At 64.3% G+C, this 58,222-nt stretch overlaps 1 protein-coding gene across 2 annotated transcripts; it reads right to left on the bottom strand.

Annotated features, from left to right (window-relative positions):
• Positions 1 to 2,208: 2,208 nt before the first annotated feature.
• PHF21B (PHD finger protein 21B) lies at positions 2,209 to 55,020 on the bottom strand. 2 transcript variants are annotated; one of them, XM_062201920.1, is made up of 13 exons: positions 54,967 to 55,020; positions 54,188 to 54,253; positions 20,946 to 21,038; positions 18,407 to 18,733; positions 17,535 to 17,678; positions 12,149 to 12,200; positions 11,419 to 11,495; positions 9,063 to 9,117; positions 7,365 to 7,387; positions 6,014 to 6,172; positions 5,167 to 5,242; positions 4,873 to 4,976; positions 2,209 to 2,427 (listed from the first exon to the last, which is right to left on the bottom strand). In XM_062201920.1, exons 1-13 carry the CDS (start codon positions 55,018 to 55,020, stop codon positions 2,209 to 2,211), a joined length of 1,449 nt encoding a protein of 482 aa, XP_062057904.1. The 2 variants fall into 2 exon arrangements, with proteins under 2 accessions (XP_062057904.1, XP_062057905.1); XM_062201921.1 differs by lacking the exon at positions 54,967 to 55,020 and adding an exon at positions 54,362 to 54,379.
• Between the last annotated feature and the right edge of the window lie 3,202 nt (positions 55,021 to 58,222).

Below are 58,222 nucleotides of genomic sequence, written 5' to 3'. Positions count from 1 at the left end.
CTCTCTCTCTCTCTCTCTCTCTCTCTCTCTCTGTAACTCTGCCTCTCAAATAAACAATTTTTAGCAAAAAGAAAGCAAGGCAGGGGCAGGAACCCACACGGGGGCAGTGGTGCCCTGGTGAGGCAGGTGCAGCGGCTGGAAGCCCAGTGACCACGTGCAACAGCTGAGGGGGAGGAGACAAGGGGGGTCCACGCCGTTACCCCACTCAGCATCACCCGTGGGGCTGGCCGAGGGAGCCGGGAGGGGACGGCAGAGGTCAGGGCCCCAGCCTGGGGACCACCAGCATCTGGTGGCTGAAGTGCAGCAGCCCTGGGGGGCGGCAGAGGGCAAGGGCGGGGCCGCGTCACGTGGCCTGTCAGTCACTGCTGTTCCCAGGGTGCACAGGGGCACGGGGGCTGGGGCCGGAGCCAGGCCTGGGTCTGGGTGTCTCTCCAAGGCCAGAGACCTGTGGTGGTGGTGGTGGTGGTGGTGGGGAGTTGCAGTGGCAGGTGGATGTAGCCTGGGGGGGGGTGTCTCTGAGACTTCCCACCACCAATCCTGGCCTGAGAGGGAGGACCCGCAGGGAGGGCACCGTGAGCACCCCTGTCCCCGCCCCCTCCCCTGAGGTGGGGCAGGGCCTCTCCAGTACCCCACCCCCGGCCATGCCAGCCCCCACCCTGGCCCCCGCAAAAGCGAGAACACAGGACCACACACGGCGTTGCAATCATCCATTAAGTTTAATGCTTCGTACAGAAGGGAACTACAAAGGCGTATTTAAGACAAACACTTTTCTCTATCCTCACTATCGTCGGACGGTCCTCCCTGCTCCAGGCAAGCTCGGCTCCGGACGTGTGGGCTGCTGCCCCCCGGGTCCGGCCTCTCACACCCTCCCGTGACACTGAACGCAAACCCATTCGCGAAGAAGAGAAAGACAGCAGCGGACGTGGGACGTGGCCACGTGGACGCGCAAGCCAGGCGGCACCCATCTGGCACCGCGTGACCCCGCACAGGCCACCCTGCCCACCCATACAAGAATATAAAAATCTCGCTCAGCCGTGTGAACTGTAGTAAAATAGATCTGTATCGTACAGCACAGTTTCTCCCGGAGTCGTGAAAATGGCAGGAGGGAGTCTGGCCAGCCCCCTCGCCCTGCACGTGCACGCGTGCGTGTGTGCGTGGCCATGGCCGCACGCGCACACGCGTGTTCAATGCAATTCGGCACCATGTGATACATGCACGGGGCGGGAGCCCCGTGGCTCCTTGACACTTATCTTGTGCTAAGAGGCTCGGGACCGAGCGGGCGGCAGGCGGGACGAGCCCGCACGGCCCAGCCGACACAGGAGCCGGTGCCCGAGCGCCCGGGACCCTCGGCTCCCTGCTAACGAGGAGACGTCGAGAGGAGGGCACTCTCGTGTCTCCAAAGGCCAGGCTCTCCCCCAGGCCACCGCCCTCTCCTCCCGCCTCCCCCCACACCCCCCTGCTTGCTCCAGGGAGACCTCTGTGTCGGCCTCGAAGACCACCAGGAGCAGCCAGGGAGTCGGCGAATGCCTTCTCCCACTGAACATCTCACAGTAAAAACGCCATACAAAAATGCAACGTGGTTTTCTTTTTTTTGGCATAGTGTGTGTACCGGCAAGAAAGGTGCGGCGGCATCGGCACAGGTGTGGCCTACAGGGACGGGATGAGGCTCCTCCAGCCATCAGCTGAGCGGTCCGCCGGGAGGAGAAGCCCCCCAGGGGCCGCCCAGCACAGGGGCTGCCCGGCACGGCTCAGAAACAGCGATGGAAGACCTTCCCGGCAGGCTGCTGCCCCGGGGCTGCAGGCGCCCCAGGCCGAGACCTCGGCCGCACCCCCAGATGTAATCCTGAACCCTAACAATACTGACCGAAGGGGCCCGCAGGCTCTGCCCAGGCCAGGGAGGGCCTCGGAGGACCGCCCACTACCTCTACAACTCAGCTATGTCCCCTGCGGGACGGTGCCCTGGGCCGAGGGACCCCTCTCCCGCGGATGGGGACAGCCTGGGCCCGGGCCCCTCACAGCCCCTCCTGGCTCCCGGGCGTCCCCTGGGGAGGTGAAGGGCACAGAGGACTCCACCCCGCCCTTGCACAGCTTTCCCCTCCCCCTCTCTCCCGGCCTCCGTCTAGACTTGTTCCTGTCTGAATTAAGGCCGACAGCGCCCCCCGGTGGGGGCGGGAACAGGTCTCACAGCGCTCTCCGGGGACTTCAGGGTCAGTTGTGACCCTGGGGATGCTGCAGGGAGGAGTGCATGGCTGCGGCCGGGGGCTTGGTCCAGGGCCCGGCCAGCAGCGGGGCGGGGCTGGTGGTCGCCACGGTGACCTGGAGCAGCTGCTCACCCTGGATCAGTCTCAGGAGGGCCCGGAGGCGGTCCAGGGATGACTGGGTGCCCCTCTGGCGGGCCAGCAGGCTCGTCTTAAGCTCCAGGCATTTCTGTCGTGGGAGAGGGGACAGAGAGGGGGTCTCAGAATCCACCTCTGGGGCATCTTGGGGCAGCTGCCCGCTCGGCGCTCCCCCAAGCCCCCTCCTGCCCCGCGGAGCCCGAAAGGAAGCAGGCAGCGGCAGAGCCGAGTGCGGGCTGGGAGCGCGGAGCACGGTGGGCAGGGGCCCCCTAGGATGGCCGACGCTCCTGAGCCCCTCCACTGCCCCTCGGCCCACACTCCTGAGCCAGGCCGCCGCCTCTGTCCTCCTCCGCCTGCCTTGGATGGCCGACGCTTCTGAGCCGAGCCACCTCCTCGGCCCCCTCTGCTGCCCCTGGGCCCACACTCCTAAGCCAGGCCTGCCCTCCTCTGTCCCCCTCGGCCGGCCGACGCTCTTGAGCCGGGCTGCCCGCTCCGTCCCCCTCCACTGCCCCTCGGCCAGCAGACGCTCCTGACCTGGGCCCGTCTCCTCCACTCCCCTCCACTGCCCCTCGGCCCACACTCCTGAGCCAAGCCACCGCCTCTGTCCTCCTCCGCCTGCCTCGGATGGCCGACGCTTCTGAGCCGAGCCACCTGGCCGATGCTCCCGAGCCAGGCCTGCCTCTGTCCCCTGCCGGGCCACGCTCCTGAGCCGGTCCGCCTCCTCCACTCCCCTCTGCTGCCTGGCAGCAGCAGCTTTGAAGACCTCTGGCTTGCGGGCCACTGTGTGTGTGTGCATGTGTGTGTGTGCATGCATATGTGTGTGTGTCTCCCCCCCACACTCCCTCTGCTGTGTGGCACGTCCCTGGACTTGTGCAGCGAATGCTCGGGCTCAGAGGCCGCTTCTCGGGCTCCCAGACCCTCTTTCCGAACCTATGGGGACAGTCAGCTCAGAGCCTCTTCCCAGGGTACTGCAAGGATTCGGTGAGGAACTGCATTTCAAGAGCAGCTTCAGGCCTGGCCCCGCCCACACCACCACCACATTCATTGTTATCACCATCACCACCATCACCACCATCACCACTACCACCATCACCATCACCACCATCACCAACACCATCATCACCACCACCATCATCACCTGTGGTAGAATGAGAAGGCCATGCCAAGATGGCCGCTGGCAACAGAAACTGCCTGGCAACAGGCTGTGATTGGTTGGGGCATAGACCGCCCCTTGACCAGATTGGCTGCCTTAGCTATATAAGCTGCTGTACCAACTGAAATAAACGAGTCTGCGGGCTGCTCACCTCTGGCCCACTTTCACCCCACTCCCGGGGTCTGTGTGGTGACTCCGCGCCTCTTGCCCCCACCACGCTCCTCCTCTCAGAATGAATCAACAGCAACAACTGTCACCGTCACCATCACCATCACCACCATCACTACCATCACATCACCATCACCACCACCACCCCACTATCATCACCATCACCACCATCACATCACCATCACCACCATCACATCACCATCACCACCACTATCATCACCATCACCACCATCACTATCATATCATCACCATCACCATAACTTTACTATCACTACCATGACCACCATCATCTTCACCATAATTGACTACCATCACCTATATCTCCATAATCATAACTCCACCATCATCACCATCGCCATATCACCGTCACCACCACCATCATCACATCACTGTCACCACCATCACCACTACCATCATCACCATCACCATATCACTGTCACCACCATCACCACCACCACCATCACATCACCATCACCACCATCACCACTACCATCATCACTGTCACCATCACCACCATCACATCACCGTCACCATCACCACCACCACCATTGCATCACCACTACCATCATCACCATCACCACCACTGCCATCATCACCATCACCATCACCACCATCACATCATCGTCACCACCACCACCACCACCATCACATCACCACTTCCATCATCACCATCACCATCACCACCATCACCACCACTGCCATCATCACCATCACCATCACCACCATCACATCATCATCACCATCACCACCACCACCATCACATCACCATCACCACTTCCATCATCACCATCACCATCACCACCATCACCACCACTGCCATCATCACTATCACCATCACCACAATCATCACCACCATCATCATCTTCACCATAATTCACTACCAGCACCAATATCTCCACCACCACCATCAGCACCATCACCACCACCACTCTCACCTGGTCATCACCACCATCTTCATCGCCCTGGCTCTCACCACCCTGTGTCCCACTGGACACAAGAGGAAGCAGGTTCAGAGACGGGCAGGGCCTGGCCAAGGCCACAGACTGGGAAGCGGCAGAGCCAGGGAGCCTCCGTGGCCTGGCATTGGCTGAGTCCCAGGGCCACAGCCCCCTCTCCAGACTGGCTGAGTGCTGCCTGCGGGGCCTCAGGAACGGCCACGGAGGCTCCGGCTCCACAGCCAGGCTCCGGGGGCAGCGCCCGCCCGCCCCGGCGCACCTTCACCGCCGACGCCAGCTGCCGGTCCCGCTCGCCCAGCTGCTGGTGCTCGCTCCGGAGCTCACTGCCTCGCTGCAGCAGCTTCTGCTTCTCCTCTTCTTTCACTGGGACAGAGAAGGCGGGGCAGTGGCAGGAGAACCGAGCCGAGGCCTGGCCTCGGGATGGGAAGTGCCTGGAGCCCCGTGCCCCCGTCCCTCTCAGAGCTCTGGCCTGGGAGTGCCTGCACCCACCCAACTCCCAGAGGTCCAAATGAGCCCTGAGGGCGGGGCGGGGCGGCACCCAGGGACGCCTCACCTGTCTTGTGGGTGGCGCAGGAGTGCACGATGGCCAGCATCCCGGACCAGGGCACACCCTCATGTCTCTTTAAGGCCTAGGGGCAGATGGGGAAGTGAGCGAGTGGACAGGCCCTGGGATCTGCTGGGGCCAGCCCTGGCTGTGCTGCCTCGGGGAAGGCACGCCCTCTCTGAGCCACAGTGACGGGGGCGGGGCCACTGCTGCCTCAGGGCCTCCACCAGGGCACGACTTCCTGGGTCTCTCTCCCTGCTCAACCCAGGGTCCCCGGGACGTGGCTCAGACCCAAGGACTGACCCCCTCGTCTCCTTCCCACGTCAGCGGCCTGACAGCAGCCACCCCAGAGAGGCAGGGCGCAAGCGGGGATGCCCGCCATGGTGCTGATGTGGGGAATGGACGCTTGTTGCCCCTCGAAGGCCCTCAGGAAGCTGGGCAAGCCGGGCAGGCACAGTGTGGGCTGGCGGGCGCCACAAAGCCCGGGACACTGGGAACCTGCACCTCAGTGGCGTGCGCGGTCAGGACTGGGCACCACTTGCGGGGCCGGGGCTGGGGGCGGGGGCCGGCCCAGGCACCACGGTGCACTGCACACAGCTCTGCACACACGGCCGAGTGCCTGCTGCCGAGCGGGCCAAACTCCGTGTGCAAAGAATCATTTCCCATGATTCCCGGGGGGCAGCCTGGGCGTGTCCACCTCTGCTCTTGTGAGGGGGCCTTTGCCCATACTTGGGTTAGCTCCTAGGAGCCCCCGAAGCAGGATCCGGGGTGTACAGGCCCCAGATGCCCAATGTGCTGAGGTCGGGGACACCTGCTCATGCCCTCCCTGAGGGTGGCGCTGGGGGAGGGGCTGTACCTTCTGCTGGCACTTGGGGCATAGCCACACCCCCTTGGGCGGCGTCTTGAGGGGCGGGTCGAGGCAGCCGAGGTGGTAGGCGCAGGGGCAGGTGCCGCAGGGCTGCAGGTCAGCCCCACGCTTGCAGGCGGTGCAACGTTCATCGTGGGTGATCTCGCTCTGAAAGAGAGGGGAGGGCGGGGCCGGCTCAGCAGACCCCGGGAAGGGCGAGGGGCGGGCCTGGTGCGGCTCTCACCCCGCCCCCCGGCTTTCCCTGCCGGAACAGGACTCCAGGCGAGGGTGGCAGTGAAGGGGGTTCCACTGCAGCCTGGGGAGGTCCCCCTTGGGGTTTGTATGGGACCAGAGACCTGTATCCCAGGAGCGGGGTGCGGCCACGGCTGACATCTTCCCGGGGGGCACTGCCGTGGAGGGAGGGGCTGTGGCCAGGACGGGAGCAAGCCTCGGACTCCACTCCCGGATATAGACTGACACCAAGTGCTCCCTGTGCCCCAGGCCCAGGCAGGTGCGTGAGGCTGGTGGTGAGCCAAGGCCTTTCTGGTCAGTGGGCAGCACCGCCCAGGACAGGGACTGCGAGGGGGGGAGGGGTTCAGATGCCACCTGACCCTGCTCCTTGTCGTCCGCCGACCTCAAAGCCACCGAGACCACAGGGCCTCCATCTGCGATGACCATGCCACGGGGCACTGCACACCAGATGTCCCTGAAGGCGACAAAGCCCCTGCAAACTCCCCCACCCCATCTCAGTGCAATGTCCAGGGAGGGCGGGGTGTGCCCAGGGCCACATGGCGTGCTGGAGGCGGAGCCGGGAGTGGCACTGGTCACTGGCTCAAAGCCAAGCCTCCCCCATCAACCTGGGAACCATGGCCTCTGTGAGGGTGGGGCTCAGGCTGGAGGTATCTCCCCGTCCCCGCCCTGGCTGGACACGAGTGTCTGTGGACAGACACTGCCAGGCTGGCTGATACACATGTGGCTGACAACACAGCCTACTGCTTCCCAGTGGTGTGGCCATCACACACACACACACACACAGGATCTAGAAAATCCCTTTAGAATTAAGTCAGACGTTTAAGAAGGAAACCACCGAGGCCACGCCTGCGAAGGAGGCTGCACTGGCCAGGGGCGTGGTGTGGGGGGAGCGGGCGTGTGGGCGTGTGCGGCGAGACCCGGCAGGGCGGGCAGCAGAGGCCCAGAGAGGGCCAGCTCTGCGGGGCGGGGGCCAGCTGCCACCCAGCCTCCCTGCTGCCAGGGCCCTTTGCGGTCCTCAGCACCCCCACACCTCAGGACTGGGCAGGGAGACCCTCCCTGGCCTGTGGGTGCCCCCACCCCCAGGGTGCAGACGCAGGGGGACACGTACCTTCCAGCAGGGGTCCTCGTTGGCTAGCACAAGGAAGAAGGGCGGACAGCGTTAGCGGCACGGGAGCAGTGACCCAGGGCTGGGGTGGCAGGGGTCTGCCCCAGGGCACGCTGGGAGCAGCAGAGGCCCAGGGCTGTCTGGTTTTCACACAAGGGCGGGATGGGCAACCCCTGGACACTGGGTCTCGCGCCAGGCCGGGGGCGGGAGGTGGCCTCGGCAGCACGCCGGGGCGCTGCCCATCCCAGGACCAGGGCCCTCTGTGGGAACCGAGGCTCCCGGAGCCCTCAAAGCGACTCTGTGTTGTCTCGGCTGCAAACCACTCATCCTAGTGAGTACAAATGGCTTCCTCTCAGACCCACCTGTCAGTTACGCCCCCGGAGGGGAGAACCGGCCCTGGGAGCCCAGCCCCCGCAGTTCACAGTCCTGCCCTGATCACCCCACACGTCAACGTCCCAGCGCCGAGGAGCAGGCAGCCATGGGCCCATTCTACAGGTCAGCGCACTGAGGCCCAGGGGAGGCGTCATACATTGAGCACAAGGAATCCAAAGACACAGACGGTCACTTCCTGCCTGGAGGACAGCTCCCGCTTTCCTAACGGAAGTGGCAGGTGACCTCCTGCCGCTGGATGTGTGTGGATGTGGGCCCGACACCCTGCAAGGGGCCAGGCTGGCACGGGAGGGTGGGACCTGTGCAGACTCAGGTAACGGCCGCAGGCCCGATCCCAGACAGAGCCGGGGGGGGGGGGGGGGCTGCCAAAGGCCTGGCCCAATGGATCCCAGCCAGAGCCGGGGCGGGGCTGCCAAAGACCTGGCCCAATGGGTCCCAGCCAGAGCTGGGGGGGCGGGGCCCTGCCAAAGGCCTATCCCAATGGGTCCCAGCCAGAGCCGGTGGGGGGGGGTCCTGCCAAAGGCCTGGCCCAATGGATCCCAGCCAGAGCCGGGGCGGGGGGCCCTGCCAAAGGCCTGGCCCAATGGGTCCCAGCCAGAGCCGGGGGGCGGGGCCCTGCCAAAGGCCTGGCCCAATGGGTCCCAGCCAGAGCCGGGGCGGGGGAGCTGCCAAAGGCCTATCCCAATGGCCTGGGGTCCACAGGGACCCAGAGGCAGAGCTGGGCTCTCTCGATGTCCAAAGCAGCACAGGATGGTGGCCAAGGTGCGGATTAGAGCCCCCAGCCTCGCGGGGGAGGGGTCTGAGCAGCCTGCAGCCGGGCAGGACCACGAGGGAGCCCAGGCCAGGACCTGCCCCGGGCCACACACAGCCCTGGGCCAGGGGCGATGTGGGCGCTGGACGGTCTGAGAGGTGTGCGGCCCCTCCCCCCACTGCAGGCTCGCCCCCAGCCCCATGGGAGTCAGGTCCCACCGCAGCAGCCGTGGCCATCATGGGGCCTGGTTCTCCACTCGGAGCAAGGGGACAGCCTGGAGCCCTGGGTCCCCGCCTTCTGTGTGACGGGAGCGGAGTCCCCGGCTCAGAGCCGCCCTGTCGGCACTGCCCCTTCCCAAAATCTCCAGGACAGAGGCTGGGGCTGGGACACAGGGGCCTTGGTAACCGCACAGCGCTGCCCACCAGGAAGCTGCTGAGGTCCGTGCCGCGGATGGGGCCAGGCTCGGGCACTCGGGCCTGCGGCCACCAGATGAAGACCGGCCAAAGCCAAAGGGCCCAGGGCGGTCGGGCAGAAGCCACACGGCCGCGGCTGGCACTTACCTCTCGCAGTGAGGAAAAGGGGGCTGTGCAGGTAGCTGGGGGCCAGCCGCTTCCTCTGTAGGGACAGAAAAGTAGACAGCGCTGCTCCACCACCACGTCCCCCTCGGCCCGGGACCCGACCCCCAGAGCACTGCTCCACAGCCGCGTCCCCCTCTGCCCGGGACCCGACCCCCAGGGTGCTGCTCTACCACCCGCGTCCCCCTCGGCCCGGGACCCGACCCCCAGAGCGCTGCTCCACCACCCGCGTCCCCCTCGGCCTGGGACCCACCCCCAGGGCGCTGCTCCACAGCCGCGTCCCCCTCGGCCCGGGACCCGACCCCCAGAGCACTGCTCCACCACCCGCGTCCCCCTCGGCCCGGGACCCGACCCCCAGGGCACTGCTCCACAGCCGCGTCCCCCTCGGCCCGGGACCCGACCCCCAGGGCGCTGCTCCACTACCCGTGTCCCCCTCGGCCCGGGACCCGACCCCCAGAGCGCTGCTCCACAGCCGCGTCCCCCTCGGCCCGGGACCCGACCCCCAGGGCGCTGCTCCGCCACCTGCATCCCCCTCAGCCGCGTCCCCCTCGGCCCGGGACCCACCCCCAGGGCGCTGCTCTACCACCCGCGTCCCCCTCGGCCCGGGACCCGACCCCCAGAGCACTGCTCCACCACCCGCGTCCCCCTCGGCCCGGGACCCACCCCCAGGGCGCTGCTCCACCACCCGCGTCCCCCTCGGCCCGGGACCCACCCCCCAGGGTGCTGCTCCACCACCCGCGTCCCCCTCGGCTCGGGACCCACCCCCAGGGCGCTGCTCCACCACCCGCGTCCCCCTCAGCCCGGGACCCACCCCCAGGGCCCCACACGCCAGGGGGAGTCCCCTCCAGGGGTGAAACCTGGAGGGCAGGGAGGATGAGGGGCAGGGAGGGGGCGCTGGCCAAGGCCGTTCCCCGCGGGAGGCCAGGGGCTCCCAGCTCTGCTCCCCAGAGGGGCTCATCGGCTGCAGGCTGGCACCGGCGCAGCACCGTCTCCCGGATAGTTTGCTCCACTGGTTCCGGGGTCAGGTGGGGCAAGGAGAGGCTGTGTTTGGCTCCCCTCGGATGCAGGTTCTGGTACATTCCAGAAAGGGGGGGCTTTAGTCCCGGCTTCAGCAACCCCACGGTCCACACCCATGTGGAGGCCAGTGGTAGGACCACAACTTTGGCTGTGGTGAGAAGGTTCTAGAACCGTGGGATTGGTTCTAAAACCCATCTCTCCCAGTGTGGCCAGGCCGCTCAGGGCCGAGGGAAGGGTATGTGGGTTCATGGCCCCGGGAGCGTGGAGGTGACTCCTGGTTTGCTACCGAGCCCACAGCTTGGGGGACCAGGTCTGGGTTCTGTCCGCACAGCACGAAGACAGCAATGGAGACAGAGCCCTTAGTTTGGGAGACAGGCCGTTTCTGGGGGCGGGACCTGCAGGGGAAGGCTCTCCCCACGCCCAGGCCAATCACGGGCCAGGACGAACAGGGGTTCTGACAGCAAGCCCCCCGCCCCACCCCCAGCTGGAGTTCAAGTCCACAAGATCCCGATTCAGAAAAACCAGCCTGGATGGACCCACGGCCCTGCCTCCCACCCTCAGGAGCTGAGTCCAGACGTGCCATGTGCCGGCCTCTGTGTGCCGCGCCCTTTCTCTCGGGACAGCGCCCTGGAGGCCCCCAATGACCTCCAGCCTGAGGGAGGAGCCCAGGCCGCGGGCTCCAGCCCAAGCCCCTGCTGACCGCCGGCCAGCAGACTTTGAAGTAGCAGGACGAGGAGGTTCCGTCGTGAACTCATAGCTCCCTGGGAACGTGCTCCATGGCACACCTGGGCTCCGGGACAGCCCAGCCAGAGGCACCACCCAGGGCAGCCGCGGAGGCATGGGCTCTGTCTACGTCGGGACGGGACCTGGACGTGGAGGCAATTTCTTGCCCTGGCTGCTAACCTGTGTGATGCCTGTCCTACCCGTCCAGAGCCATATGGAGGCCACACCACCCACCAGGGCCCCTGGGGACACGGGAGGGAGTAGCGCCTGCAGCGGGAACATGCTGTCTCCACCCATGACCGCCGGCACACACAGGTGGGCCCCGGGCTTGGGGTTAAGTGATCAGAGAGCCAGAGTCTTGCCCCCTTCCCCTCCCAGCGCCGGGCAGGAGGAAAGCCAAGCGGGCAGGTGCGCTCGGCACCAGGCTCCCGATGCCGGCCCTGCGGCAACACAACGGGCACCCTCACCTCCTGCTCCGTCTCCCACTCAGGGGCTCTCGCCGCACGAGGCCAAGAAAGGGATGGGGTTTACAGCTGCCCAACCCCACTTCCGGGGGAGCGGGGAGGGAGGCCCCAGGCACCGCCCCCCCGTGGGCCCCCACCTCTGTCTCCAGGAGGCCGCTGTAGGCGGGGTTGGCCGTGCTCCTCCTCTTGCGCTCCTGCCGCCTGCTCTGGATCTCTGCAAAGGCACAGACAGCGGCTCCTGGACCCTCCTGTCCCGGGCACCACTTCCTCACCAAGCCCCAGGCACCAGCGCCCCCTCTCGCGGAGGCCTCCGTGCCCCGGAGCGCCCGGGCGGCCAGGGAGCCTCCAGGAATCAGGAATCACTCCACAGGACAGCTCCAGCTGCACGAGGACCGGAGGGAGAATGACGGCACTCAGCACAGAGCCCACCTGTGTCACCTGGTTTATGTCTCTGGGGACCCTCGGGACCGCAGCGCCCACTGGCCAGATGCTGGCCGCAGAGCGAGCCTCCAGGCCGCCTCCACCAAGACCGGCGCCGAGGACCCAGCTCTGGCTGGGCGGGAGCGGGGACCTGCTCTGTGCACCTGAGGGGTTTCTCCTCCTCGCTCCCGCCTCTGCTCCGTCTGCCAGGCTTCCGCTACCTGCGGCTGTTTTCGCCTTATTTTCTAACCTCTGGTTTTTCCTAAGCCTTTCCCATGTCTCTCACTGCTCCCTGGCAGAGACCACAGACCCTCCGTGGAAGCAGCCAGGGTCTAAAGAAAGGTTTAGGATGATCCCACCCAACCTGGAGCATCGCAAACAAGCTGTCTCCACCGGGTGCCGTCCCCACCGCCCGGCAGCCCGGCCCACCGCCGGCAGGAGCCTCACCTTCCAGGTGTTCCGTGGTGACCAGGCCCAGAGCTACCATGAAGGCGATTTTCTGCAGGGAAGACGGAGAGAATGAACGTGGCCTCCCGCGGGCTCACGGCCCCACAGCTCCAGTCTGGAGAGACCCGGGAGGCCGGCCTCCCAGGGAGGCGGCAGCTCACCCGGCTCAGCTGAAGCGCCGGCCCTTGAATCCTAATTTAAAACCGAGCATCGCCACACAGTGAAAGGCAGAGGCCCTATTAGGGCACAGCCTGTGCGCACGGACGCAGGGCCAGCGACACAGCTGGAGAGGCCTCAGCCGGCTGCACGGACTCTGGGGTTCAGCTGCAGCTTGGTGCGCCTGGCTTACACATCCTAGGTGGACAGGGCAGAGTCCTGAGCAGCTGGCCCATGTCAGCGGCTTTACCTGGGAGAACGGTAGGGAGGTGGAGCCCACGCCCTGCCCCTGTGCCACAGCCCCTCCCCACCTGCCCCCTCACTCACTGGCCTCTGGGGACCAAACAGCCAACTGCAGCTGCGTTACAGCCGGACTTGGGTCCCACAGGCCCTCAGGGAAATCCTTTTTTAAAGATTTATTTATTCATTTGTTTGAGAGGCAGAGTTACAGACAGATAGAGGGAGACAGAGAGAGAGGTCCTCCATCTGCTTGTTCACTCCCCCAATAGCTGCAACCAATCCGAAGCCAGGAGCCCAAACCAGCTCAGCTCACGACACCACAGCGCCGGCCCCAGCGGTGATCCAAGGTTCGTTCTTGCTAAGCTCACTGTAGGATACCAGATTGTCTTGGTTGTAGTGAGTGTTCTTATTCTATTCTTTTTTTAAGATTTATTTATTTATTTGAAAGTCAATTATACAGAGAGAGGAGAGGCAGAGAGAGAGAGAGAGGTCTTCCATCTGCTGGTTCACTCCCCAGATGGCCGCAACGGCTGGAGCTGAGCTGATCCAAAGCCAGGAGCCAGGAGCTTCTTCCGGGTCTCCCATGTGGGTGCAGGGGCCCAAGGACTTGGGCCATCCTCCACTGCTTTCCCAGGGCACAGCAGAGAGCTGGATCAGAAGTGGAGCAGTTGGGTCTTGAACCAGCGCCCATATGGGATGCCAGTACTTCAGGCCAGGGCGTTAGCCCGCTGTGCCACAGCACCGGCCCCTTATTCTATTCTTTTTATACTGTTGACCATTTATTCATACATATATTCAGCCCACATATACTAACACATATTTCTTCTTTAAAATTAATTTACTTGAAAGGCAGAGTTACAGACAGGCAGAAGCAGAGAAAGAGAGAGAGAGAGAAAAGTCTTCCATCCACTGGTTCACTCCCCAAGTGGATTCAACAGCTGGAGCTGCACAGAGAGGAGAGGCAGAGAGAGAGAGAGAGAGAGAGAGAGAGAGGTCTTCCGTCTGCTGGTTCACTCCCCAGATGGCCGCAACGGCTGGAGCTGCACCGATTCAAAGCCAGGAGCCAGGAGCTTCTTCCCGGTCTCCCACGCAGGTGCAGGGGCCCAAACACTTGGGCCATCTTCCACTGCTTTCCCAGGCCATAGCAGAGAGCTGGATCAGAAGTGGAGCAGCCAGGACTTGAACCAGCGTCCATGTGGGATGCCGGTGCAGCAGGTGCCAGCATGGTTCTCGTAATGGTGGTCCTGAGTGGTAGAACTCCGCCTTCCCATTCCAAAGCTGCCCCGGTGTAAACCGGTATGAAGCCCTGAGCTGGCGGCTGCTTCCCTCGGCAGCCAGTCAGGGCTGCTGTGTCGGCTCCTGCCGCTGCCGGGGCCCCGGCATGGCTCAGCTCCGGGCGTGAGGCCTTCCCGCTGTCCCCAGCACGACACAGAGCTGCCTGATGATGGCGCCTGCTTTGGATCCCGCAAAACAGATGTCCTTCAAGCCACGCCCCTTCCACCTGCTCTCTCCCAGGACTGCAGCTCCCCTCCCCAGGCCCCTCTGCTGCCAGAGGGTCCAGCGAGCTGGGGGGTGAAGAAGCTTCAGCCCCGACCTCTGGAGCGCTTTCCCGCGTGTCTCCAACCCGGCGCAGCGCTCGCCGCCCGCGGATGCCCGCGGATGCTGCTCCCCCATCGCCAGCTTCTCACCGCTGCAGCTGCACATTTTCCTAACTCCCCCTCCGCACGCGCCCTTGCTCCCCCCATCCCCGCCGTACACACCCTTGTTTTCTGCTTTGTTATTCTCTTTCTACAGGTCCCTCCTTTCCCTCCAACTCCGCCCGGCGCGCAGCACAGCAGCAACCCCGCCCCGCACAGATCCAGCACAGGGTGCAACCCTGGCTGTCGGGGCTCGGGGCTCGAGGGCTGCAGGACTCCGCCCGCACCCTGGCTGCAGCCCAACTGCCCCGTGCAGCTGAGGCCAAAAGTACAAGCTGCAGCACAGAGACCCCTGGGAGCTGCTGTGCATCCCCAACGCCCTGGGCTGATCCAGAACAGGGAGCCAGAGCGCCCGGGGCGCTGCTCCCCATGGTGGCTGCTTTGGGGACCATGTGAGGAACAGCTCATGTCCTTGCAATGCCTCAAGTGGGCACTGTCATCGCAGCGCCCGAAGCTGTAGCTCCCTTCACCCTCCCAGGGTCAACCCCAGGCTCGGGTGACCCGCGTCCCAGACAGCAGAGCGACCCCGCCACGAGGAGCCCTGCCTGCACCTGTACACCACAAGCTGCAGCCCAGCCCCGCCCCTGCCCCGCCCCCACCTTGCCACTCCAAGTGGTTTCCTGGGGCCCTTGTTCTGTGTCCTTTTTTGTGGCTAGGAGGCTCCTGGGACAGCACACAGGCCATGGACGTCGGGCGCGGGGCTGGGCTCAGGTGCCCAAGGTCCTGCCGGGACCTTGGGCAGGTCGTCTGCTGCTCTGGGCCTGGGGCTGCGCATCCTGACACGGCTGTGATCCCTGTGGCTCTGACGGGAGAGCCGCAGGCGCCCAGGGCGGTGCAGGTGTGACGGGGCAGGGGAAGATGGACCCCGGCTTCCCCGCGGTGGCCCGGATGAGCCGACCAGCAGGTGTCCTTGGGGTATGAGCAGCACACTCCCAGCACACAGGAAAGAAGACAGAACAGGTCCTCCACGGCTGTTGCGGCCCAGGTCCCGGGGAGAGCAACTTGCAGGTGGAGACCAGCATGGTCACCGATGTCCATCCCGACTGCAGGGAAGGGGCAACGTGGGAGTGGGAGGGACGAGGGAACGCACAGGGCAGGAACGCCCGATGGCGCCAGTGGGGTCCGGCAGGTCAGAGGCCCACGCCAGTGCCAGGGGCGAGACACAGGCCGGGCTGTGAGCTCTCTGGTAGCCACAGCAAAGAGGGACATGGGGCCAGAAGTAATGTCCCCAGGGGTCCCTGGATCCTCTGCCATCCCTTGGAGGTGCAGGGGGCCCTAGTGGGGGTTGGGAGCAGCTTTGCGGCCCCCTGGGAAGCCTAGCCATGGGGTTCCCTTGCACCCATCATCTTTATCTGCAGGAAAAGCCGAGACACGTGAGAGAGGACATCAAGGAAGGAGGGGACCTCGGGGGAGCGGTCAGTCCTCGCTGACTGTCCTGCGCAGTCCCACTCTGGCCCCAAGCTCACCCATCGAGGCGGGACACAGGCAGGGCCGCCTCCCAGCCCCAAGGCAGCACAGCGCAGACAGGGCTGGGGGCGGCACCCGCTCCCACGGTCACTGCTGCTGGGCTTCGGTGTACCCACACGCACTGCAGGCTAATGGGAATCACTAGCACACTGGCTGCCCTGCCGGCTCTGGCCACGCCCGTGCCTTGCTCGGCTGCGCGTGCCCACTGGGGCCAAGAGCCACCGACATCTGCTGTCCCGACTGCCATGGCTATGCCACCGCCTCACCGACCCCGGGCCACGTGCACGTCCCCCACAGAATCCATGCCCCCCTGGGCTCCCCGAGCTGGTCTGGCTCCCAGGGTCGACACAGACCTCCCCCCTCCCCGTGACAACTCTGCTCAGCCTCCTGGTACTCTGCCGGGGTCTTCACACCAGGACCCGCTCACTGCCCGGTTCTAGTTAGGTCATTGCCCACACACAGGCTGATCCTGCAGTCTGACGTGATCACGCACACTGGCGGACGGAGATGCACGGTGAGGGACAGAGACTCCACCCCTAAACCCGGCCCCATCCTTACGGCCGCAGAGGGCTCGAGGGAACCGTGGGCTGCAGGCCGAGACAGAGCGTCACCACGCACACAGTAGGTGCTCAGGTGCTGCCACGCTGAGCCCGCTGTCACAGGGCGGACTGGGTTCACGCTGAAGCCTCCTTTGGCCTCTGGCTTTGCTGGCATTGTGGACACGTCAGAGGACTCCACGGCACCCAGGGGACACAGCTCTGTCTCCAGCTCTCCGGCCTTCCAGGGCCAGGTTCCACCTCTGCCTTAGCCCCACATCCTCACACGCACACGCTCCCTGCAGGCCTGGACGTGCTGAGTCCCCCCACATCCACCCTATCGCCCACACAGTCCCCGCCAACCGGCATGCCGCCTCTCCCACATCTGGCCTGCTGCCAGGTCTCTGCTGCCCTGCGAAGCCTGCGTCCGCCTTCCGGACACGGAGCTCTCCCCGGCTCCCCCTGGCTCCCTCCCCGGCCCCCCCCCACTCTCGCTCCCTCCCCGGCTCCCTCCCCAGCTCTGATGGCACCCGACATTGCCCGCCCCGCCCCAGAGCCCTCAGCAGCCATGCCAGGGTAGAGACCACGTATGCCCCCATCCTCTAATGTCAGCAGCAGCCTGAGGAGCCCAGAGGGGCCGCTCGGTCCTGCTGGGGACAGCCAGGGCAGGGCAGCTGGAGGGGCCTTGTCTGAACAGAACCTCAGGCTGAACAAGGGCTCAGCAGGCAGAGAACGAGGACCAGGTGGGAGGTGTCGCATGGACGAAGGTGCAGACGGGCAGAGGCAGGTGGCTGCTGCCCCATGGCGGCTGCGGATGAAAACCCCAGGCCACACCTGTCACCCGCTCTGGCCATCACAGACAGGGGCCGGGGATCAGCCGCTGCCTCCTTCCCCTCCGGGAGTCAGGGGCTGCCGTCAGCTGGGCAGGTGCTAGAGCGGCTGTAAGAGCCTTGTTTTTTAATGCTGTCATCCGAGAGGGCACAGCGACAGAGCCAGACATCTCCCACCCACTGGGTCACTCCGGCTGGGGCTGGGCTGCAACAGGAGCCAGGTACCCAAGCCAGGTCTCCCGGGTGGGTGGCAGGGACCCAAGTAGGGGCCCAGGGGCGGGCTGCCTTCAGTCACCGCTGGGGGCAGCACAGGGCACTCAGCCTGGGTCCAGGACCACTGCTGACCACTGCCCCACGCTGTCACCCAGCCACCCCGCCACCAAGACCTGGCCTCTCAGGACCGCCCCCCAGGCAGCCAGCCCAGCTCCGCACGGTGGCCCAGGCTGGGCCCTCGCCCTACCTCGGGGTCCTCCTGGCTCGGGGGCCCGTCTTCCGCCTTCCTCCTGCTGGCCTGAGCTCCCTGAGATGGCGGCTCCTCCGGGGGAGGCCGCGACCCCGCCGTGCTCTCGGGCTGCGTCTGCACCTGCGGCTGGAGGATGATGACCTGGAAGAGGGCAGGGGGCTGGGGGGGCTTCCAGTCCCGCCCTACCGCCTCCCACCGAGCAGCATCCCCGCCCATAAACCCTTGGCAGTAACTGCGGGAGGGGCCGTAGCAAGGACTCCAGGAGGGAGGGTCCCTGTGCCCCTCTCACGTCCAGGTAAACTGAGGCTGAGAGTCCCAGCCCCGCTCCCTGCCCAAGGCCACGGGGTTAGGGACGGGGTGGGGGCGGGGGCTCTCACTGGGCCATCTGGCTGCACGGCTGTCCCCTCCCCACCTGAAGTAGCTGAGGCACTGCGGGGGGTGCAGGTGGGCACCACGACCTGTTTTGTTTTTCCCCCTCTGCCCAGGGGGCCCCACCAAGCCCACCAGGGTCAAGGCAGGAGGAGGTGGGCTCCAGACCTATTCCCCCGTCACCCCTATCCCCCACCCCCACCCTGGCCAGCGCCCATCACCTGCATCACACTCGGGCGCCACCTGTTCACACGCCACTCACGCACCTGCTCACCTCTCCCCCCACTACCGCACTGGTCCACGCCCTCAGCTGCTCACTGGAGCGCGGACCAGGTCCTCAGGTCCTCGGGTCACTCGTCCCTCCCGTGGCCATCCCTCCTGCAACCATCCACTCACCTGCTTCCACCTCCCCGACCCGAGCGGCCACTGGTCTGCGTCCCTGCTGGACGACCCCCGACCCCGAGCCTGCCCTGCACTGTGACCGGCCGGCGGGCACTCACCTTGCTGTCGGCACTGATGAGGAGGGGCTGCACCTTGATGCTGTCGCTGACCACGGACACGGCGGTGGTGGGAGCGGTGGAGATGATGGCGTAGGCCACCCCGGCGCCGCTCAGGGGCGAGGTGATGGCGGCGGGCTGGGCGAGGGCCTGGGGCTGGCTGCCGGGCGTTGGCACATGGCTGACGGTGTTGTTGGCGGTGGGCAGGGCGGGGCTGGGGTTCTTGACGCTGACCGTGGTGGCCTTCTGGAAGGCTGGGGGCTGCTTCGGGGGCCGGTCCCGGCCCGGGGCGATGGGGAGGCTGTCTGGAATCAGAGTCTTTGGCCTAACCTGGAGGAAGGGGCAGGTGCACGGTCAGACACAGACGCAGGCGGAGGGGCAGGTGCACGGTCAGACACAGACGCAGGCGGAGGGGCAGGTGCACGGTCAGACACAGACGCAGGCGGAGGGGCAGGTGCACGGTCAGACACAGACTCCTGGAGGAAGGGGCAGGTGCACGGTCAGACACAGACCCAGGCGGAGGGGCAGGTGCACGGTCAGACACAGACTCCTGGAGGAAGGGGCAGGTGCACGGTCAGACACAGACGCAGGCGGAGGGGCCTGGCTCAGAGCCTTCCCTTTGTGGGAGGTGAGAAGGTGGCACTAGGAAGGCCAGCGACCCACCCGGGGTCGCCCAGAGGGCAGGCTGGCAGCAGTGGAGGGCTGGGCCAGAGGGCGTGTCCTTGGGCAGAAGCTGGGAGGAGCCATGGGGACTCCCGGGCCCCGCCCGGCTCTGCTTCTTGCCCGCTGGAACCCCTGAACACCAAGGGGCTGGCGGGGCTGTGGTTCCACTCCCAGGAGTCCATGCATACCTGGCACGGTTCAGGCCAGGCAGGGACAGGCTGGCCAGGGCCAGTCCTGGCTCCGTCGGGACCTGTGTCATGTGGGGACACAGCTAGACGCCCCGGGCCCAGCTCCCTCGTTGGTGCCCTGCTGATGGGACACTACCGCAGCCCCGGCACAGCCCCCGAGGGACAACTCGCCCCTTGCAGGACGCCAGGTCAGCCCTGGGGCGTCCTCGCTGGTATAACTTGTTAAAAAGATCTATTTATTGGCGAGGCAGAGTAATAGAGAGAGAGAGAGAGATCTTCCATCCCCTGGTTCACTCCTCAAATGCTCCAGGCTGGGCCAGGCCGAAGCCAGGAGCCAGAAACCATCCAGGTTCCCAACGTGGGTGCAGGGGCCCAAGCACCTGGGCCGTCCTCTGCTGCCTTCCCAGGCGCATTAGCAGGGAGCTGGGTGGGAAGTGGAGCAGCTGGGGCTCAGTACAGGATGTGGGTGCCAGAGGCGGAGGCTTAACTCGCCACATCCCAGAGTGGGCCCTGGGCACTGAACACCCCCACCATGAGCCACGGAGGATGAGGGACTGGGTATGGTGTACACAGCAGGCGCCAAGCCATGGAGAATGAGGGACTGGGTATGGTGTACACAGCAGGCGCCCAGCAAAGCTGAGCCAGAGAACGAGGGACTGGGTATGGTGTACACAGCAGGCGCCAAGCCATGGAGAATGAGGGATTGGGTATGGTGTACACAGCAGGCACCAAGCCATGGAGAATGAGGGATTGGGTATGGTGCACACAGCAGGCGCCGAGCCATGGAGAATGAGGGACTGAGTATGGTGTACACAGCAGGCACTGAGCCACAGAGAATGAGGGACTGGGTATGGTGTACACAGCAGGCGCTGAGCCACAGAGAATGAGGGATTGGGTATGGCGTACATAGCAGGCGCCGAGCCACGGAGAATGAGGGACTGGGTATGGTGTACACAGCAGGCGCCCAGCAAAGCTGAGCCAGAGAACGAGGGACTGGGTATGGTGTACACAGCAGGCACCGAGCCATGGAGAATGAGGGATTGGGTATGGTGTACACAGCAGGCACCAAGCCATGGAGAATGAGGGACTGGGTATGGTGTACACAGCAGGCACCGAGCCACAGAGGATGAGGGATTGGGTATGGTGCACACAGCAGGCGCTGAGCCACAGAGGATGAGGGATTGGGTATGGTGCACACAGCAGGCGCCGAGCCACAGAGGATGAGGGATTGGGTATGGTGCACACAGCAGGCGCCGAGCCATGGAGAATGAGGGATTGGGTATGGTGCACTCAGCAGGTGCCCAGCAAAGCTGAGCCATGGAGATTGAGGGTGCCAGGTGCTGACACCGGGCCTCTCTCTGCACCGACACGGCTCGACATGCCCTGGGCGTCTCACTCAGTCCTCATAGGTGCTGAGGGCGAGGCAGGTACCTGCGCTGGGCCCTGGGCAGGTGAGGAGCCGGGTGACTGGGCCACAGCGTGTGGCCCCCGCCAGAACACCTGCTCTGTCCCTGACCCAGTCCGGGACACGGCGCCTGGGGCCAGCTGACTCCTCTGGTCCAGCCGAGCCTCCTCCTTCTTCCACGGAAACACAGCCCGGTCGGGGCCGCTAAACTCCCAGCGTCTCCACCGAGGAACGGGCAGGGGGCGGGAGGGGGCGGCGCCGACGGACGGGCGACGGACGCGCTCACCTGAGGTAGCACCGCGGCTCCTTGCCCGGCCAGCCTCTGCAAGGAGCTGACCTGAGGGCCCGTGACAGGCACTGCAGTGACGACGCCCAGAGCCTGCAGGACAGAGAGAGGCGAGCTGAGGCCACCGCGGCCCCTCGCAGCCGGGCCACCAGGGCGGGGGCCCTGCCTGGAGACGGCCAACTTCTGGTTTCTTATGATGGAAGACACATCTCAACGTAATCAGCAGTCATTGAGGCCGCCGAGTCCTGGGGGGCGGTCCCGGTGCTGAGCAGGATTCCGCACTCCCGGACCTTAGAGGAGGGCTTCCCGCGGCAACACAATCTGCATAAACCACTCCTTCTAAAAAATAAAGTATTGATTTATTTGAAAGGCAGAGCTCCAGACAGAGAGGCCGGGAGAGATCTTCCCTTTTCTAGTTTGTTCCCCAGATGGCTGCAACAGCCAGGGCTCAGCCACACCCGAGCCGGGAGCCTGGAACTCCACCCGGGTCCCCCATGTGGGTGCAGGGGCCCAAGCACTTGGGGCATCTTCTGCTGCCTCCCCAGGTGCATCAGCGGGGAGCTGGATCGGAAGAGGAGCAGCTGGGACTCGAACCAGTGCCCCCATGGGGTGCCGGCCGCCAGGCAGTGTCCTGCCCCGCTGGCCACAGAGCTGGCCCCAGAAGCAAACATTCCTGGCAGAGCGGCGAACCAGTCCCAGCAGCAAGGAAAGGGACGATTCCTCCCAAACAGGGCGGGTGTGCCCGCGGGCGCAGGGCTGCCAGGCCGAGCGGCTGGCTGCACCGACGCTGGGAACTCGACCCTGCCCTGGGCCCCAGAGAGCTGTCAGAGTTCATCCAGAGGAGCGAGGCGGCAAGAGCACCGGACAACAGGCACCCGCGTTCCCACAGACCAGGCGCCCACGTCTACAAGTGAAAAATAATTGAGTGACATCTGTCATGGCGTCAAGACTTATCCATACATTTGACGATGGCCAGTGAGACCTGCCTACTGAAAACCCAAACTCTGCCCAGGCAGATCTAAGAAGAGCTACGAGAAAAATCTGAAAGACCCAAGCCAGGAGGTTCGGTAATTAAAAATTAACTCAGCACAATTAAACACCCCGAGGCTGGAGTTCGTGCAGGAGAATGGAAAGCCCAAGTGCTCCGACAGACAAGTGAGCCGAGACCTGAGTGGCAATTCAGGCAAATTCACAGCTCCCCTGGCCCTTCCAAAGACCCCCTTGCGCCCCTGTGACACAGCTGTCCCAGGGGTTCCCGTGGCAAAGATGAGACACCCGACCCCTGCGTGGTGGTCCCTGCAGACGGGGTCGTGGAGGGTGACTGGGCCGTGGAGACGGAGCCCTCCCATAGCGTCCTCGCGAGAAGGGACCCAGGAGAGCTCGTGCCCCCACCCCCAGTGCCTTTGCTGATCACAAAGGCACAGCTCCTGCTCCGCTCGGCCATCACCCCACGAGACCAGAACTCCCCCAGGCCCCGAGCCAGCCGCCTGCTCCTCTCGGCGGAGCCCGACTGCCCACTCCTGCCTGGGAGGTCCCAGAGGAGGCTCGGCACAGACCCGGTAGCTTCCTGTGTTCCTTGCCCGTGGCCTGGTGAGCGGCGTGCCATGTCGTTGTCAGTGCCACCCAATGCCCACTTTTCCAGGCGCACGTGAGGGCGTGGGAGCTGCCCCCGCCCATTACCCCTGCCCCTCGCTGTCTCCCAGAGTCTGCCAGGCGAGGCGAGCGGAACCTTGGGCTTCTGACCCTGGCCTGCCAGCGGTGGCTGCCTGCGCCCTGGACAACGGTCAGGTCCCTAGGTCCAGCTCAGACCCGAGAGGCGAGAGCAGCTGGGAATCTCAGGAAAATTGAGACAGGAGGGGCACACAGGAGGGCACACAGGTGGGCACACCGGAGGGCACACAGGAGGGCACACAGGAGGGGCACACAGGTGGGCACACAGGAGGGCACACAGGAGGGGCACACAGGTGGGCACACAGGAGGGGCACACAGGAGGGGCACACAGGAGGGCACACAGGAGGGCACACAGGTGGGCACAAGGAGGGGCACACAGGAGGGCACACAGGTGGGCACACAGGAGGGCACACAGGTGGGCACACAGGAGGGCACACAGGAGGGGCACACAGGTGGGCACAAGGAGGGGCACACAGGTGGGGCACAGACCAAACCAACAGGAAGCCACAGGTGGCTCTGGGAAAGCCCATCTCCTAAACCGTCTGAGAGCTCGGGGCTGTACCAGGAGCCGCGGCAGGGCCGGTCTGGGCTCGGGCAGCAGCATGGCCGCCAGGCCGTGCTCAGGGGGTTCCTCACCTGTAGCAGGAGGGGCCCCGAGGGCGGGGCCTCGGAGGAGTCCAGAGAGTGAGGCCCACAGCCAGCCAGTGCCTGGAGCAGGCCAGAGGCCCCTGGGCACTGGGCAGAGGGAGACTCCCGGAACTGGGGGGTGGGGGGAGCCGGGCTGGCAGGGAGCAGGGCCGAGGTGCCCGGGGGCAGCTGCAGGCCAGTGTAGATGCTGGGGGCAGGCGCTTGCCCCACCTGCCTCCATTTCACCCCCGCGGGCGATGTCTTCCTGGCACAAGCTCTGTGGCCTCCCTGGAATGCGGGCAGCACCGGCCCCGCTGCCCTCTGGACTTGCGAGCTGACCCTGCCCTCGGCCCTCAGCTCGGGGGCCACACCCATGCCCAGCCGCTGCTTGTGCAGCCTCGGAGAGCCACCACCCCCTGCATCTGCACGGAACAAGCAAGCGCCGACGCTGGTAACCACTAATAAACATTAACACAGCACAGCGCCACGTCCTGCCACGTGAGTGCCACGTCCTGCCACAGAGACCGGCGCTACTCGCACAAGAACCCCGGCTGCTCCCGAGAGAACGAGGCGGTTCCAGGCGCTGCTGCTGCTGCTGTTGGCCAGGACTTTACGCCTCGACCTCTGGCCTCCACTGGCCCCAGCATGTCCACGGGGGCTGCCTGGAGTCCACCTGAGCCCCAGGGACGTGCTCAATGCCCCGCCTTGCAGCCCGGCTGCCCCACACGGGAGGCAGGGCCACCAGGCCCCCTGCCCAGGCGAAGAGGAACCAGCGCAGACCTGCACCCTCCCGGGGACTCCTGCCCACCTGCACAGAACCTGAAGCCACAGCAGCAGCTGCAACCAGGACGGCGGCACCCTGCCTGGGCAGGGGACCGGGTCAGCTGGAACGTCCCGGTGACCCTGACCCGCGGCCTGTCCCGGTGACCCTGACCGCGCTGGGGCCGGGGGCAGGCTGCAGAGCGTGCCGGACTCCCCTGCCCTGACACCCCCTGCCAGCGGCTCTCAGCGCTGCAAAGTGGTTTAATTAACTTGAAAGGATGCAATTTTATGCTATTTAGTTGGAAGCCCACACTCTGAAGGCGTCCTGGTCTAAGGATCGGGACACAGCACGGTCACGAGGTCCCCAGCAACCACGGGGGTGGGGGTGCCCAGGGCAGGGTTCTGGAAACACCCACACAGGCAGGTTCTGTGGCGCAGGGAGGGTGGGGAGGGTGTCCCGGGGGCCGGCACGCCGGCCGTGTCTGCAGCGACTCCACTGGAAAACGAGAACTGGGCTGGGGTGGGGCTGGGCCCCTGCCCTGCTGCCATTCTCAGGCTCTGCCTGCTGGGAAATCCGGGGTGGGGGGGGACAGCCCCGGAGAAGCCGGGCCCACGGAAGGAGCCTTCCAACCGGCAATGGGAGCCGAGAGGGGCTGCCTCCCTGGGGCCGGGGCGCCCCTTCCTCCTCCCTCCCGTGCCCTCAGAGACCGACCTGTGCACCTAGCCTGGGGTCCCCTGTGCTCGGGGACTCGCGGCTGTGCAGAAGGCTCCTCGGCAGGAGGCCCCGGCACCCAGAGGGACAGGTAGGCAGTTCCCAAACAAATCACCGCGGGTGAACCCAATCCCTGGCCAGGCCTGTGACTGCCTCTCCCCCACCGACCTCCAGACCTCAAATCTAATTTCCATGTGTGACCGGCCCAGGCCTCATCATCCCACCACCCCCATCGCCCCGGAACCTGATTTAGGGGACGTGCACCTGCACAGGAGGTGCGGGCAGCCGCACAGCCGGGACTTGCCCCGCCACCCCAAGGTCCCCTCGGTGACACTTGGTAGTGATGGCAGGGGGACCTGGGACCTCCCAGCCTGGACGCCCGGCTCTGCTGAGGACACACCACTGTTTATGAAGATGGAGGAGCGATCAATGGCACAGGGCTGGCTGTGCAACCCTACACCAAGTAGGCCCCAGCCAGCCCTGGCACAGAGGCCCACGGCCCCACAGGAGAGCCGGTGTGGAACCTGTGCCGGGGTCCATTCGCATTCACCACTCGGTCCTCCTGCTTTCTGAGCTGTGCACCTGCCCTGTGCCGGGCCTCCGGGTGTGGCAGGAAGGTTACTGCCCACAGAGTAAGGGGTGGACGCCTCGGTGATGAGGGGCCCAAGAACATCCCAACACAGACGCAGCACCTCCCCGTCTGGGCGAAGTCCACAGCCCAGGGGCCGCACACGGATTCCGGTGGGCACCGAGGAGAATGGAGAGTGAGCGGCCCCAGCTGCAGAGCGAGGAGCTCCAGGTCCCCAAGGGCTCAGCAGGGTGTCCGGGGTGTGCATGGCGCTGGGGACGGCGGGACCGACTCCATCCCTGCCAGTGCAGCCCCACATACAGGAACCCTCCCCCACGAATGGCCCCGAATGGCCCCGTGCACTCACATGCCACGCCTGCCCCTCCCTGTGCTGTCCCCAAGTGAGAGCACTCCTCCCCGCCAGGAGAAGGGTCAGGTGCTGCCCCCCATCCCCGTATCTGACCTGCTGTGGCAGGAGCCTGGTCTGTGCCTGGAGAGGACCCGCCCCTCCCAGGCCGGCTGCCCTCAGAACTCAGGTCCTGCCCCTCCTGCTGCCTGGACCGCCCTTCCCCTCTGCTTCCCAGGTCGCCCCTCGACGTGGGCCTCACTGGCAGCCCTCCAGCATCTGGGCCACAGCAAACCACAGGTGCCAGGTGCAGGGAGGGTGGGTGGCTCCCTGGACTCAGCTGGGAACCCCAAATGTTCTGAAGGTGAACGGCAAAGATCCCTGAATGGCCATGGCGCCAAACTCGGCCTGCAGGGTCCTATGGTACTGGGACTTCTTGGGCAAACCACCCATCTCCAAGCAACTCGGGCGGGAAGCCATCAGCAGTGCCCGCCATGGTGCCCGCAGGCAAACCAGGCGCACCGCACCGTGCCCAGCCGCACCAGCAGCTCCAAAGGTTCCCAGGTCAGACAAGGTGCAGGGTCACATAGGGCGCCTCCTCCAGCCTCCATCCCCCCCTCTCACCTGGGGGCCCAGCAGCAGCAGGTGGCCCGGGTGCCACTCCTCCCTGGCGTACCTGCCTCCCTCGGGTGGGACGCGCTGTGCCCCCAGCTCGGCGTTTTTAGGGCACAGAAACAAGTCAGCACGGACGGCAAGCGTAGGACTGTGAGTGACTGGAGCATCCTTGCTGGCTAGACACAGCAGAAAACCCGGCTCCGGGGTGACCTGGATTCAAGCTCAGCCTTTGGGCCGTGCCCAGCAGCCATGCGTGGGTTCACATCACAGAAGGGAGGTTCCTGCCCCTGGTTAATACACACACGTGAGCCTCTGCCCGGGGCCAGGCAGGCTCCATGGGACGTTCCGGGCACAGCTCCGTGTCCCACCCACCATCAGCCCGCGCCGAAGGCGCTCAGCGTCCCAGCCGGAGGCCAGCGCTGAGGGGCTGCGGGCGCAGGCTCTGCGTGGGAAACAAGGTGCGGGCGTTTTTGCCTGGGGAGTGGCTGAGCAGAGAGGGCCACGAGGAGGGCTCCACCCCCGGCACTGATTGATGGCACTGGGCCTGACCCGGGGCCTGCGCGCAGGGACCGGGCTGCCCTGACGAGTGAATCTTTTCGTCATCACTCAACACTTGACAAGGACAGTCAGGGTCAGACAGACAGGAAGTCCTCCCCAGCCCCAGTGTCGCGCCCGCAAGATGGCTCCAAATTAAATCCCACTGTCAATATTCAGTCTGCTCACTGCAGGTGGCAATTCAGCCCCAGCGGTGACACCGTTGCACGGCAGGAATGCCTGGGAGCATCCCGTGTCCCGGGACTGCCAGCCTCCACCGGGGGGAGGGCGGACACCTCGCACGGCCCTCCACACGCTGCCCGGGAGGACCAGGTCCAGCTGGCCTTGACCCTGAGGCCGTGGGAGGACCCTGCAGCCCTCTTGCTGGGCCCACTCTAGGAAGTGGTTTTCACTTTTGGAAACAGGAAACACAGGAACAAGTAAGGGATGGGCGACAGGGAGCTGGACGGGGCTGGGATTCCACGTGCGCCCAGCTAACGAAGGAACGACGGAGTGCCCGGCCCCCGGACACGCAACCCGGAAGAGGAGTAGGGCAGCTGTGTGGCCACGGTCCCGGGCTCAGTCCTCCCCCCGGCACACCTCTGGCAGCAGGAGCTGGACCTGCTGTCCACCCTCCGGCCACTGCCCAGGTGCCTCCCGACCACCCTCAGCCGCCGCAGGGCCCAGCCCCGTCCCTCGAGGAGGACCGTGGCACTCACAAGCAGCGGCTTATTCGGAAAAGGCTGCCTTGGTCTCCCCACCCCCGATTCTCCGCGTGAGACCTTAGGAAGGTACAAAGTTAAGTGCAGGCAGCGAAGGCGAGAGCCCCTCCCAGCCTCCTCCCGCCCGAGACCCCAACAGCCACTCCTGCACCTGCAGCTGTCAGCGCGCCAACCGCGCACCCGGGGCCTCATCCGTCTGCAGTCCCATGCGCCAACACACGCACACAGCACACACACACATACACACTCACGTACCCACACAGCACACACAATACACGTGCACACACATACACACTCACGTACCCACATAGCACACACACAATACACGTGCACACACATACACACTCACGTACCCACACAATACACAAGTACACACACAGCACACGCTCACATATCCACACAGCACAGACACAATACACAAGTACACACATACACACTCACGTACCCACACAGCACACACACAATACACAAGTACACACATACACACTCACGTACCCACACAGCACACACACAATACACATGCACACACATACACACTCACGTACCCACACAGCACACACACAATACACATGCACACACACAGAGACTCATGTACCCACACAGCACACACACTCCTGTATCCACACAGCACACACACAACACACACAGACGCACACACACTCGCGTACCCACACATGCACACACAATACATGTGCACACACATACACACTCACGTACCCACACAGCACACACACAATACACACACAGCACACACACTCACGTACCCACACAATACACACACACATACACAAGTACACACATACACACTCACGTACCCACACAGCACACACACAATACATGTGCACACACATACACACTCATGTACCCACACAGCACAGACACGATACACAGATGCACACACACTCATGTACCCACACAGCACACACACAACACACACAGACGCACACACACTTGCGTACCCACACATGCACACACAATACATGTGCACACACATACACACTCACATATCCACACTCGCACATACACACTCACGTACCCACACAGCACACACAATACACGTGCACACACATACACACTCACGTACCCACACAGCACACACACAATACACATGCACACACACAGAGACTCATGTACCCACACAGCACACACACTCCTGTATCCACACAGCACACACACAACACACACAGACGCACACACACTCGCGTACCCACACATGCACACACAATACATGTGCACACACATACACACTCACGTACCCACACAGCACACACACAATACACACACAGCACACACACTCACGTACCCACAGCACACACACAATACACACACAGCACACACACTCACGTACCCACACAGCACACACACAATACACGTGCACACACATACACAGACTCATGTACCCACACAGCACACACACAATACATGTGCACACACACACAGACTCATGTACCCACACAGCACACGTGCACGCACACACACTCATGTACCTACACAGCACACACAATACACGTGCACACATACACACTCACGTATCCACACTCGCACATACACACTCACGTACCCACACAGCACACACACAATACATGTGCACACACACATACACACTCGTGTATCCACACAATACACACACAATACACAAGTACACACATACACACTCACGTACCCACACAGCACACACAATACACGTGCACACACATACACACTCACGTACCCACACACGCACACACACAATACACGTGCGCGCACACACACTCATGTACCCACACACAATACACGTGCACACACACACACACTCACATACCCACACACAATACACATGCACACACATACACACTCATGTATCCACACAGCACACACACATCACTGGTTGAACCACTGCTTCTCAGGAGAGCCCTGACGAATACAAGCCGGGTGACCTGTGGCCCAGGGTGTCCTCAAGTGGACATCAGTGTGGGGCAGATGTGTGAGTGGGCGAACCGCTGCTCTCAAGGTCCCCACAGAGCCATGGCGGGTGGAAGCGGTGCACGGGGGTCGCCCACATCCCACACTGGAGTGCCTGCTTTCAGTCCTTGCAAAGGGCTCTGGCTAACGCGCCCGGGAGGCAGCAGGTGATCTGGATGGAGTCCCTGGCCCTTGGCTTCAGCCGGGGCCCCTCCAGCTGGCATGGGCATCTGGGCAGTGAACCAGTGGATGGAAGACCTCTCTCTCTCCCTCCCCCCTTCCCCCTCCCCCCCTGCCTCCCTCTCTCTCTCTCTCTCTGCCTTTTGAATCCCGTGCGCACACAATACCCTGCCCCTGGTGTGAGTTCAGGTGGAGGGCATTCCAGGAAGGGGCCCCAGCTCCTGAGTCCAAAGGCCAAACACAACCCTGACCTCGGCCCTGCCCTGCTGCCTGTGTCAGGAGGGGCTCCAGGCAGGAGGGGCCAGGAGAACAAGGGTCCCACAGGGCCGCCCCGACACACGCGAGCAGGGCTCAACCTCTGCCTTCACCCAGTGTTCCCTAAAGTACAGGGGCACACGCGGACAGCTGAGCCCAGCAGGCGGCCCCAGCATGGGCCACCTCCAGGTGCCATCGTACCCCTCCCACAGCCCTGGAGTGGTGCCCCCCATCGGCTCAGGCCAGGCCCCCGGGGGCTCCGGGGAAGCAGGGGTCTTCGGCCTGTGACTCAGTGGGGTAGGGGGAGACTTCCGCGCGCTGAGGCTCACCCTGGACCCGGGATCCACAGCCACACTCCAAAGGCAGACACCCCTGGGGAGCTTCCCACTTGCAGCCAGAATCAGTCTACCCCACTCACCCACTCACTCTCTCCCGGGGAGGAGAACACCTCCTCTCCCTCCCCTGGGCCCGGGCGGAGGCCCCCCAGCCCCCAGCCTCCTGGAGGATCCCACCGCTCTGGGCTTGAAGCTGCCTCCAGCTCCGTTCTCAGCGTGGAGGGTGTGTAGCAGGCCACTGCTGCTGCTTCCGGCTGTGTCTGCCTGGGCAAGCGCCTTAGCCGCTCGGCTCCCCAGCTTCCCCCTGGTACCCCGGGAAAAGCACACACAGAAAGTGCCCTCCCCCACGGCGTGGCAGGTCTCCCGACAGGGCCACCTGCAGCTGGTGTGGCTCCTGGCTCGGACCCGACCCACCAGCCTGGAGCTGGGACACCTGTCCTCGGACACCTGTCTTGGCGGCTGCCGGGCAGACCTGGGTCCAGCCTCAGGCTGCACACCCATGTGCACACTCCCGCCCCTCCGTCCACTCCCCACCCCCACAGGCAGGTCCCTCAGGCTCCGTGGCCTTGTTCTACACCCCTGGACGGCACATCCTGTCCATGTCATTCACGACACCTGCCGCTTGCACCCATCAGAGCTCACCCTGAACCCGACCGTCCCACCCTGCCATGGGTCCCACCCCCTCCAGCCTCTACGACTCGTTCCCTGCTCAGTCCAGGCTCTCAGGGTCTCCCCAGCTTCTGGCCCGCTGAGCACCCGTCTGTCCTCCAAGACCACGAGCCAACACAACCCCCACCTCGGGGCATCTGCCACGGCGAAGCTGTGCTGACTGTGCGGGTGTCCTGGCCCCCATCACTGCAGACCAGAGCTGAGGGACTGGCACCTGACCCAGGAGACCACGCGACAAGACCACCCTGGCCACTGCTAGGAAGTCAGCCTGACACGGGAGCCACTGGCGGATGCCGGCAAGGGACACCTGCGTGCGTCCCTGCACCTGGGGCGAGCGCCAGCCCCAAGCCAAACACCGAGGATGCCCGGGTCATCCCCCCACCACCGGCAACACAGATCACTTCTTCCCCACGGGGTGAGCCCCGGCTGTCCCATGCTCTGCAGGCCGGGCTTTCCGTGCCTGCTCACCTGCCAACACCTGGCTCCCAAGGCGGGGCTGCGACTTCAGGTGGCACAAGAACACGGCCGGGCAGCTCTGCAGGTGACCTGACCTGACCTCCGGCCTGCAAAGCTCTTTCCTCCCAGCAGCCGCCCCCACCTCTCCAGCCCTGTGTCCTCACACGCTCTGCCAGCAGGTGAGCGGACAGGAGGCAGGCCGGTGCCAGCAGGGAGGACCGGCCCGGCACTGCAGGCAGAGGAGAGACCCAGCCGCTGTCCCCAGGGAGTCTGCAGGCAGGAGGGGGACCGCAGCTGCAGAGCCTGAGCCAGCGAGGGTGGGGCTGGGTGGGGTTCCCCCAAACCACCTCCACACCAGCACAGAGGCCAGGGGCCCCACCTGCACCTGCAGCAGCCCCAGAGCAAATCCAGGGCCGGGGAGGCAGGCCTGCGCAGTCAGAGCTGCCGGTGGCACGGCTGTCTCGGACCGGGCCAACATCCAAAGGCCACCTGCTGGTCTCGGGGGCCACCTTGAACTCCAGGGCCAGCCCAGCACAGGTCTCTAACGCACCAGCAGCCAGCCTGTAAGCCACCCTCCTGCACCCAACACAGCCGGGGCTCCCCAGGGTGTCCTCCTTGAATGGACATTGAGAAGGGGCCCAGCCCTCTGCTGGGTACACTCGCCCCTGCTCAGGGTGGAGCCAATCTGTGTGCCCGGCCCCCCACTGTGTTCCCAGGCACCTGCGAGAGCCTGGCCCACTCCACACAAGCCATCTGGCCCGGCTCCCGGGGAACCGCGTGTCCCCACGACCTCCCAAGACCCTTGGGTACAGTCAGCAGAGCTGGACGCTCTGTCCTCTGGGCCACCGCATGCCTGACCTGAGTCCAAACCGGCCCCTCCCAGGCTGTGCGGGGTCTGTGTCCCCAGACAGGGCTCCCAGGACACCTGTGCCCCCACCTGGCCACACTCAGTCGGGCTCGGGGCAGGTGTCCCGCCACTGCCGACCACCGGGTCAGACCCCCGGCTGGGGAGGGTTGGCGGCGAGGGCCGGGTTAGGGCTGGGTGGACGCAGGCGAGGGTGGCCCATGCTGTCCACGCCACATGCGCTGGCTGAACCCCCAAGGCCGGGCCTGCGGCAGCCCTCACAGAAGAACCGTGATGAGTGATAAACCCTGGGCTCGGACATCCAATTCCCTGCATCCTCACGGACCCAGGCTGGACCCTCCAGTCCTAACCACCTCACCAGTGTTGATGGGAATGGGAAAGGCGGTTATGGACAGCTCAGGTTTTCACTTGGGGGAAAACGGATAAGGAGTTAGGGACCCAGATGTCTGGCTGGCTGTGTTGTCCCCGTTTCACTAACGGGAGGGGAAAGCTTCAGAGAGCAGAGACGTCCGAGTCCACAGTGGCCCAGGGTCAGGGGATGGCAAAGCTCCTTGGCCACGGTCAGCTCAGGAGTGCTCTGGACAGAGCCAGACCCGGTGCTGGGCACTGGAAAGCCGTCACGCAGTCAGTCAGCAAAGAGGAAGCAACCTCCTCCCTGGACAAACGCAGCCCCACTCCTGCCCTCCCGCGCTGTGAGCACAGGGCTGGCACCACGGTCGCTGGAGGCCAAGGCAGGCTGGCAGGTGGCGCTGTCCAGACACGGGCGATGACCGCAGGTGCAGCCTGTCGTCAGGGCGACGGCGGCCCAGGCATCCGCGGCTCCCCACCCCGCCCCCCGCGGCTCCAGTCAGCTGGCAGAATCCACACTGGGCGGTGAGGAAGTGGGGTGCTGTCCTCGGGCGAGGCCACACGCACTACACCACCTGCACTGTCAGGATCCTGCACTGACCTCTCACTGGGCCCAGTCTGCAAACGCATCTTCACCCCGGGTGTGGACGGGCAGGAAGATACTCGGGGCGGGGGGGGGACTCTGGTCCTGGCCGAGGTGTCAGGTGCCCACGGAGGGCTGAGAAAGACATGGCTCCGGGTAAGAGGAGGGGCCGGCCCTGCACACGGCGGCCCCTGGAGCCTGTGGGTCTCCATCCTGCACCCCCTCATCAGAGACATCACGGGGATGACTTGAGTCCTATAGATGCCCGGGGGGGACCTCACAGCAGTCATCACTCCCACTATGGACTCGAGAGCAAGGCCCAGCAAATGGAAAACTGGGGGCTTCTCGGCAGCATTGGAGAGCCGAGGCGCAGGACAAGCCACCAGCCCGAGCTCCGGGAGGCAGACGGAGGAGGGTGGGGGTCTCCAGAGGGCCGCCCTTTCCTGGGGCTAACCTCCAGAGTGATGGCGGGAGGACCCCCTTGTGCTGGGCGGCACAGAGCAGAGCACCCCCATGTCCCCAGCCTGGGCAAGGCCCCGGGACAGGTGGAGAGGGGGCACCATGGGAGGGGACTGTGCGCTGGCAGACCCTACCCAGGACGCTGAAGTCAGGGGAGACTTCTCGGAGGAGGGGGTGTCAGGTCAGCCAGCCATTAAAGGATCAGCAAGAACAAGGCCAGAGAGCCGGGTCACGGGAACCAGGGCAGGAGCAGAAACAACAGAAGGTGCCGATGTCAGGGGCGCTGATGAGAGCCCCGCTCCAGGGTGTTAGGGGCTCTACCCCGTGACCTCAGACGGGGAAGCACCGATCCCATTCTCTGCCTGGGTGCGTGTGTGTGTGTGTGTGTGTGTCAGGGGGACTCTGAGTGAAGACGCGGGTCTGTGACACCCACGCCTCGCTGCCTGCCCGGCTCTCACAGCCACAGCCACACACGGGACGGTGGGAGGGACCCAGCCAGGATTCAGAGCACACAGACGGCCCCGGGCAGCACGCACACGAGGTTCACAGCTCAGATCCGAGCCCGAGTCTGGCTTAGACGAGCAGGACCGGGAGGCACTCGCCACGCCCACCTGGTTTCTGGGAAGGATGCCGGCTCCCCCTGCTACTGAAAGCTGTGGTCACCCCGTGTCCACTCAGCACCCACGGAGCCGAGCAAAACAAACCATTACCAAATGATGTGGCGGTGACGAGAGGCAGAGGTCCCAGCCCTGGAAGCCGAGAGAATCCCCAGCCGATCTTCCCCTGGTCTGTGCCTCGGCCGCAGGACAGGGCTGGGGCCTGGCTGGGGACCCCCCTCCTCCTCTCATCTCCTTCCCTGCCCCCACAGCACCCTCGGCTACCGGCTTTGCTTCCCTCTTGCTGGGGAAGAGAGCAGAGAACCTTCCAGAAGCTCCCCCACCATCTTCACTCCCAACCCATGCACATCAAGCCCACCTTTCTCCAGGGACTGAGAGTCAAGGGTCCAAGCTCACGACCGACCCACTTCAACTCCCTACCCCACCCTGCCCCTACCACCAGCAGGTGCCACCTCCTCCTCCTGTACCCTGGTGTCGCCCTGGCGGAGGGTGGATGGGGGCCTCACATAGCAACCGCGGGGCTCCTGGCCCTGCCCTGCCCCCAGCCAGCCTCGAGAGTGACTGGACCCCAAGAAGCAGGACTGATCAGGCATCTCCACCCCAACCTGGTCACCACAGCCCCTTCTGATGGCACAGGCTGGGGACTGCAGCAGTGTCACCTCCCTCGGGAGGAAGGCAGGAGGGAACGGAGGCTCGGCCATCCTCTCTCCCTCCCTCCCTCCCTCCCTCTGCAGCTGCCCGGCCCGGCCCAGCCCAGCCCAGCCCAGCCCAGCCCGGCAAGCTCACACCCATGCTGGGGACCAGCGGCTCCAGGAGCTGTCCATGGTGCTGACCCCACGGGCCCTAGGATCCGGCCCCCTCCTCACCCAGGAGAGGGCGCATGGAGGGCTCTGTTTCATTTCCAGAATTTGTCTTTGTTAGAAACAAAGCTTTCACAACTTGGCCTAAACTTATCCTCATGGGTCGCCACGTGTGCATATAAAAAAGTGCCCTGCGTCGCTTTCTGCAGTTTTTGAACTTTAACAGAATCAGCCCAGGACGTTTCCCGCTGCTTCACGCTCCCAAGATGGCCTGGTGCTGGTGCTGCTGCCGCTGCCGCTGCTGCACGGGGCCGCAGGCTGCGCTCCCCTCCACTGCCGCAGGCACCGGAGTTTCACTTCAGTGGCTGGGACATTCCGGTCTCCTGGTCCACCTGGGACCGAGGATGGCCAGGACGCCTGCACTGGCTGACTGGCAGCTTCTTTCTAGATGTTCCCATTCCCACCCCCCCAGCACCGGCACAAGTTGCCCTCAACGTGGACCCAGAGGGGACAGAACCACACCTCACCACGTAGTCACCAGTGCTCCCCGACAGAGGTGAGGCCAGCATCTCTGTGTGTCTGCCCGACCTCCCCTTTCTCCTCCTTCAGGAAGGCTGTGTCCACCTGATGAGACTGGACAGGCCAGTCCAGCGTGGACCCTAGAGGAGACGGGCCCACCCATCCCAGGGGGAAACGCAGGAATGGGCATCGCCCCAGCTCACAGACCTGCCCCCAGTAACAACCCCAGAAGGCCTTTCCTCAAGCTCCAGCCCCGCCCAGCAACCCCCAACCCCGCACCCCCCACAGCACAGACTCAGGGCTCAGGAACCCACCCCCAGGGCGGGCCACACTGGCTCACTCTGCTCCACCTGCACAACCTGATCCAGGTGCACACAGGTCTGGGGCCCGGAGCATCCCCCCTGGGGGTGTGGAGGCGGTGGGGGACAAGAGGAGCTGCTGTCTGGGGCTGCCCCTCCTAGCAGCCGTGGCTCCTTGGGCGCTCCTGCCCAAGGGATGCAACAGCCACGGCCAAGTCCACCTGTGGCACCAGGGATAAGGCACCCAACACCCCGGAGCCTGCCACAGGCTCTGATGGGCACCGAGACATTAGAAGGTGGCTGTTGGGGGGGGGGGCTGCTGGTCTCCTCCTGGTCACGATGCTGGCCCCCTGCCCCCTCCCTGCGGCATCCAGGGGCACCCCGAGCACCGCCCCCTGCAGGGATGCGCCTGGGACCCGGCAGGCATTCCCTCCCCTCCTCACCCCTCCCGCTCTTTCCCCTCTCAGAGGCACCTGTCTTACTAACCCCTCACAGATGCACCTGTTCACAGGCTGGGGCTTCCAACACATCGGCTCGGCACTTAGCTCCTTTTCTCATTCAGATGAAACTGATCCAACGTAGAAGTAACTGTTCTGGGGCCGGCACTGTGGCACAGTAGATTATGCATCCACCTGCGGCACCGGCATCCCATATGGGGGCCGGCTCGAGACCCGGCTGCTCCACTTCCCATCCAGCTCTCTGCTGTGGCCTGGGAGAGCAGTGGAAGATGGCCCAAGTCCTTGGGCCCCTGCAACTGCATGGGAGACCCGGAAGAAGCTCCAGGTTCCTGGCTTCAGATCGGCCCAGCTCCAGTCGTTATGGTCACTTGGGGAGTGAACCAACAGTTGGAAAGCTTCTGTTTCTCGCTCTCTCTGTTACTCTGCCTCTCAACTAAATAAATAAATCTTTTTTTTTTTAAAGCACACACTCCGGCGGCATGGAGGGCGTTCACCGCTGCACAGCCACTCACTCCGCGCATCGCCCCAAAAGGAGACCTGGCCCCGCCGGGAGACAGGCAACTCCCAGGACAGGTGCAGGGTCACCCTTGTCTGTGGCCACTGAGAACACACAGTGAAACACATCACCTTGCAAAGATGGGGCCCCAGAGTTCCCGGTGTCTCCGAGGGGGGCGTCCAGCACCCTCAAAACAGGCCAGGGCTTGGGCCAGGGGACAGCTGTCCAGTGAAGAGATCTGCAGGGGCTGCTGGGCTAGGGGAGGAAGCAGAGATGAGCCGGGCACAGAGGAGCCACTGCCGCTGTCACTGATGGCGCCGACTCGGGCCACCCTGGAAGGCTTCAGCCTGCCGATGCCGGCCCCACGGTCCCCCCAAACACCACGGAGTCACTCTGGGTGCTGGTGTGTGTGTGTGTGTGTGTGTGTGTCTCCCAAGGGACTAATTAGCGGCTACTCAGACTTGACAACAGCCGGGCCAGGGTCCTGCGCCCCCAGCTCGGTCTGACCGGGGCCCAGGAAGCAACACCTGTCACCCACTGCCGTGGGGCCTTCGGCACAGCTAATCACCGCTAATTGTGACACCGGCTCTGTCTTGCTGTGAACGCGCTCAGACTTGCTAATCGAACACACCGCTCCACCTTGCTGCGCGGCTTTCGAGTAAACGTTTGTGCGAGTAAGAGACTCCCAGCTCTGTCCTCTCCCCCACCTCGAGGGTGGGACCAAGCACACAGAAGGGGTCTGGTGTCCACAGTGTCCCTGCAGGTGGGAGGGGGCGGCAACGGGGAGGGAAAGCGAGCCTGGGAGCCCAGGTGAGGGAGGCAGGGGGCGCAGAGCTGCCGGGTGTCACCTGCCCTTCCCTCCTTGGGGACACTGTGTCCCTAGCCGTCCCGGCCGAGCTGATGGCTCCTCTTCAGTCCCCCTCGGCCCTCCGGTTCCCGCTATCCCTCACCAGGCTGGGCGCACGGAACTGTGTGCAGACCTAGCTCCGCGATCCCCTGCACCTCACCCAGGGCCTGGCACACGGCAGACGCACAGGAAGCTACAGCTCCATGGGCAAACGGCCCGCTCCTCACTCAGGACTCGGGACGCTGAGCGCCTGGCACCGTGAGCAGCCAATGGCAGGGCCTAGCAGGTCTGGCTTTGCACCTGCGCTCTCTCAGCCAGAAGGCGGCAGTGCTGCTCCTTGGTGTCCCTAAATAATACCGCCCCCCGCCCCCCCCCGCCCCCCCCCCCCCCCCGCCCCAGGAAGCAGCACTATCCTGGCCCAGCTCAAGGACACGGTGAGTGATCCTGGTATTTCTGGAATGGACACTGACAAAGGGTTGACACTGAATGTGACTTAATATAAAAGCATCGGTTACTATAGCAACGCCGCCAGAGAACTGACTCATGCCTGCACCCACCCCACCCCGGAGAACAGGACCAAGGCATCGTAAGACCCCAGCCAAGGCCCTCAGCCAACCCCATCACCCTGCCCGGCCTCGGTCCCTTCCCCTCCCCGAGACTTCGTTCCTGCCCAAGGGAAAGGAACCTGGCGCCCTGCCACCTGCCACTGCCCTCGCAGAGAAGTGAGGGACTGAACGGAACAAGCCTAACTGCCCCCAAAGCTGGCCTGGCGCAGGGAGAGGGGAGGAGGGAAAAGCAGGGGCGGCGCTGGGCACCGGCTGTGCAGTCCTGGGGGGCCAGTCCTGCTGAGCCCATTTCACAGAGGAGGAACCTGAGGCCCAGAGGCTTGACCACCTCCTCTAACAGGATGCACGGGGCTGCAGCGGCGTCGGGATGGTTCCAGGCCCTCATCCCCTGCTCCATGCACAGGGCCAGGCAGCTCCGCAGGCCTCCCCGGCCCTGCCCCCGACAGCACCCAGCCCCCTCCACCCAGCACTGGCCCTGGCCTCTGGCCCCTGCCCCAGCAGGAACCACCCAGGACCAAGCAGTGAGAAGCAGACGGGCCTCCGTCAGGGGAGGCTGTGGATTTTAATTCATTTCAGACTTCGTGTCTCTGGCAATTGTCTGTAACAAGGCTCGCAGAGGGCACTGACCACCGATGGTGACTTTTATCTGGAAATCAACGCTCACGCGCATGTAGCTCATTCCAGGGGAGAGCCTGGCTGCCGGGGGGAGGCTCCTGGAGACAGCGCGGTGCTGGCTGTGACGAGGTCGGGGGCGGCACAGCCACGACGCACGGCTCACGCACACAACACAGCATCCGACCCGCATCAGACGTGTGCAAAGGCAAACCAGGGGAGGCCCTTACACGTCTTTATTATCTTCATTTTCTTTGAAAGGGGGAGAGAGGGAGGGAGGGAGGGAGACAGGGAGGGAGGGAGGGAGAGATCTACCCACTGGCTCACTCAAATGCCTGTAGCAGGGCCGGGCCACAGGCAGGAGCCAGCAGCCGGGACTCCATCCAGGTCTCCACGTGGGTCGCAGGGCCGAGTTCTTCTGCTGCCACCTGCTTCTTCCCATGGTGCACAGGAGCAGAAAGATGACCGGAAACAGAGTGGCCAGGACTCAAGCCGGGCACTCTGACGAGGGGCTGGAGTGCCATGCGGTGACTTCACCCCTGCCCCAAATGCCCGCCCCGGGAAGTTCGCTTCCCCAGAATGGGAGCAGAGCTGGGTCCTTGCCACTTGTGAGCCATGATGGCCGCAGCGGGCCCAGCCATCCACGTGGCCCTGCAGGGAGCCCAGACTCGGGGGAGGAGCCACCGTCAGCACCAGCAGACAAGCCTGGCAGAGCCAGGGCCGAGCCCACCCGACCACCAAGCTAAGGGTGGTGCCACAGACATGTCGGGTCACCTTCCATGCTTTGTGCATTTTTTTTTTGACAGGCAGAGTGGACAGTGAGAGACAGAGACAGAGAGAAAGGTCTTCCTTTATGGTTGGTTCACCCTCCAATGGCCGCTGCGGCCGGCGCACCGCGCTGATCCGAAGGCAGCAGCCAGGTGCTTCTCCTGGTCTCCCATGGGGTGCAGGGCCCAAGCACTTGGGCCATCCTCCACTGCACTCCCGGGCCACAGCAGAGAGCTGGCCTGGAAGAGGGGCAACCAGGACAGAATCCAGTGCCCCGACCGGGACTAGAACCGGTGTGCCGGCGCCGCAGGTGGAGAATTAGCCTATTGAGCCACAGCGCCGGCCTATTGTTGTTTTTTAAAGATTTATTTGAGAGATGGAGTTACAGACAATGAGAGGGAGAGAGAGAGAGAGAGAGAGAGAGACAGGTCTTCCACTCGCTGGTTCATTCCCCAAACGGCTGTAACAGCTGGAGCTGCACCGATCCAAAGCCAGGAGCCAGGAGCTTCCTCCAGTCTCCCACGTGGGTGCAGGGGCCCAAGGACTTGGGCTACCTTCTACTGCTTTCCCAGGTGCATTAGCAGAGAGCTGGATCTGAAGTGGAGCAGCTGGGGCTCGAACCAGCGCCCATATGGGATGCCAGCACTGCAGACAGAGGATTAACCCACTGCGCCACAGTGCCAGACCCCATTTGCTGTTTTTTAAGGAAATACATTTTAAAATCTGTCCTAAGAAACCCCGATGCCGATGACAGAGATGTCTAAACATCCATCCCATGAATCACGATGACAACAACCTGACAGCGGACTGACCAACGCCGGGGCCGCCAGGGTCGCAGCTCCATCGGGCGCAGCCCGCGGGGCTACAGTGATCACACCACTCGTGTTTGCCGAGGACCTCACAGCTTGTAAGGACTTCCGCTCCAGGTTCCAGGTGGCAAAGCTGAGGCCAGGAATTCTATGCCTTACCCCAGTGCATGAGATGAGCAACGCAAGAACCTAGGGCTGGGCCCCTCTTCCACGCCCCACAGTCCTCACTCCTTCCCTGGGGTTAGCCAGGCACCACAGCCTTCACCACCACCACCACCACCACGCCCTACCGCCACTGCCATCCTCACTACCCCCATCTCCACCACCACCACCACCACCACCATCATCCTCACTACCCTGACATCATCACCATCCTCACTACCCCCATCTCCACCACCACCAACACCACCAACACCACCACCACGCCCTACCGCCACTGCCATCCTCACTACCCCCATCTCCACCACCACCACCACCACCATCCTCACTACCCCGACATCATCACCATCCTCACTACCCCCATCTCTGTCCCATCACCACCACCATCATCATCCTCACTACCCCCATCTCCACCACCACCACCATCATCCTCACTACCCCCATCACTGTCCCATCACCATCACCATCACCATCCTCATTACCCCAACATCATCACCATCCTCACTACCCCCATCTCCACCACCACCACCATCATCCTCACTACCCCGACATCATCACCATCCTCACTACCCCCATCTCCATCACCACCATCACCATCACCATCCTCACTACCCCCATCTCCATCACCACCATCATCATCACCATCCTCACTACCCCCATCACTGTCCCATCACCATCACCATCGCCGCCCGTGGTCCTGCAGCCAGGGGCAGAGGGCAGACACGTGATATAGGGCTCTGGGACGCAGCCCCGGCCCCAAGCAGAGTTCCCTCTCCCTCCACGCTGAGCGAGAGGCTAACAACCTGGGGCAACAGCGGGGGGCAGTGGGAGTGGAGACCTGGGTCAGCAGAGAGTGAGCCACGCTCACGGGACGACAGACGCTGGGAGTAAGGGGTCCAGCTGCTGGCTGCAGGCACATTCCAAGTGGGAGCCGCCGGGAGGTGAGGAGGAAGAAGAAATGTTCAGGAAGTGAAGGGGCAAGAAGAGGGACGGAGCCAGGGAGACCGTGGCAGGTGGATGTCTTGGAGCCAGCGGCAGCAGCGACGGCTCAGCCTAGAAATCCCGTCTCTTGGGTGCCTGTGGCACCAGGCTACGCAGAACACCCATCAGTCACTCACGCATGCCTGCCGCCTACAGGGTGAGCGCCAGGATTTTCTGTGCCTGGCTTGTGACAGCATCTGACAGCTGTCCAGGGGCAGAGTTCATAGCGAGAAAACCTCACAGTCTCTGACCACCCACAGCACTGGTGGCCACCTCTGGTCATCACGGTATCCCCAGGATGCCACAGCAATGGCACAGCCCAGCGGTTCAGGGCCCCCCGACCCGTGACACACGCCGTCTCCGTCTTGCTTTCATCCAGATCTCCCCCAACAGGTGGACGGATGGGCGGACGGGAGCGGACAGATGCCGGAATAAGCTGGCACGCCCTGAAGATCACAGCTGGGCCTTGCTGTGTGGACGGTGCGGCCCGTCCTGCATTTCAGACCTCCGTGCTCCCGACTGTGGGACGACGCTCCTGTTGCTCGGAGACTGAGGCAGCCCTGGGACATCCACAGGGCGGAGCAGGAAGGTAAGGGGCAGGGGCCCCCGCAGGGAGTGGCCAAGCCCACGGTGCCCCGGGCCACGCTCCCTCCCACGTGCCACCTGCCGGGTCCACAGGGTCTGGAAGCAGCTTCTCTCCTTTCTCGCAGGCAGCTGACCACGAGAGAAGATGAGCCAAAGTCTCCACTTGCGCTGATCCAAATTAGTGTCGCTGATCCAAATTAGTGCCGTTACGAGAAGGGAGCCCGGACGAACAGGCAGGGAGGGCTGGGCGGGGTGTGGGCCGACACTCACGGCAGTGCCCGCCACCTTCCCGCCAGGGCCATGCTCCCTCCGCACCCCAGGTCCAGGGCCATGCTCCCTGCGCACCCCAGGTCCTGCCCCCAGGGCCGTGTTTACCTTTCCCCTCAACCAGACAAAGCAGCCGAGCTGCAAACCCAGCCCTGGGGAGCCGGGTGGGCACACTCCTCCCTCCAGCCACCCAAGCGGGGGGACCTGGGGGGGATACATTACCCGGCGAGTCCAGCTGCACCGCCATGTAATAAAATGTGTTGCTAAGATACAAGTAGCACAGAAGTTCATTAGGACACTTGAAGCCGGGCCGCCAGGCTCTTCTCCCTTCAAAGGCGGCTTATTTGGTTCTGGCCCCTGTGCTCCTAATTAGATCCATGCTATTGGAGGCTGCGTCCCCCATTCCAGCCCACTCAGCAGAACGCACTAATAAAATCGCTTCGACGAGACGCTGGCTTGCACCGGGGCATGGAGGGACTGTGGGACGCTTTATTTACAGAAATACACCTGAGCTCCATTTACTTAGCTCAACGCGAGACGAGCACCCACGGGAGTCTGTGCCCCACGGGAGTCTGGGTCTCACGTCAGGACTGCAGGATTGCCTCCCCACGCTGCCCACTGCCACCCCACACTGCCCACTGCCTCCCCACGCTGCCCGCTGCCACCCCACACTGCCCACTGCCTCCCCACGCTGCCCACTGCCACCCCACACTGCCCACTGCCTCCCCACACTGCCCTCTGCCACCCCACGCTGCCCACTGCCTCCCCACGCTGCCCGCTGCCACCCCACGCTGCCCACTGCCTCCCCACGCTGCCCACTGCCTCCCCACGCTGCCCACTGCTGCCCCACGCTGCCCACTGCCTCCCCACACTGCCCACTGCCACCCCACACTGCCCACTGCCGAAGCAAAACTCCAGTGAGCAAATTGCACTGCGGAACGTATGCCCGTGTGGCAGCTGGAGGGAGACAAGGCCACTGGGCTGATCTGAGCGCTGGACACGGCCCCACGCCCGGCCAGGTCCTCAGTTTCCCACATGTAAGACCGGGGGCACAGCCGAGGTGCCTCCGAAGCCCACTGAATCCCAGGTCCCCCAGGTCCGGGGCCCGCTCGCGATCCTGGACACCCAAGGCAGCCCAGGGGCCTCCGTGCCGGTCGAAAGCCGCACAGGTACGCTTCCTCCAGAGCTCTCCGACAACTTCCGGAGACGCGTGCTGTGGAAAACCAGGCGCGCGGCGCGCCAATCTTTTGCACCAAAATAAACTGACTTTTCCTCCCGTTTCCCACAGACTTCTTGGAACGCACCTGTTCTTTTCCACAGCAGTGACCCTCTGAGGCCCAGCCAGCCTTCTGGTTCTCGTGTTGCCGTTACCGGAGTAAGAACACCGGGACCAGCTCCCTCTACACTGCTCGGGCAGGCCGGGAACCAGGCCAAGTGTGCGGCACACACTTCCTGGTCCTTCAGGACGGGACAACTGTGCCGGAGGCAGCACCGTCGCCACTTTGAGACCAGGATCCCCTCCTCAGGCTGAGGGTCTGACTCAGCCCAAGCCCCCCACAGGGGTGGGCGCTGTGGCACAGCGGGCTGAGCCTGCACCTGAGACCCGGCTCCCACACAGGAGCACGGAGATGGAGTCCCCCCTTTGCCTTCCCCGGCCTCCTGCTAACGCACCCTGGGGTGCAGTGGATCCCTGCCACCCACAGAGGCCTGGATGGAGTTCCAGGCTCCTCCTGGCTTTGGCTGTTGCAGGTCTCTGAGGGGTGGACCAGCTGATGGTGGCTCTCCCTCTCTGCCTTTTCCTCTCTCTCTCTGTCACTCTGCCTTTCAAAAAAGAATAAAAAGACTAAACAATCTTTTGCTAAAATTACACATGCAAGGGGTGGCACTGTGGCACTGTGGGTAAAGCCACCACCTGTGACGCCTGCATCCCATGTGGGCACCAGTTCGAGTCCTGGCTGCTCCACATCCAATCCAGCTCTCTGCTATGGCCTGGGAAAGCAGAAGATGGCTCAAGTCCTTGGGCCCCTGCACCCACGTGAGAGACCCGGATAAAGCTCCTGGCTCCTGGCTTTGGCCTGGCACAGCCTCGGCCGTTGAGGCCATTTGAGGAGTGAACCTGCAGGTAGAAGATTCTCTGTGTGTGTGTCCCTCCCTCTTTCTCTGTAACTGCCTTTCAAATAAATAAATCTCAACATTACACACACATTAACCACAATCCCCACAGACACAGCCCTCTCTCCTGGGTTTAAGAACAGCGCCGGCGTGGAGTGTCGGAGCCGGCCGGGGTGGCCAGGGGGGCCGGGGTGGCCGCCACGGCAGAACGAAGCTGCATCAGCGGTTCCTCCCCAGCTGGAGCAACCACAACTCCAGGACGACGGTGAGGGCACGTCCTTGTTCCGTCAGAGCACTGGCCACCTGGAAGTGAGGAGGCCCCGGCACCAACGCACCAAATAACACTGGTAATAACACGAGAGCCCAGGGCAGCCAGACGGGGCTCCGGCTCGGGCCACACAGACGCAAACCCAGGGGAGGAGCCAACGGAGGCAGCGTCTCCACCAAGCCCAGGCTGAAAACTGGGGTCCGTCTGAGCCCACGGCGGTGGCTCGGCTCCCCTCCTGCCCTTGGCCTGCCGTGTGCCCCCATCCCTCTGCCCCACGGGCAGGCGCCTCCCAGAAGGGAGACTCCTGAGACCCAGGCCCCAGGCGGCTGTACAACTTTTCACCAGACAGCTAAACCCCCGCTGTGCCGCCCGCCCGCACGGCTCCCGGCCGCCACCCCCACAGCTCTCTGCTCTACTGTCACCCGGATGACGCCCTGGAGTTCCGGCACACACACACACATCTACACACATACACACCCACACATATAGCACACACATAGACACACACGCACACACACATACACACACAGCACACACACATCCACATACACACATAGACACACACACATCCACACACATAGCACACACATAGACACACACGCGCGCACACACATCCACACACACATCCACAGACACACACGCAGACACACACATCCACACACACATCCAAACACACACACGCAGACACACACATACACACACCTGCCCACACACACATACACAAACACACACACCTGCCCACACACACATACACACACCTGCCCACACACACACACCTGCCCAAACACACAGACACACACACACAGACACACAGACATGCACACACACATCCACACACACACCTGCCCACACACTCATCCACACACACCCACACACCTGCCCACACACACACACACCTGCCCACACACACAGACACACACAGAGAGACACACACACGCACATACACACATATACACACATCCACATCCCCCACACACACACACCTGCCCACACACACAGACACGCACACGCACATACACACATATACACACATCCACATCCACACATCCAAACACACACACACACACATCTGCCCCCCACACACACATACACATGTCAGGCAGGAAGTCAGAAATTAGCTAAGCTCACCCTGGAAGCAGCCCAGGATCCTACACCACAAAGTCCTGCTGTGCCTGGCACCTCTCCAGGTGGTCCCCGCCCCCACCCCAGGGAAAGCTCCCAGGAGAATCCTCTCTGCCCAGCACCACCGGGGGGTCCCAGCCTCACCACACAGGGCTATGGAGCCTTCACAGCAGCCCCCAAGCAGGCCCTAGGGGCAGCGCCTCTGCCAGGTGCCAGGTGGGCTCTCCCGTGGGACAGCACCAGTAGTGAAACCTGGGGAGGAATTTCACCTGATTCACACCCAGCAACCCCTGTGTCCTGGGGGGCGGGGGAGAGGATGGGGAAGAGGATGGGGGAGGGAGGGGGAGGAGGGGAGGGAGAGGAGGGGGGGAGGAGGGAGGGGGAGGAGGGGAGGGAGAGGAGGAGGGGAGGAGGGAGGGGGAGGAGAAGCGAGAACAGGGCCCAGGGCCTGGTAAACCCCCGCTCCGCTCTCTGCTCTCGGCTGAGCCGCCCGCCTGGCCCGCCGGGTGCATTCTCTGCACTTGACCATGCCGTCTTGCTCGCCCCAGTCTGAGTGGCCGGGCGCTCTCAGATTCTGTCCCGTCTGTTCTGACCCCACTAAACCTGTGTGCCCACCTCTCTGCACCACGTCTGAATCCTCTCCCGGGTGAACTCGAGAACCCACCCCACCCATCTCTGCTGACGATCACGAAGCCCACGCGGGACCTCACGGCTCCACTCAGCGGCCTGGGAGGGGCGGCCTCACTGCCAGCCTCGCCCAGCAAGGCCCCAGCAGAAGACGACATGGAAGTCCATGCGCTGAGGGCTCAACGCACAGCTCACTGAATCCTGTTACAGCCCCTTGAACAGCTGGGGGCGCTACCGAGCACGCCACACACCCTGCTGTCTTTCCCAAACCTCCAAGATGGCAAAACCCGCCCCAGACGGCAGACCCTGGGGGCATGGGGCAGGTGTAGGATCCACCTCCGTGGATGGAGCTGTGGAAACCAAAGTTAAGACTTCCGTGCAGGCTGGGGGGGGTGGGGGGTGTCCTCCAGAGCAAAGCCTTGGAAGCGGGACCAGCATTCTCTCCTCAGGGTCTCCTTGACCCCCCGAGAGTGACCAGAGTGTCCAACGGTGCCGCGCCCCGTCCAGACCTCCCCTGCAAGGGACAGGCCCTCAGCCCCGTGCGGGCCGCTTCACAGAGCAGGCTACACAGACCGCAGGTCGGCTCACACCCGCGAAACACACACAGGTAGCAGGCCCAGGATCAGGTTCCTAGAGAGACAAAAGCATTATAGAAAAACTCGCTACCCCAGGGCTAATCAGTGGAGCCAGCAATGGGGCGAATGGGATGACCAAAGTTATTATCAGCTGCACCAGGCTGGGCAACGGCAAAGTTAGCCGAACTCGGCCGTGCAGTCCCAACAGCAGGTGCGCGAAGAGGCAGAAGGCTGAGGGCTCAGACATTACGGGGCACACAGGTGCCCTCCTGGGGAACAGACAGCCCAGAAGGGGTGCCTTCCTGGGGAACAGAGAGCCCAGAAGGGGTGCCCTCCTGGGGAACAGACAGCCCAGAAGGGGGCAGCGAGGTCCCAGCAGCCCTCGCGTTCTAACTCAGACGCTCTCCCCTGTCCACACTCTGGCTTCATCGCAGTCACCCGCTGCAGCTCCCTCCACCGGCCCCCGTCACAGGTAGGCAGTGGGGCTCCAGGAGGCAGACCAGCTTGCCCAGTGTGCCAACTTGAGGGCCTCTGCTCCCCGGGCTACAGCCACCCTGCCGGACGGGAAGGCTGGAGACGAGGTGGAGATGGAAACAGAGGGTGCCCGAGGCAGGGGCAGGCACACTCTTGGCCATCCTCACCTGTCTGACCTGTCCAGAGACAGGACTCACCCACCCATCCCAACCCAAGGCACCGGCTTATCCTGACCATCGAACGAAAACACGCCCACCGAAGAGGAGAGAGCTGCACACAGCCGAGGGGACGAGCGTGCACACTTCTGCCCTGGCACAAGTCGCCTCCTTGGAGCACCCTGACACCTCCCACAGGAGCACCTGTCTCTCCTGCAGGCTGAGGTCCCTCTCATGTGAAACACTGTGGCCACATCTGCCTGCCCAGCTAGGGAAAATGCTCATGGCAGAGACCCGGCGAAGCAGGTGGGAGCAGCAACCCTTCCCGGGGGGAGGTCCCTCCACCCACAGTCTGGCACAAGGGAGCCCTGGCCCGTCTGTGGAATCCGCCCAAGCTGCTCCCGGGAGATGCCCACACGACCACGTCAGCTGCCCAAGGCAAGTTTAGGAGTGCTGTTTGGTGCATCCATGTGTACAGCGCAAAGGTGTCTACCCAGATTACACACGTGTGCGTGTACGGGACACGCCTGATGAACACGCCTCACAGTGGGCTCGGCGGCTCCTGCCCCCAGGACAGAGTAGGGCCAGCAGGGGGGGACCGAACTCTACCAAACTCCACGCCCTGATTCTCCTACAGCCCTGCTGCTCCTCCACAACCTCCAATCCACGCTGTGATTCTCCTACAGCCCTGCTGCTCCTCCACAAACTCCAATCCACGCCGTGATTCTCCTACAGCCCTGCTGCTCCTCCACAACCTCCAATCCACGCTGTGATTCTCCTACAGCCCTGCTGCTCCTCCACAAACTCCAATCCACGCCGTGATTCTCCTACAGCCCTGCTGCTCCTCCACAAACTCCAATCCACGCCGTGATTCTCCTACAGCCCTGCTGCTCCTCCACAAACTCCAATCCACGCCGTGATTCTCCCTACAGCCCTGCTGCTCCTCCACAAACTCCAATCCACGCCGTGATTCTCCTACAGCCCTGCTGCTCCTCCACAAACTCCAATCCACGCCGTGATTCTCCCTACAGCCCTGCTGCTCCTCCACAAACTCCAATCCACGCCGTGATTCTCCTACAGCCCTGCTGCTCCTCCACAAACTCCAATCCACGCCGTGATTCTCCCTACAGCCCTGCTGCTCCTCCACAAACTCCAATCCACGCCCTGATTCTCCCTACAGCCCTGCTGCTCCTCCACAACCTCCAATCCACGCCGTGATTCTCCCACAGCCCTGCTGCTCCTCCACAAACTCCAATCCACGCCCTGATTCTCCTACAGCCCTGCTGCTCCTCCACAAACTCCAATCCACGCCGTGATTCTCCCTACAGCCCTGCTGCTCCTCTACAACCTCCAATCCACGCCCTGATTCTCCTACAGCCCGTGCTGCTCCTCCACAAACTCCAATCCACGCCGTGATTCTCCCTACAGCCCGTGCTGCTCCTCCACAACCTCCAATCCACGCCCTGATTCTCCTACAGCCCGTGCTGCTCCTCCACAAACTCCAATCCACGCCGTGATTCTCCCTACAGCCCTGCTGCTCCTCCACAACCTCCAATCCACGCCGTGATTCTCCCTACAGCTCTGCTGCTCCTCCACAACCTCCAATCCACGCCCTGATTCTCCTACAGCCCGTGCTGCTCCTCCACAAACTCCAATCCACGCCGTGATTCTCCTACAGCCCTGCTGCTCCTCCACAGACTCCAATCCACGCCGTGATTCTCCTACAGCCCTGCTGCTCCTCCACAAACTCCAATCCACGCCCTGATTCTCCCTACAGCCCTGCTGCTCCTCCACAAACTCCAATCCACGCCCTGATTCTCCTACAGCCCTGCTGCTCCTCTACAAACTCCAATCCACGCCGTGATTCTCCTTCTCCTACAGCCCGTGCTGCTCCTCCACAAACTCCAATCCACGCCGTGATTCTCCTACAGCCCTGCTGCTCCTCCACAAACTCCAATCCACGCCGTGATTCTCCCTACAGCCCTGCTGCTCCTCCACAAACTCCAATCCACACCCTGATTCTCCTACAGCCCGTGCTGCTCCTCCACAAACTCCAATCCACGCCGTGATTCTCCTACAGCCCGTGCTGCTCCTCCACAACCTCCAATCCACGCCGTGATTCTCCCTACAGCCCTGCTGCTCCTCCACAAACTCCAATCCACGCCGTGATTCTCCTACAGCCCTGCTGCTCCTCCACAAACTCCAATCCACGCCGTGATTCTCCCTACAGCCCTGCTGCTCCTCCACAACCTCCAATCCACGCCGTGATTCTCCCTACAGCCCGTGCTGCTCCTCCACAAACTCCAATCCACGCCGTGATTCTCCCACAGCCCTGCTGCTCCTCCACAAACTCCAATCCACGCCGTGATTCTCCTACAGCCCTGCTGCTCCTCCACAAACTCCAATCCACGCCGTGATTCTCCCACAGCCCTGCTGCTCCTCCACAAACTCCAAACCACGCCGTGATTCTCCCTACAGCCCGTGCTGCTCCTCCACAAACTCCAAACCACGCCGTGATTCTCCCTACAGCCCTGCTGCTCCTCCACAAACTCCAATCCACGCCCTGATTCTCCCACAGCCCTGCTGCTCCTCCACAAACTCCAATCCACGCTGTGATTCTCCTACAGCCCTGCTGCTCCTCCACAACCTCCAATCCACGCCGTGATTCTCCTACAGCCCTGCTGCTCCTCCACAAACTCCAATCCACGCCCTGATTCTCCTACAGCCTGTGTTGCTCCTCCACAAACAGCTTTCTGGAAAGCAAGTCGGCACAGAAGTAGCAGGAGGTCAATGGCCGCCTTCGCCAGCCATCCGCTGCGGAACCGTAAACCTTCTCCCGACTTCAAGAACAAATCCCTCCTCTCCTTTTAGTCCGTAATCCTGGACAAGCTATGGGCTGATTTTCTAATGCATGCATTACCAGGCTCAGTACAGTAGTACTCAACGAAGTTACATTGTTTATCATTATAATCAACAAAATCAGTAGAAATAAAAATGTAGCTGGTAAATGTATCTAAAGATAAAGGTGTACAAATGGACAGACGCTTTCTTCTCAAACCAAGCGAACAGCGGCCAGTGCTATGGAATAGAAAGAAGGCTAAGCCTCCACCTGCAGTGCCAGCATCCCATGTGGGCACTGGTTCAAGTCCCGGCTGCTCCACTTCCAATCCAGCTCTCTGCTGTGGCCTGGGAAAGCAGTAGAAGACGGCCCAAGTGCTGGGTCTCCTGCACCTGCGTGGGAGGCCTGGAAGAAGCTCCTGGCTCCGGGCTTTAGATGGGCCCAACTTCAGCCATTGTGGCCATTTGGGGATTGAACCAGCGGATGGAAGACCTCTCTCTCTCTCTGTCCCTCTGTCTACCTCTCAGATAAATTTTAAAAATCTTAAAAAAAAAAAAAAAAAAAAAAAACTGAGACCCAGCAGTTAAGTTGGGTTGGAAGATGAACATCTCAGAGCACACAGAAATCCTCTCCCTGAGGAGGGGCATGGGAGGCACCCCTCCCCCCAGCCGCACCCGTGTTCCCGGAGCCAGGAGTCATGCTGGAGACGGGACCTGCGCCCAGGGAGCGCCAACCACGGTACACCTTTCAAGAAGATGGATTTTTATTGCTGCACCTGAGGACAGCCCCTGGGAAAGCGGAGTCCATCAGAGCGACAGATCGGGCCACGCACAAGGCCCCGGTTCACCTCTCCGGGGACTGAGTCCCGCCGGCGAGCTCCTCCAGCCTCTGTTAAAGCTGCACTTGCACAGGGTCTGGAGACGGCCACGCACCCGCCCGCACCGCCGGCACCGCTCCCGCTGCCTGCCCAGCGAGGAGGGGAGGAGACCCTCCCGTGTCTCAGGGGCCTGCCATGTCCTCCGCGGTGCCTGCTGCTTGACAGCTGAGATAAAAACTTGGCTCTAGTTCCCGGTGTGAAACCGCTGGAGCAGCTAACCCCGGTCAGCCCTCCCCGGAACCAGGGCCAGCAGTGAGCAGCAGCCTCCCCACACCGTCTCCACCAGGCCACGCTGGGCTCTGACCACACCCCACCACGACCCTGGGATCTTTTTTTAAGGAAAACACATGAGTTCTTTTCAAACACCAAGGTCCCGTGGAAGCTCATTTCCCGTTTACCCTCTAATCCCCAGGAAAACCCAGATGGGTCCAGAGAATTCACATGCATCGACTTGTGGCCAGCCAATTGCTCACCCTCCCGAGTCTTTGAATGGCCTTCCCACGCTTGTCCACAGCGAAGGCGTGAGTGGGCACCTGGTGGCTGCTGTCCACTCTCCCAGTCCTGGATCACCCGTGTCACCACCTAGTTCAGCACCCACTTGTGCACTGTTCATGAAAACTTCACCTGGGCGTCTGACACCCCCAGCCAGGGCAGCACGCGCACACAGACACCCGCCACCTGCCGGGAAATCCCCCCTTCAACCCAAGCTAGAGTTAAGAAGCCGAGTCTCACATACCTGCCTCCTCACCCGCACTCCCCCATTCTGGCTCCAGCTAGCTAGGCCCCCCGCCTGCGCAACAGAGCCTCTGAAAGAGGTCCAGTGTCAGCCCGGCCAGGCTGCCCACCGGCGCCCCAGCCCCGAGGCGCCTGGCCCCCAGGGCGAGATCTGGAACTCGGGAGAGGCTAGGCGGCCTGATTAGCATGCGGAGCCACGGCCCGGCCCTCCCCTCCCCCTTCTCACAAAATACCACAAAGGGAGCCGCAGCAGGCACAGGCTAGCTGTCCGCAGACACGAGTTCCCACGGCCCGGCCGGAAGCCCCGGCTGCTCCCGCGCGCCGTCCGCAGACGTTAACCGCAGGAGCAAGGTCTCCAAGGCCAGAGAATAAAAGTTTTCGCCTTTCTTTCTTTCTTTTTTAAACACACACAAAAAGATGGAGACCCTGGGCGAGCATCCTGGCCCGCGTCGAAATTCCAAGGCGAAGCGCTCCGGCCCCAGAGCCGCGCACCGCGACCTCGCACCGCGTTCCCTCGGCGCGCGCCGCAGTCCCCAGCGCAGCGAACAGCAGCCGGAGTCCCGCTGCGCCGCGCCACGCCACGCCGGCCCCTAGGAGCCGCTCCCGCGGCGAGCTCCGGCCACGCAAGCCACGCAAACACACACTGCTGGGGCCGGCGCGGCGACTCCGGCCCTTCCTACAACAGCTCGGGGCTCAGCCGCCGCCAAGGGGCGCAAAGAAGACCCCCGGCGGCCGCAGCCGAGCGCCGAGCCCCCGACTCGACGCCGAGCGCACAGCAAACAGCTTTGTGCTCCCAGAGGAGGGGCTCCCCACCCCTCCTCTCCCCTCCCCCTCCAAAAATGGCATCTGAGCCATCAAAATGGAAATGCCGGGCCGGCCCCGCGCGCGCCGCCCCCCTCCGCCGGGAATGGAAGCGTCCAGGCCCGGGCGGGGGCGGGCGGCGGGGAGGGGGCAATCCGCCCGGCCGGCCCGGGCCGAGCCAGGTCCCGCACTGCCAGCTTCTCCGGCGCCCCCCGCCCCATGCCCAACTTTAAAGACTCCCAGGACGCGGTCCCGGCGCGCTCCGCCCGCCCACCCCCGGCCTCGCCTCCCCGCTCCCTGCCCCGCCGGGATCCAAGTTTGGCTCCCGCGGCCGCCGCATTCCGGAGGAAGCGCGATCGATGGCCGGGGAGCGGGCGGCAGCGGGGGTGGGGGCGGGGGGCGGCGGGGCAGGGGGGCGGGGCGTCGCGCCCCCAGCCCCGCCTGCGCCGCAGTGCTGAGCGCGGATTGGCCGAGCCGCTCAAAGTTCTCGGCTGGGGCCGCGCGGGGCGGGGCGCGCAGGGGAAGGGGGCGGGGGGCGCGCGGGGCGGGGGCGAGGGGGCGCGCGCCGGCCGAGCTGCGCGGCGGCGTCTGTTCGTGGTGCTGAAAGCCGGGCGCCGAGCTGCGCGCAGCCAAGTCACAATGGACAACTTTTTGCCCCCGAGGGGGCCGGCGACCGCGCCACGCCACGCCGCGGGCAGCCGCCCGGGCGCCCCGTGCCCGAGAGGCGCCTGGAGACCCGGGCGGGGGCAGAACCGGGGGTCCCGGGGGCGCCTTTCTTTTGTTCCCCGGAGCTGGCGTCAGGTTCCAAGAATCCAAAGTGCAGCCGGCGAAGTGCAGTGAGGGGGCTGCGAGCCCGGGGAGCGGGCCACGGCACCCCAGGAGCCGCTTCCACGGAGTTGCGCGCCCGGGCCCGCCTGGCGCCCCCCGCGCCCTCCGGGCGGCGAGGCGGAGGCGATGGGGCCGGGAGGAGCCTGCACGTCCCCCAAAACACGGCCACCTCTCAAAATGGACGCCGGCGGCTCGCCTTCCCTCCCCCGCCCCGGCCAGAGCCCACCCGGCGCCTCCAAGGACCAGCTCCCCGGCGAGGGCGCTGTAACTTTGGGGCACGGAGAAGCCCCCGCGGGACCCGAGCGCGCGGAGCCCGCGCCCGCACTTCCCCGGGGGCGCCGCCAAAGTGCCCGGGGCCCTCCCTGCCCCCACGCCCGGCGGGGGCCCCCCGCGCTTACTTGCTTGTCGCCGAGCGCCGCGACCCGCGGCTGCCTCTCCTGGAGCTGCTTCCTGAGGTCGCCGTTCTGCGGGGACACGAAGCAGCGGGCTCAGGCCGGCGCCCGGGTGCGGCGCGCGCCCCAAGTTTCCCGGGCGCGTCCCGCACGCGCGGCGGCGGCGGCGGGGCCGCTTACCTGTGGCTGCCGCCGCATCGGGGCAGCTCGCGGGCGGGGCGGGGGCCCAGGCCACCCGGCGGCGCGCCCCGAGCCGCGCAAGTTTGCAGGCCGGGGTGCGCGTGCGAGGGAGTGCGGGCGTGCGTGTGTGCCGGGGGAGGGGGGAGGAACAAAGAGCCAAGTAAACACGGCGAGTCCGTGTGGAGCAAAGCTCATAAATATTCAAGTCGCGTCCTAATCTCCCCGACACACACGCGCGCACGCCGCGGTGCCGCCGCCGCCGCTCGCCGGAGCAGCGATCGCCAAAACTATTTTGGCAAACAGTGCGGGGCGGCACGGGGGCGTGCGGGGCCTGTCCACGCAGCCCCCGGCTCAGGGGCGGGCTCACGGAGGGGCCTCCTCCCGGCACCGCTGGACGTGGGACCCTGCGTGGCTCGCGGAGAGAAACTGCCCGGGGCTCGCGTCCCCCGCGCCCTCGACCCACGGGAGGAGGGCAGGGGCCGGAGGCGGGGGCTCGCCGCAGGTGCGCACGTCCCTCCGCCCCACGGCGGGCTCAGAGGGGGCCCCCCGCCTGCGCCCCCCACCCCCTGCACCACGCGCCCCGGCCGGGGTCCCCGGCCAGCTACCTGGCGGCGCGCGAGTTCCACGGCGAGCGCCTCGGGCCGGCTCTGCAGCTCCATCCCGGCAACTTGGGCACCACTTTGCGCTGACTTTGGCGCCGACTCCCGGGAAGTTGTGCGGGCCGGGCGGGGGTGCGCCCGGCCTCCGGGGGGCAAAGGGGGGGAAGGCGCGGGACACGAGCCCCCTCCCCCGCGGCCGAAAGGGACGGGGGGCTGGCGAGGGGGAAGAAAGGCGGCCGAGCGCCGAGCCCGCGGCCGCCCCAACTCCTCAGGCGGCCCGGCAAGTTGCGCCGGGTCCCCGGGCTGCCGGCGCGGCCCGGCGCATGGCCCCCGCCCCCGGTGCGGGGAGCCCCGCGCAACCCCGCGCGCGCCCGCTCCTCGCCGCCGCCGCCCGCCGGCAGGGACTATATTTCCTCCGGCGCGCGCCTGGATCTCCCTGGGCCTCGGCGAAGTTGTGCCGCGGCACGATGCTAATTCGGCAGTGCCCGGATGGAGCGGGCCGGGGCGGCGGGGGGCGGTGCGGGGCCCCGCCCCCGCGCCTGCGCACAGCCGCGGCCCGGCGCCGGGAGCGGAGAACAAAGTGGCGGCGGACAGGGGCACACGCTCCCGGGCAGGGGGCGCCGAGGGGCTCGGGCTGGGGGCGGGCGGCCAGGGGCGGAGGGCGCTCACTCGCCGGCTGACCGGCCAGGGGCTGGGGCTGGGGGCCGGTGGCCAGGGGCGCTCTCTGGGGATCGGTGGCCAGGGGCACAGGCTGGGGACCGGCAGCCAGGGGCTCAGGCTGGGGACCGGCGGCCAGGGGCGCACTCTGGGAGCCGGCGGCCAGGGGCGCACTCTGGGGGCGGGCGACTAGGGGCGCATCCTGGGGACCGGCGGCCAGGGGCTCAGGCTGGGGACTGGCGGACAGGGGCTCGGGCTGGGGGCCGGCGGCCAGGGGCTCGGGCTGGGGGCCGGCGGACAGGGACTCGGGCTGGGGGCCGGCGGACAGGGGCGCTCTCTGGGAGCCGGCGGCCAGGGGCGCATCCTGGGACCGGCGGCCTGGCGGGCGCGGAGGGCGCACACTCTCCGGCTGGCCGGAGTGGGTGTCCACGACGTCCCTAGCCTCTTCCCTGCCCGGGAAGACCGAGCGCCCCGTGCCCTGCGCGGCGCGCGCAGCCCAGCTCCGAGGCGCTCGGAACTCTGCGATGCGAGGGAAGATGCCGGTGTACCCCGCTGCTCCCCAGGGCGCGCTCTGCCCCCTCGTGCGTTCCTGCCCCTCCGCGCGCGCTGGGACCTGGAGTCGAGTGCGCCCTGTCCCCAGGCCCGCGCCGCTTCAGCTGAGGACACTGACCGCTTGCCTCTCCCTTTAATGACTTTTTGTTTGGTTTTTACGCTCGCACTTGAACTCTCAACAGATGTCACCGGAGTTGCTAACAGTTGTTAAAAATTGTCAGCACGCACGGTCGATGGCGACGTCAGACCGCGGTAACTACAGCTGCGGGCTCCCATTCCGGAACTGCGGGCAGGCGGATGTCCCCCCGCCGGATTCTTGGGTCAGCGTGGGAACGCTGTGGGCGCTGTCCGCAGCCCCCTGCGTTCCGGAGGTGCTGGGGCGAAAGGGTGCGATGCGGGGGCCGGCTGTTAACTGGTAAAGCCGCCGCCTGCGGTGCCAGCATCCCATGTGGGCACTGGTTCAAGTCCCGGCTGCTCCACTTCTGATCCAGCTCTCTGCTATGGCCTGGGAAAGCAGTGGAAGACGGCCCAAGTGCTTGGGCCCCTGCAACCACGTGGGGGGCCTGGAAGCAGCTCCTGGTTTCTGATCAACCCAGCTCCAGCCATTGCAGCCATTTGGGGAGTAAACCAGTGGATGGAAGATATCTCTCTCTCTCTCTCTCTCTCTCTCTCTCTCTCTCTCTCTTCTTTCTCTGTCTGTCTGCCTCTCCTCTCTGTGTAACTCTGACTCCCAAATAAATAAATAAATCTTAAAAGTGGGGAGGGGGCTGCGACACTACTACTAGGTACAGCTTTGAAGTGGTGAAGCATCAGGACGTCCATCAGCGGCTCCCGCGGCCCTGCTGCAGCCGGCAGAAGGAATCCCGGTTCCCTTCCTCTTTGCTGACCTCTGCGAAGGCATTTGTCACAAATGCCCTGGGTTTCAGGAAGTGCTCGGTAAGCCCCGGACTGGATTATTGGATGGTCGCCAGCACGTGTCCTCAGGGGCGGTGACCATGCACCTGCTCTTGTGCGGAAGTCCCTGGAGAAGGCTCAGCACAGCTCAGGATGGAGTCCCCCTTTCCTTAGCACCTGTGCTGGGCTCGGCTTGTCCTGGTCCCTTGGGCTGCTGTGGGGACCCGTGTTGGGAGACCCAGAAAGAGAGAGCGCTTGGAGAGGATTCCTACAGCAATCTGTAAATGTCACCAGCTTTTTGTTCAGCGTTCCCCGTGCACTGTAGTTAAACCACCAGGTTGTCCACGAGCCAGGCAGGTGCTGGCCGGAGGACCGGGGCCCCTGGCGGGTGGACTCTGAAGCACCTTTGGCGAGCTTCTGGTAGCCCACGGGGCCATCCGGGTGCCTCTCGCTGACTGCCTGAGGGGCTGGGCCGTCTCTAGAGGGTGAAGGGGAAGCCAGTGCTCATGGGGTGAGCACGCATCTCCTGACTGGGTGCCTCCTGGGGCCCGTGCCCCGGCCTCCCTCTGGGCTGCCCCTGTGCGAATCCTCGGCATCTTTCCTGGCTCCCTTCAAACCCCCCTTCTGGGAGACGGCCCTGACTCCTACCTGTGAGTTCTTCCTCCCTCCCCTGGAGGCCCCGACACAGGGCTCGCTGAGCGCGGACGCGCCCTGTCCTGCGACGAAGAGAACCGCTTCCTCCCCAGCTGCAGCTGAGTGTGGCCCACGCCGGGGCCAGGCACGGAGCCGAGCGTGGCCCACGCCGGGGCCAGGCAGGGAGCCAAGCGTGGCCCACGCCGGGGCCAGGCATGGGAGCTAGTGCTGTGTCGGGTTCTGGAGCTGAGGGCTTGTGGAATGCGTGAGTGAGGAGTGGATGCCAAGGGTGTGTTCCCCTGGGGAAAGCTGGGCTGTTGGGAACGGGAACGGCCATGGAACTGAGCGGTGTCCGCAGGTAACCAGCCTCCCAGGTCCTCTCCTGCACTGTGGCCAAGTGGAGGGGACAGAGTGGGGCTGGAGGGGACCCAAAAGTCCCGAGCTGAGACTGGGGTCCGAGCTTAGCAGGCTGGTGGCCCGAGGACAGTCCCTTCACATCTCCCGGCCTCCGTTTCCTCAGAAGTAA

Source organism: Lepus europaeus, chromosome 10 (assembly GCF_033115175.1).
Source record: "Lepus europaeus isolate LE1 chromosome 10, mLepTim1.pri, whole genome shotgun sequence".
NCBI classification, from domain to species: domain Eukaryota; kingdom Metazoa; phylum Chordata; class Mammalia; order Lagomorpha; family Leporidae; genus Lepus; species Lepus europaeus.
This window is presented reverse-complemented; position numbering and strand designations above follow the sequence as displayed.

Coding starts and splice junctions, on each gene's coding strand:
- PHF21B (XM_062201920.1), bottom strand. CDS start 55,020: ATGGAGCTGCAGAGCCGGCCCGAGGCGCTCGCCGTGGAACTCGCGCGC. Junction 9,118..11,418: donor GCGGCCTCCTGGAGACAGAG/GTGGGGGCCCAC, acceptor CTGTCCCTACAG/AGGAAGCGGCTGGCCCCCAG. Junction 2,428..4,872: donor AGCTGGCGTCGGCGGTGAAG/GTGCGCCGGGGC, acceptor CTCCCACGACAG/AAATGCCTGGAGCTTAAGAC.